General features: G+C 33.3%; 6 protein-coding genes and 1 long non-coding RNA gene across 7 annotated transcripts in view; 4 read left to right on the plus strand and 3 right to left on the minus strand.

Moving 5' to 3' along the window:
• The first annotated feature begins 5,241 nt into the window (after positions 1–5,241).
• Positions 5,242–5,754, plus strand: LOC110648816 (chaperone protein dnaJ 20, chloroplastic-like). Its single transcript, XM_021803174.2, has one exon. It carries the CDS (start codon positions 5,242–5,244, stop codon positions 5,752–5,754), a length of 513 nt encoding a protein of 170 aa, XP_021658866.2.
• Positions 5,755–17,746: 11,992 nt separating this feature from the next.
• On the plus strand, positions 17,747–22,164 carry LOC110648815 (low affinity sulfate transporter 3). Its single transcript, XM_021803173.2, has 12 exons — positions 17,747–18,228; positions 18,310–18,358; positions 18,474–18,681; positions 18,796–18,970; positions 19,091–19,156; positions 19,256–19,486; positions 19,576–19,702; positions 19,790–20,076; positions 21,136–21,329; positions 21,429–21,517; positions 21,645–21,721; positions 21,807–22,164. Exons 1-12 carry the CDS (start codon positions 17,842–17,844, stop codon positions 21,945–21,947), a joined length of 2,031 nt encoding a protein of 676 aa, XP_021658865.2. The 5' UTR covers positions 17,747–17,841; the 3' UTR covers positions 21,948–22,164.
• Positions 22,165–26,242: 4,078 nt separating this feature from the next.
• LOC110648819 (protein NEN4) lies at positions 26,243–28,267 on the minus strand. Its single transcript, XM_021803175.2, has 5 exons — positions 27,305–28,267; positions 27,175–27,221; positions 27,030–27,093; positions 26,749–26,919; positions 26,243–26,655 (listed from the first exon to the last, which is right to left on the minus strand). Exons 1-5 carry the CDS (start codon positions 27,752–27,754, stop codon positions 26,563–26,565), a joined length of 825 nt encoding a protein of 274 aa, XP_021658867.1. The 5' UTR covers positions 27,755–28,267; the 3' UTR covers positions 26,243–26,562.
• Positions 28,268–28,420: 153 nt separating this feature from the next.
• LOC110648820 (bifunctional aspartate aminotransferase and glutamate/aspartate-prephenate aminotransferase) lies at positions 28,421–33,563 on the minus strand. Its single transcript, XM_021803176.2, has 10 exons — positions 33,303–33,563; positions 32,577–32,814; positions 32,372–32,465; positions 32,165–32,268; positions 31,375–31,623; positions 31,182–31,295; positions 30,927–31,010; positions 29,218–29,388; positions 29,017–29,130; positions 28,421–28,784 (listed from the first exon to the last, which is right to left on the minus strand). The coding sequence occupies exons 1-10, from the start codon at positions 33,440–33,442 to the stop codon at positions 28,644–28,646; spliced, it is 1,449 nt and encodes a 482-aa protein (XP_021658868.2). The 5' UTR covers positions 33,443–33,563; the 3' UTR covers positions 28,421–28,643.
• A 6,891-nt stretch (positions 33,564–40,454) lies between these two features.
• LOC110648821 (uncharacterized) lies at positions 40,455–41,937 on the minus strand. The gene has a single exon (XM_021803177.2). It carries the CDS (start codon positions 41,925–41,927, stop codon positions 40,677–40,679), a length of 1,251 nt encoding a protein of 416 aa, XP_021658869.1. The 5' UTR covers positions 41,928–41,937; the 3' UTR covers positions 40,455–40,676.
• Positions 41,938–44,174: 2,237 nt separating this feature from the next.
• LOC131181582 (uncharacterized) lies at positions 44,175–46,010 on the plus strand. Its single transcript, XR_009150122.1, has 2 exons — positions 44,175–44,574; positions 44,877–46,010. It is a non-coding gene; the product is annotated as an uncharacterized LOC131181582 (long non-coding RNA).
• A 23,335-nt stretch (positions 46,011–69,345) lies between these two features.
• The window catches only part of LOC110663294 (L-ascorbate oxidase), a 2,517-nt gene continuing 92 nt past the window's right edge, over positions 69,346–71,770 (plus strand). Inside the window, exons 1-4 of the mRNA XM_021822552.2 lie at positions 69,346–69,727; positions 69,828–69,920; positions 70,042–70,254; positions 70,343–71,770. The exon at positions 70,343–71,770 is cut by the window's right edge and continues 92 nt beyond it. Of these exons, the coding sequence (XP_021678244.2) occupies positions 69,431–69,727; positions 69,828–69,920; positions 70,042–70,254; positions 70,343–71,479 (1,740 nt within the window). The 5' untranslated portion in view covers positions 69,346–69,430 and the 3' untranslated portion in view covers positions 71,480–71,770. The remainder of the gene's footprint in view (positions 69,728–69,827; positions 69,921–70,041; positions 70,255–70,342) is intronic.

The following is a 71,770-nucleotide window of genomic DNA, read 5'->3' on the forward strand; positions in this document are numbered from 1 at the left end:
TATATCAGCAGTTTGGCTGACAGAGGAGACAGGAATCAAACATATGGTGCCACGAGCAACATGATGATGTACAAAATGACAATCAATTTCGATGTGTTTGGTACGCTTATGAAATACATCATTATGAGAAATCTGTATGGCACTTCTATTATCGCAATGAAGCATTGTGGCAGAAAAATGAGTAACACCCAAATCAATTAATAACCACTGTAGCCAAAGTAATTCAGATGTAGCATCAGCAAGAGCACGATATTTAGATTCTGTGCTAGAACTTGCAACAACAGTTTGCTTTTTGTTACGCCAAGAGATAAGAGAATTACCCAACAAGAAACAATAACCAGTTGTAAAGTGACGATCTGTCAGATCACCAGCCCAATCAACATCAGAGTAGCCAGATAATACTAGGGAGGAGGTAGCGAAAAAGTGCAAACCGTGAAAAAGAGTGCCTTTGATATAATGAAGGATTCGAAGTACTGTAGAGAAATGAGTTGAGCGAGGAGCAGACATAAATTAGCTGACCAGATGAACAATATATGAAATATCAGGTCGAGTAACTGTGAGATAAACAAGACTCCTGAGAAGCTGTCGATATAAAGTAGGATCATCAAGAGGAGTGCCATCAAGAGGTGTAAATTTGCAATTGAGCTCCAATGGGGTTGATACTGTTTTGCTATCAGTGATGCCTGCTCGAGAAAGTAAGTCAGATGCATACTTGGCTTGAGATAGATAATAGCCATTAGAATTTTGAGAAACTTCAAGACCCAAAAAATAGCTGAGAGAACCCAGGTCTTTCATTTCAAAATGCTGATTGAGATAATGTTGTAACTCTGAAATACCAGATGAATCATCTCCTGTTATTATCATATCATCAACATAAAGCAACAGAAGAACAATACCACTGCCAGTTCGGCGAGTGAATAATGCAGAATCATGTGGACTAGAGAGAAAACTAAGTTGAGCAAGAGTGGAACTAAATTTGGCAAACCAGGCCTTGGGAGCTTGTTTTAATCCATATAAGGCTCGCTGAAGTTTGCAAACCTTATGAGGAGAATGATAACCAGGAGGAGGATGCATATAAACCTCTTATGTTAAATCACCATGAAGAAAAGTATTTTTGACATCCATCTGGAAAAGTTTCCATTTACGAACTGCAGCAATAGCTAAGAGACTACGAATAGATGTTAATCGGGCCACTGGAGCAAAAGTTTCTACATAGTCGACACCATACTCTTGAGTGTACCCTTTGGCTACTAAGTGAGCTTTGTAGCGTTCAATAGTTCCATCAGAACGGGTCTTGATTTTGTAAATCCATTTGCAACCAATAGGGGTCTTGTTTGGTGAAAGATTAACTAAATCCCAATTATGAGTTTTCTCTAAAGCCTGAAGTTCGTCAGTCATAGCTTGTTGCCAAAGAGGGTCAGTACTTACCTCACGATAAGAACGAGGCTCATGAAGGGTTGCAATAGTAGAGTAACAGTAAAAATCAGAAAGATAATGAGGAGTTTCTCTTACACGGGTAGAATGACAAAGAGTAGTGCTAGGAGGAGATGCAGGCGCAGGCACTGGATCAACAACTTGTGCAGATTCAATAGGGGCAGGTGTAGTTGGGCTAATATTGAGCACATCACAATCACCTGGATCAGGACTTGGAAACAGCTCTTTGAAGGAGTCAGTAAAAAATAGAGAGTCAGTATTGACAGAGTGATGAAATTTAGAAAGAGAAAAGAACATAGTATTGTCCCAAAGGTAACATGACGAGAGATGCGTAACTTATTAGAAACAGGATCCCAATAACGATACCCTTTGTGTTCAATGCCATAACCAAGAAAACAACATAGACGAGCACGGGGTTCTAATTTGGTATGTTCATGAGGTTGTAAAAGAATAAAAGAAACACATCCAAAAGGTTTAAGGATGGAATAATCAGGAGGTTGTCCAAACAACTTTTTAAAAGGAGATAAATTATGAAGAACCAAGGTAGGAAGACAGTTAATAATATAAACAGCATGAAGAGCTGCTTCTCCCCAAAATTTTTCTGGACATGAGGCAGAAAGAAGAAGAGTACGTATAGAATCAAGAATATGGCGATGCTTGCGTTCGGCTTACCCATTCTGTTGAGAGGTGTGAGGACAAGAACGTTGAACAACGGTGCCTTGTTGACTAAGAAACTGAAGTAAAGAATAATCCCAATATTCCATGGTATTGTCTGTTTGGAGAATTTTAATGTCACAAGAGAACTGAGTTTTAATCATTTTTGCAAATGTGATGTAAATTTTTGATAACTCAGATCGATTTTTCAAAAAATATATCCAAGTAAATCGATAATAATCATCAATAAATATCACAAAATAACGAAAACCATTTATTGGAGAAATAGGAGAAGGACCCCAAATGTCAGAATGAATTAAACCAAAAGGAGTGTCTGAAGTAGTATTATTATAAGAAAAAGATAATGCAGGTTGTTTTGCAAGTTGACAATTTAAACAATTAAATGACTCAAACTTAGTAGATCCTAATAATCCAGGAGAAATTAAAGGTTGAATTTTACTGGCAGAAGCATGACCAAGACGAAGATGCCATTGGTGAATGGAGGAATTAGGGATTGTAGCTGCAGACACAAATATCTGAGGAAGATGTAAAGATGCAAGCTTAAATAATTGACCCACTCTGCAACCCTCCCCAAGAATCTGTCCCGTTTGTGGATCCTGTACCTGGACACCATGGGGAGAAAAAATAACATTTAGTCCTTTTTCACACAACTGACCAATAGAAATAAGATTGAGTGCCAAATTAGGGATATAATAGGTGTCAGGGAGATGAAGATTTGAGGTAGACACATGACCAGTATGTGTGATGTTCATTTTAGTACCATTTGCAGTATGGATTGGTGGTAAGGAAGATACAGGTTTTGCAGAAGATAAGAATTTAAGATTAGTGGTCATATGATTACAACATGCAGAGTTAAAAAGCCAATAAGAATTACCCAGAGTGGCAGACATGGCAGTAGGAGAATTATAAGAGATAACCTGTTTGAATAGTGCCTCAAGATCACTCATGGTGATGGCAGTAGAACCCTCAGTAGTAGCAACAGCAGTGACAGAGGAAGATCCAGGCTTTGAGACATTCTTGAATTTAGAATGCCCTCCTTTTGGTCTTGGAGGGTGTGTGGGACAATGTTCAAGAATATGACCGTAACCATGATAATATCTGCATTCTATAGTAGGACAATATGCAAAAGCATGACCAATTTGATTACAATTCTTACAGAGTTGATTGCCAGATTTCTAATGTGAGGATCGAGTAGTTGCAAGAGCGATTTCAAATTGAGGAGTTTTATCCAAACTGAGACGAGTCTCTTCAAAAATAATATCTTGAATAGCAGTATCCAATGATGGGAGTAGATTTCGATGTAGCAGGGATGCTCGAACGGCCTCATATTCTTATCGAAGAGCCATTAAAACTTGAATGAGATAAAGATAATCTTCACTAATTTTGGCCTGAGATATTTGATTCCAAATGGGTTGGACCTGGGCAAGAAAATCATTCACAGATTGACTTGCTTCTTGTTTTAGATTATGAAGAGTAGTCCACAACTGATAATAGTGAGCAAGTCCAGTTGTCTGATATCGATTAGCAAAAAAATCTCAGATTTCTTTTGTAGAGTCATAATTAGCAAATTGGATGTGGATGGACGAGATAGAGGTATTGCGAAACTAGGTGATGATCTGATGATTTTTACTATCCCAATCCTCAAGACGTTCAGCAAATTTTGCATCAGTTCAATCGTTCTCTCTTATCGTCGTAGTGATATCTCTGGTAACAATACGCCAAAGCTTGCGACCTATCAAAAAACTTTTCATTCCTTGAACTCAAAGATTATAGTTGGAACCTGTCAGAACTGTTGCAATAGGTTTTGAAATATTAGATTTCTCCATTGATAACAAGATGAGGAGAAAAAAAAATGGTATAATAACAGGAATGAAAGAATGAACTAGAACAGGTTGTAGAGAGAGAAGAGAGACCCCAGAAACTAGAAATAAAAGCTTTACGGCTCTAATACCATGTTAGAAGAAAGAATACAAGTAATGAAGGAAATGATTGTGTATTTGTCTGTGTCTTATTTACAGAGATATTACATCTATTTATACATGAGAACATGAGCTAATTTAGACAAGAATAATACTTGCTGTAATTATGCTATATAAATCTCCTATAATCATGCTAATTATTGTAATTATGCTGCACAAATATCCTATAATCATGCTAATTGCTGTAATTATGCTAATATATATATATATATATATATAGAAAATTCATGTCTAAGTGAGGAAGGTTTCTGCAAGTTACATAAACTTCCTGACTTTTAAAGAAATGAATATAGATGAACATATAGAAAAATGAGGAAAGAGTCTCGGTGGCCGGCAGAGGAGATATGGGGAAGATGCAAATATCTAGTTAGAACTGAAACTCCGATTTACAAATTAATTCTATACTTGAAAAAAAAAAAATTCAAGCCATCTATGCTACTTACAGATTAATTTTAAGCTAAAGATAGATTTGTAAATTATAGACAACTTTGATACAAGACGAAATAAGAAACTGCATTGTCCATTTGCATACAGCCTCTTTATGAGTCTCTTAATATAATATCATGTGATGATGACTAGCACCAACGTTATTTATTTAATTTTTAAGTTGAATTGAGATTTAAATTCATAAATTTAATATCTTAAAGATTATTCTCGGATCATATTAGATGAACCTTCATTATGCTCTTTTAAAGGAGAAAGAAAAGAAAAAATTATGGAGCTTAGTGGAAACATGCATGCGAAACATTGCCGTTATTGTTATTTGTTAGTTTTGAGGTTATTGCAACAAACCTTCAAGGAATCTGGTTTATGAGAACAAACAATTGTAAGATACATAACTAATGACGAGAAAAGCTTACAATCTGTGTATTATAAGCATGCACAGCTGCAAGGCAAAACCTAACAAAGACAAGGACGGTGACTCCATGCCAAAACTATATTCAAAGCTCCTATATTCAAAGCGGCCTCTGCTTCTTGTTTTTAAGCTTTAAATCTTTAATTAAAAAAGGTTAAGATCTAACCGGGAACAATCATATAATAAATTGATTAGCATAAACTCATTATATATATGAAGAACTTCGTTAGTTTCTTCCACCAGCTCACACCACCCTATCTTAAGACTTCAGCCTCTCTCTTACTAAAAAATATTCATATGGAGACATCCCTGAAAATGAAACCCAAGTTGGAAATATTGGTTCCATTGCTACACAAAACAAGGTCAAGGCAAAAGACCTATAAGATCAAGATCATTACATGCAGATATAATGCTAATTATGAGGTAGCTAGAGCTACGCAAGAAAAGAAGGCCAACTTCTACCGTGTTCTTTCGCTTGAATCCCAGAATGTAGGGTTTGACGAGATCAAGAAGGCTTACAGGAACATGGCTCTGCAATACCACCCGGACGTTTGTCCTCCGTCGACAAAAGAAGAGTCCACAAAGCGATTTGTTGAGCTCCGACAGGCTTATGAGACCCTGTCCGATCCAATTTCACGTAGATTGTATGATTATGAGTTGGGTTTGGGAAATTCTATAGGGTTTGACTTTGAAGTACAAATGGAGGAAAGGAAAAACAATTTTCCAAAGGAAGTATGGGAAGAGCAACTTTATGGACTGAAACTACGATCTCATGTCCGATTGGAGAAGAAGAACAATAAATACATCTAGATATATAAATTCATTTTCTGTTCCCTTTTAATTAGTTTCATGTTTTGCTCTATTTGTAGTGCTAGCATATATATTCTTATTCGTATGTAATAATCTTAAGAATTTTATACTATAATTCAACATTCTCAAATTAAATTGGAACTCCGAGTTAGAAAATCTATTTGACTATCCAAGGATTATTTCGGAGCCAATTTTATCTAGAATGCTATTTACGATGGTTAGAGATTTCATATATTCGTGTGCATGTGTGTGCACGCGTTCGCGCTATAAGCGCCATGATTGGTGTTGTGCAGGACTCAGAGGGGAAGTTTCTATGCATTTTCTCTTGCCCAGCAGGTTGGAGTGACTCTAATGCAGCAGAATTAATGGCCGTACAGAATGCTTTGGAACTATAAATATGTGAACATCCCTTTCTGTATCACTTTGCTGCTTCTATTCTAATTGATTAAGAAAAATATATAGAGTTGCCATCCATATATTAGAGGTACAAAATATGCAACCAATATATAGCCTATTTGTGTATATATATATATATATCTCCACAATATGACACATCCAATTTCAACAAAATTTGAACTTTCTTTAGGAGAAAAACATGAATGTTTTCTTTATAGTAATAGAAATTCATATTGATCTAACGATATAAACATAATAAATATTTGAATATACATGAAAATTGCTTTAATAATTAATGATTTTTCAACTTTTTGAATTTTCTTTTGATTTTTTGAGCATATTGGTAGAGTATGTAATTTACAATTTATAATTAATTAAGTAGACTTCATTTGGTGGCTATTGTAAACTGTAAAATTAAAAAATTTGGTGCATGGTCACTGAATTAGAAATTCATCTTGGGGTTAAAAATAAATATTAAAAAAATAAAATGAAAATTTGATAAAAATATAAAATATTAAGACATCAAAATTAAATAATATAAAAAAATATAAATAAAATTTACATGAAGGTGCAAAAGTCGAAACAATATAATAAAGATATTGGAGGGTTAATTAATAATAGTTTTTCTTTTTAAAATACACTAAAACTTATAGGAAAAATTTTAGGGGTGAATACAATAATTTTTTATAAATATATATTAAAATTTATGAATAAAATTTTAATTTTAAAAACTTTTGAAAGGGAGCACAAGGTAGCTCCACACTGTTGGTAAATCATTTATACATATAACAATGTATTTTAAAATTTTTCATAAATAAATTTGATCACCTTTTTTTGTATTCAATGGAAGCATAATGAGTCTCACCATAAATTAAAGATCAATAATCTTAAAACTGAGAGATGGAGAATTGGAGACTATGATAGATGGGGAGACTCGAGCATAAAGTCTCCCCACTCTCTTCACTCTTTCAAAGTGGAAGAAAAGTAATCAGACTATCCTTGACTGAAAAAAAATTACCCATTTATCACCATAACAAGATTTTCATAAAATAGTCATTTTCTTTTTAAAACTAAAAAAAATTGAATTAATCACAAAAAATATAAAGGAAAAATTACAAAAAAGTACCTTGTGATATCACTGATTTTATAGTTTACTTTATGATAAAATGGTATCCTGAGGTTTCAGTCCGTTAGCAAATCAAGATTTTCCGTTATTCTCCGTTAGTCATATATTGACGTGGATTAAAATAGTAATATTATTTTATTTTAAAATACTTTTTAATAATTAAAAATTAAAAAATAGAAAAAAGGCAGCTCGCACCTCCCCCTCCTCCCATCTTCACTGGCACCTGCTCCTTCTCATTGATAATGGAAGAACCTAAAATTTTAAATTAAGTGGACTTAAACTAAAGTTTTAAAGTAGAATTATATTAAAGTTTTAGTTTATTGATAGATGGCTTTCTTTCTATCAAGAATCTAAGTTAAAATGCAAAAAACTATATATATTTGTTTCTTACTGGTAGTGGTGATGAAGAGGGTCCAAAATGATGGCTTGAGTCATCAAGTGAACCACCTTGATTTTTTTGTTTCTTACTTGAACCTTTAATGACACTTGATTCTCCAAGCTTATCATCGTTGCAAATCTATCACATCTGGGACTAGGAGGCTCATTTTCAAAACTAAAGTCATCATCACTACAAGTGTACACGTTATCCTTCTATCTTGATCTATTATGCTTCCTTGTAAATCACGTAGGCTTTAGAATCAAGTTTTTTATGCATTAAATAGAACTGCTACTGATTTTCTGGAATAATGAATTAATAATAATAAAAAAAAGAGCAACAACTAACAAAGAATATAAGAATCAACATGATCATTTGAAAGTGAATCAACAATGATGCATTTAGCCGGTTTGAAGAACTGATCTATTTGAGATTTGGACAGAGACCGAAGGCCCATCCCTCCAAGATCAATAAAGAAGCTAGGCTTAGAAAAGGATTCTTCAAGCCTCTTTTCATAGCCTTCAAATCCAATAGCAGAGACAAGCAAGGCCATCTTATCTCAAAGGAACAAATAAGAATTCTAGAGGACCAGAATGAGGGATCAAGCGAAGTAAAAAAGAAATGTAAACTAAAGATAATAGAAATATAAGAAGGAGCTACAAGGGGCAACACTTAGAACATCTTAGGATAGCTTTTGCACACAGTTAAAGTAAGAAGCAGATCAAAATTTCTTGATTCCACCATGGGGCCAAACATCTTCAACGCTGTAATTAAGAGAAGCTTCATAGAATAAGGATTTACTACTGCCAGACTCTTTCTTATGACCTTTGTATTTCATTAAATCATTCAGTCTTTGCAATGTTGTGTTACCGAGCAATCAAGAGAGTATCAAGAGAGTAGAAACCTATAAAATGCTCACAGAGCAACAAAATAAGGATAGCAAATCATAGGCACACCAACCATTATGCTTTCCAAAAAGCTCCAACCAAAGACGCCTGCTAAATGCCTTATGTTATCCTAAAAGAATGTGTGTATGTGTGTGCATAGAGAGAGAGAGAGAGAGAGAGAGAGAGAGAGATTGGTTTTGGATGCCAAGGAGAGGGCATTGGGGGAGATGAGATGATTGGACTTTGGGTTTACAGTGAGAATATAAGAAAGGGTTGACGCAGTAAATGTAATTAAAAATATTATAATATTACTTTTTTAATCCACACCAGCATACAATTAACGGAGAATAACGAAAAATTTTGGTTTGCTAATAGAGCAATACCTCAGGGTACCACTTTATTATAAAGTGACCCTGAAATAAAAACTGAGTGAAATTACATGGTACTTTTTTTATAATTTTTCTAAATATAAATATCCACACTTAACAACTAAATTAATTATAAATAAAAAACTCAAAAATCCAATTATCCTCAAAATTGAATGCCAAGTTACTCCAAGAAATAATGAAAAGAATGTCTCCATTTATAAAATTTATTCTGGAATGAAGTTAAAAGTGGAATATCTAGGCAGTGATAAAGATTAGATCTCGAACTCAGCATTTATTCCAATTGGATTAGAAGATGCAAAAACCCTACCTCACATACATGATGGTCAACTATGCTAAGGATACACCAAGTGGCAACAAAGTCAAACTGTAACTCATTCATGCGTTCCATTTATCTTGCATCGCTTCCTATTGTATACCCATGAGGATTTCAATCTATTGCTATAAGAAAGCCACGAATTCGAAGGAATTAATACTCTATAAATTGTAAAATAGATATATATAATTAATAAAAAAGAAAAGAAATTACAACATGAGTATATGTATAAAACTATATTTATAACAACTTGATAATTTACTATTTAAGAATATACAGGTGATAAGAATATCATTATCCACAACACACTGAATAATTCTCAACCATAAAAATTAAAATTTTAATAATTCTAAAACGTATGGATATATCAATTTTATCCAATATGCTGAATCTAATCTAATTAAGGGGTCGTCAACTTGGAGATTAAACGAGACATATGAAGATTATTACATGCACCACGTGATGAAACATGGTGTGGAAAAGCATCTAAATAGTGGATTAGTAATTGAAAAGAAAGAATCTATTCTTTATCTTAATCTGTAATCCAACAATAATATTGGAGGACCAAAGTTGGCCTATAAATGCAGGCGATTATATGTTATGTTGCTTCATATAAACACAACGAGCTAGATGCAGAAAATTCAGTAGATAAGCAAACATTTAAGGCATTTCGCATTCAACTCTCCCTCAACGGCTTCAGCTAGCCAACGTCCCTCATGCAATGTCTTCATGAGACTTGCAATGATGCTCATAGGGAACTTGAAGTTGAAGCCCGAGAGGGGGAGTTACGGATGCGACCTGCCTTAGAGATCTCCGGTTGTAAACGATTTCACTCGGGAAGAAATTTGGTGCTCAAGGTAACTGAGGTTGTGCACACTGCTGACATATATGTATATATATATATATATATATATATATATATATTGATTCTTGAATTTGAATTTCGCAAGATCAATTGTTTGGAACTGTTAAATATTTATGGATTTAGATTTAATTAAATCAATTCCATAATAAAATTAATTTGAAGGGTTGAGCCACGAATTTCAGTTTTCAAATAGTGATATATAGGCTGGTCATATTATTTTAAATTTCATCTAATTCTTTTTATTTGAAAATTTAAAATTCAATATTGACTGAATTTTGAGTTAATAAATATTTTTTTATAAGTAAAATAATTTTGTTAATAAATTCAAGAAAAACTTAGTATGTATTATCTAATTAAACCCAAGTCATCAGACCTATCTAGAATACCACTAAGTTAAATTAATCAAATTGATTGCAATTTTATTTATTTAATTAAATTAATTAAAATTGATTCATTTAATATTTGTTTTTCCTTTTTCTCCTCACACTCTTTTTTTAATTAATTCTTTATTTTTTTTAGTTTAATTTAATGAATTGTATAAAATTTTAATTAAACATTGTCAAAATAAAGATTTACTTATGAAAATTAAAATTTTAAATTAAATTATAAATTCACATAAAGGTTTAACATTTTGATATAATTAAACCTTTCATAATAGAGTGGTGCTAAACGAAATATTTTATGAATAAATTAAATAAGAAAAAAAAAAATTGACACTACATTTAAAAAGATAATAATGAGTATTACTAAATAAAATTTTTCAAAATATTTAATAAAATAATTTAATAGCTAACTCGTGTAACTCTTTCGTAATCGATTCCATTCTTGTATTTCACTCTATAATCCAAAAATATAAGATAATACTATCTGAAAAGAAAATTCATATTGCCCAGTTCAATATGAAATTTCTTGGCATAACGTTCGAAAATAAGAAATGTCAGCCCAGTTCACATACTGCAACAATAAAACAGATTCAACAATTAACTAGATTGGGCCCAAGAGATTTTTTTATCTGAGGCCCAAGACAATTTAAAGAGAGGCCTTAGCCGAAAACTGGAGAAACAGGCAACAGATTGAAGGGCCAGGGCCCTTTAGATAGGCCTAAACAAGGACACTGAACCCAACCCAAATTGCCCCAACAACATCAAAAGTCCCAATCATGGACATAATTATTTTGGAAGGTGAACTAAGCAGAAGGTAGTATCTTAGACAATAGACGTACACATGCAATGAATTGTAGATGACACATTTTTGTGAAGAAATCACTCATGGAAGCCACTGGGAATGAAACGGGTGTGGTGACTTAGAAAAGAAGATAGAAATATAAGAAGAGAAAGGTGTCTAGATAGAAGATTTGTTGGGCAGGATAAAACCATTAAAGCAACATTTGACATTGAGAGATTTTTGATACTGATATTTAGGCAAGCATTAGTTAATCCTATCACTTGTTTGCCAGTGACTTAACTTATTCTTAAAGTGATCAATCATTTTCTTGTATTCACTGTCATTTTTTGCCCTGAAATTACAAGCATATATACATATTATTCCATTGTCATTTCTTTCTTGCATATATGTTAATTCTGATATTTTAATTACCATTGAAACATCAGATATGTGTTTTAATTTAGGATACAAATTCAAGAAGGGAAAATTTGTTCGTGGGAAGGAAAGTGATGATGATGGAGGTCAGGAACTAGAAGGGAAGGGCTTGCTTTCAAAGGAAATTCACAGATGGAAGATACAACAAGAAATGTTAGCTACTCAAGTAGAAGCATCATCATCCTTCTCCAGTAAACCCTCAAAATGCAATCATCAATTTTGCTCTTCTTGATTATCATATATAATTCCTTTTTTCTGTTTGTTTAATTTGTTTCTCACATCTTCAACATTTCCCATATACTGCTGTGAGTAGGCCTGTATTGGTGTGTTTTTGCCTTCACTAATTAATAATGATCGAGCGGCCCACTCTGCAAAATGGTGGGGAGGGAGAAACACAGGAAGAACAAAAACCAAGTCTCTCCTCACATACACACGCATATACATATCTTTAAAAAAAACCCAGAAATTTCTGAGTGTTTTTGTGTTTTTTTTTTCTTTTTTTCTTTTTTTCTTGTTCTCTTTTGACTGATTTTAATTGATATACCCTGGATATTGTTCTTTTTTGGCATAAATAAGATTTGATCAATTTGTGTGCCTTCTTCCTTTCTCTTTCTCTCCTGTATTTTGGTGGAGATTTGAAGAAATTAAAGCTCTATTCTAGCTAGCTATCCCAGAATGCTAATTAAAATGGTAAACTGTCAATCAATAAACTATATATGATCAGTAATTAATTTTTCCCACACTTGATCAAGTAGTTCAAAATATATCACTCATTAGAGTCCCTACTCCTTCAATTCTTTTTTTTTTAACTTACGAAAAAATGCATTTCTCACGCAAGCATACATCTTATTTTTCATTTCTTTATATATGTCATTCAAATGTTTATCCTTGTAAAGTCTTAAGAAAACTAATCAGTACTAACTTACTTTCAAATACTATTTCAAAGAGAGGAGTGTCAAAGGCCTTATAAGGGTATATTACCCTTACCTTGCACCAATATGAGATATTAAAACACTTCTCTCACACTCAAGACCAAACACCTGAAGAGTAGAACACTTATGAAAGGTTCAACATTAAGTTAAGAACGCTTTAATACAATTTTAAGTAAATGAGTCAAGTTTAACTCCTAAAAGTTAACTTCAAAGGAGAAGTGACAAGACTTTAAAAAGGACACATGATTTCTATCATAAATCAAGGTGGGATATTAACATGGAGCTTTAGTTAACAAAATTCATTTTGCAGTGGGTGAATGTGAATCATGGAGAATGAAATGTTTATTACTTGTCAGGTTAATTGTAACCTTATTTTAAAAAGAGAGATATTAAAATTTATATTTATATTTTCTATATATTATACGACAGACACTCAATTAAGAAATTACTAGTCAATTACTATGACGACAAGTCGAGGTAAACTGCAATTTTGATCTGCAAGCAATATTTTATATAGTGAATGAGAAAATGCTCGAGTATTATCTATTCTGAATAAAATTCTGTTCCTGGAGGTTGCCACTTTGTCACAATAACCTTACCAGGAGTCGGTAGCTGGGTCTTAATAAACACATGACCAAAGCAGGGAATTAAAAGCCCAATCCAATTAAAGAGTAAATTAACGAAGCAGCATCAGCCATGCACCAATTAATGCATTATGTACAGCATGTGTTTATGATATTTTCCAACACAAAATGAAATTTTGGAATGAACAATTGGAACCCTTCTTAAGTGCGAAGATGGATGAAGTGGTATGCAAGGTTCAGACATATACATGCAATGAAGAGAAAGGTGTAGCTGAATAAGCACAATAACCCTGCGCCATAGCTTAATCCAAAAAAAATTAATGGGCTACAAATGGTATCAGATCCTGCAATATAATTTATGGGTGGTGATATATAACCGATAAAGGAAACAGTTAGCCCACTCATATCATCTTTATGCCCATACAAATTCAAAAGGAACCACAAAACATTTCAAACCATTATGAGGGTGCCTAGAAGTACAAGCCTCTCAATTCTCTCTCTCTCTCTCTCTCTCTCTCTCTCTCTTCTGTGTGTCAGGATAGAAGGGGTTTATCTCCATGTACAATGTAGAGGCTAAAGATTACTATTGTAAGTAGCCATGATGTAAGCTTTGGACCCATATACTCAGAGATGTAATACGATTCTCATCTGTTTATAATATCTGTGTATATAGTAGATATAAAAAAAAAATTATATTTTTATTTTCCAAATTCTTGTAAGAGTTTATTTTCTTTTCCAAGCTTTATTTAAGGAGTATAGTTGTTTGAACAAGTTAATGTTTTTATTTTGTGAATTTTACCCTCATTATACTCTAATTTGGTGAATGAAATCTTTCTATTTTGAAGAAAAAAAAAATAGCAATAAGATAAAATTATATTTCAATAATCGCTGAAAAAATAATTTCGAATGAAATTTTGATAATAAAACATAAGAATAGAGTGATTCGAAAATATTTTTCATTATAAAATATATAAATTTCAGTGATATAATAATTTTATATTAATTTGGTGTATGCAATATAATAATTAATATAAGCAAGAAATTTTCATTGCAATAAAACCTTATCTACGGAGTACCACCCCATAGTTCTTTAGGCCTTAAAGGTGGAGATATTGGCTTGAAGTTCATCAAAATAATGTATATGTTGGCTTATTTTGTCACTAGTTGACTTGCTATCAATTCCATAATTACAAGAACAGAAAGTACCAAAAAACTTTCATAAAAACACAACTAAAAAGAAAAAATGTTAGAAAAGGCATGTTGGCTTGTTTAACACTTAGTTTATCTAATTAAGCAACTCATTAGTGGAACTTTATGCCATGTTCATAAAGGCTAACTCAGTATGCCTGGCATGATTCAGTTGGTGTTTCTTATTCTTGTCTGGTTGCAACCTGTTTAGCATTGAAGTTTTAAAATAAAAATTATTTAAACAAAAATCAAGAAAAATATTTTTTTAAAAAAATTATTTTATTATTTTAATATTTTAATAATTAAAATTTATTAAATTTAATTTTAAATTATTTTTTAATATTCTTTAATTAAAATATTTAAAAAAATTATATTTTGGGTAACAATTTCAACAATAATGTTAAGCATACCCTTAATTTGTTACAGGCTTTACTAATATTAAATAATTATCTTAAAGAATATAATAACTCCATAGAGAAAAAAGCTCTTACCTATAGCCCCATAAAACAATATAATTTATCCACATAAAAGTAAAAATTATTAAATTTGAGGATGCTTCCTGCTTCGTGTACATTTATATTTGGATTAATAGCCCCATATCTATTATAAAGAGGATGCTAATTTAATATTTGATTAATAGGTAGGATTAAACTTAATTTTTAGAGTTTGATTTAGCTGTAAAGGATAGATACATTAACTCTTTCGAATAGATAAAATAATTAAGTAATCGAAATGGGGTATTTAAAGCTCACAATGGACAGGGCAATCAAGTGGGGGAATAAATTATAAATATAACCAAATTAAAGCATGATTTATCTTAGGATGCATTTAATATAAATTCACATTCATATCAAAATAAGTTTAACAATAATTAGATTAAAAATTTATATTGAGGTATGTATAGAATTAATTAAAATATATATAAAAAATACATAAATTTAAATATAAAAATTTAATCTAATGATTGATAAATTTATTCTTATCTATGCACACCTTTTGTCTTATGTTAAACTCCTCACTAACTCCAAGCACCAACAAGTTTTGAGATTAATGAAGTGGCACTTAATTAAGTAGACAAGTTGGTAGGTTCTTTTCCTTCTACTTTTTTATTTTTTTAATTTAAAAAAAAAATATATATATATATATATATATATATATATATATATATATATATATATATATATTTGTCTCCATCAAAATGCTGCTAATTAATGTCACCACTTGCCACATTTTACATTAACAAATGAAAAAACTCCACTTCATGCTATTTATATCAAAGAAAAAGAAAAAAAAATTCAAGACTATAAAGTTATTGAAGTTTGTCTATGAAATTTACATTCTTTAATTATGTGTTATTGCTCAAAAAATTTTCAATTTCACGGCATTGATAACTCATTTAATCATAAAAATAACAAAAATTATTAACAACTAAAAAAAATAAAATTTAGTTTTTTCAATACATAAATTCAAATTTTTTTTATTTGTCTAATCTCAATAATTTCCACAATAAATCAGTAATTTTTTGCAATAAAAGTAATTTTTTTTAAGTCACCGTTAGTGAGTTTTTATTTTTTTTTTAAATTTTATGCCATTAAATAAATTTTAATATTACTCAAAAATACATAATTAAAAGAAATTACTAAATACACAAATTTTGAAATTTTCAGAAATTTAAAATGAATTTTACTTGATAAATATATAAAAATGAATTTTGTTAAACAGTAACACACTGCAATGAATCGTATTTTTGTGTATTTTATTATTATTATTATTATTATTATTATTATACTCTTTTTTATAATTATATATTTTTTAATCTTATATTTTATTTATTTATATAATCATTTACTTTTGAAAATTACTACGACCTACCCAAAGATTTTAATATATAAGGTTGTTAACACCATCATCTTTAGTCCGGTTTGGCATTGAATTTCAGAGTTTGAAACTATTTTTCTGAATAAAAGTATCATTTTAAATGCTGTTGAGAAAAATAATTTGAAAAAAGCTATTTTGTTATTTTAGTGTTCTTATTACTAAAAATGATCAAATTTAATTTTTAATTATTGTTTAATACTCTCCAACTAGTATATTTAAAAAAATGATTTTCTTAACAGTAGTTTCAACAGCAATGGCAAACAGGTCCTTTGTCGTATTCGCCTTCCTTATCCTAGCAAAAGAGATTTAGAAACCTAACCCAACAAAACCATAAAGGTTATAATAATTTATTACTTTGATCGTGTGTGTGTGTGTGTGTCTATATATATATATATATTCTGCCAAATGCTTAATTATTAGTCTTCCAAATAAACTTAACTCTTGTAAAATTTAATATTGAGTAATTAAAATTTATTTTTTAAAAAGTTAGAATATAATTTTCTTGTGAAACACTTGACTATCCATCTTATATAATATACATGTTGTGAAACACATGACTATCCATCTTATATGATATATATGGTCTAAAACACAAGTTTAAATAAGAAAAATTCAATTTTTAGAATGGGTAATTGGAACAACACAATTCCCACTCTATTTAAGGGTCAAGGACAAGAAGCATCATCCTCAATGTTCCAAAGACAAAGCAATTATAAATTTCAAATATTCTAATTTATAATGAAATTAAAGTTTAGGTATCTCAACGGATAAAGTCATAAAAATAAACATCTTATTAATCTCAAACTATCGATCTTATTCTTCTTTCGGTCAAAAAATTTTTCTTATTCCATTAAAAGAGAAGTGTTAATGTTATTTAATTTGAGGAAAAAAAATGCGAACTTACCCAGAAGGTACGTATAGGGTAGTGGTCTGGTTTAAATTTGAAACCAGATCAATATTGATTTGGTTCATTTCAAATTGGAATCAGATTGAAGTTTTACGGGGTCTAAATCAAAATGAAATCTTTTTCTCTTTCCTATTGAGCTGAATTGGAATCGAGCCAGTCTGATACAATGGGTATTTTTTTTTCTTTACAAAGAAAAAAATTTGAAAAAATTTAAATTATTAAATTTACTCAAATCAAATCAAATCAAAATTAGACCGATGGTTCGATCCAAAACTGAACCAAATAGGCCGGCAGGTCAGGTCTAGATTGGTGAGCAGCCCTTTTTGGGCAACATAAATAATTTTTCAGACATATTATTGAGTGCACTGATGCACTAAAAAATAGTTCATCATCATAAAAAAATGAATTATTTTCTAAATTTAAGAATATGAGATCTATAAGATATACATGCGCACTGAAAGTATTTAATAATTTGTCAAATTTTCATATCTTTTTACAAAATTCCTCAACCATTGAATTTGCTTTCTTCTGTGTGTATATAAAGCTCCCTAATGGTCGATACACTTCAGCATCAAGCCATTTCTCTAATCAAAATCTTGGTGCTTACTGAACCATTCTTTAAACATTAATGTTCTCTTCTTGAAAGAATGAATGGTGAGAGAGAGCAGGAGAACGCTCCAGGTTCCCCCAAACACTTCAATCAAACAATGGCTCCTTTGGACATTGAAAGTAATACTGCTGCCCAAGAAATGCTCGACCATGAGAAAAATGGTCACGCTGATAGGGCTCAGTGGGTGCTCAATGCTCCTGAGCCACCGAGTCTCTGGCGTGAGCTCAAGGATTGCATAAGCGAATCTCTATTGCCTCAGTGCAGCAACTTCCTATCTTCTAGGAACCAACATGGGTATAAACCTGTGCTTTCAGTTTTGAGAGCAATATTTCCCATCATCACTTGGAGTCGAAACTACAAAGCAACAAAATTCAAGAACGATCTTCTGGCGGGTCTAACTCTTGCTAGCCTTTGCATTCCTCAGGTGAACACAAGCATCCCTGGAAGTTCATTATCACATATTTTCTGCTCTTTTTCTTTTACATTTAATGTGAATTTCATGTAGGGTATTGGATATGCAACTTTGGCCAAACTTGATCCTCAATACGGCCTCTGTAAGATTAATGATCTTCTATTGATTCTAGTATAGTAAAGAAATTACTGTACTTGAGAAATTCTTGCTCTATTTTAGTTTTGTAGAATTGTGTGATATTTGTTTGTTCTGCTCAGATACAAGTGTAATCCCGCCTCTAATTTATGCGGTCATGGGAACTTCAAGAGAGATAGCAATTGGACCAGTTGCTGTGGTTTCACTTCTTTTGTCCTCAATGATTCCGAAAGTTCAAGATCCTGAAGCTAATCCAATTGCCTACAGAAATCTAGTTCTTACTACAACCTTTTTTGCAGGAATTTTTCAGTCTGCCTTTGGACTATTCAGGTGGGTTATTTTCATTTGTTTCTGTGGAATTAGTTGATGTGAATTAACTGTTGCAACCACTAATAATGAGTAATTGATACGGAAGCCTTTCTCCCGTTATTGGCTATTTTACAGGTTAGGTTTCCTAGTGGATTTTCTATCCCATGCTGCAATTGTTGGGTTCATGGCAGGTGCAGCCATTGTTATTGGCCTTCAACAACTGAAGGGGCTGCTTGCAATTACTCACTTCACGAACAAGACTGATGTCATCTCCGTCCTGAAAGCTACTTGGATATCTGTTCATCATTCTGTAATGTCGTTTTCCTTAACCTGTTTCTTCCATCTCAATTAATTTTTACTAATATGCTAAATTATAAATATAAAAATATATTGCACACTTTATATTAACTTTCTTTTTCTTTCATCCCAGTGGAATCCTCATAATTTTATCCTCGGATGCTCATTCTTAAGCTTTATTCTTAGCGCAAGATTTGTGGTAAGAGCCATTAGCAATTTAGAACTTCCTTTTCCCTTCTGATCTTATGCACATTCCTAGCTAGTCTTTAAAGAATGAGACAAAAACTGGCTTTACCAGGGTAAAAGGAACAAGAAACTCTTCTGGCTGCCTGCAATTGCTCCTCTGGTTTCTGTTGCTCTATCAACTCTGATCGTTTTCCTGACAAGAGCAGACAAGCATGGAGTAAAGATTATAAAACACATCCAAAGGGGCTTAAACCCAAGCTCAGTCCATCAGTTGCAGTTCAACGACCCACATATTGGACAAGTAGCTAAAATTGGACTTATAGTTGCTGTTGTTGCTCTTACGGTGGGTGTCAAATTCTTCAAAAAGTACTGAATCAACATCATCAACCTTACTAACTTCCTTTCTATTTTGTGGGTTTGTGCCAAATCCAGGAGGCAACTGCAGTAGGCAGGTCTTTTGCATCCATTAAAGGATACCATATAGATGGAAACAAAGAAATGGTTGCCATGGGAATCATGAACATTGCAGGATCTTTCTCTTCCTGCTATGTTGCAACTGGTGAGCTTCTTTTGAACTTCCAGGTTCAAAATTCACATAATATATACGCTTAATTTCATGTTTTAAACATTTAAACAATATGTGCAGGCTCCTTCTCTCGCAGTGCTGTGAATTTCAGTGCTGGTTGTGAAACTGCAGTGTCAAATATTGTGATGTCTATCACAGTGATCATCTGTTTGGAATTTTTCACAAGGCTTTTGTACTTTACCCCAATTGCAATCCTTGCGTCAATCATTATTTCTGCCCTACCAGGACTCATTGACCTCAATGAAATCTACAATATTTGGAAGGTTGATAAGCTGGATTTCCTTGCCTGCACTGGGGCCTTTTTTGGTGTCTTATTTGCATCGGTGGAGATTGGGCTACTAGCTGCGGTAGGTATAACCTCATTTATATATTTATAAATTCTTGTGCAATATAAAATTGTGTTGCTTTTTAATTAATTGCCACATAAATCTATCTATTATGGACCCATGATATGCATCTTGTATTGGATCTATGATGGACTGGTCTAAATAAAAATTTTGCAACATTTAATTATTACATTTATGAATCCCACATACTCACATTTAAGGAAAATTAATGAATTCCATTGGATAAGAATCTAACTTAATTGCAATGAAAATAAAATGGCAAAATGGAAAAAAAAAAATTTTTTTTCAACGATTCAATTGAATTTTCACTAGAAGTTGAGAAATTAGCCCTTTTACATATCGAAATTCAAACCTCAAGGAACTTGTAATAAAATATTTTCTGTGATCATAGTAAAATTCTAAAATCTATTTAATTAAGATCGAATGAGTCTTTCTTATATCCGAGTGGATATTTTTAATTAATTAATAAATGACATATAGTTAAAATTATAATAGATCGCATCCATTGATCGGTATAAAATAGATAAGAATTTCTCCTTTCACTAATTAGTGAAACAAGAAATGGGTATCTGACAAATGGGTCCCACATATACTTGTAATTATATTTCATAATGAACTAAAGTCTAATCAAGAATTTCTCTCCAAATATTTGTTTCTGTTTCTGAAGCAGTAAAGGTCATACATGGGGGTGGTGGCCTCTGTTGACTGCTCTACAGTTTCACCAATAATTAATTAAGGGCAGATGTGGAAGACTAGAACCTGGAATCGAAGGATTATATCCAACCTTTGTGGATAACACGTATGGTCAATGGCAACTGAGAAGTCATAACATTTATAGTGTGTGAATTGAGACGTTAATTGGCCTAATGCACTACCACGTTCACCCGTTCCATGCATATATGATTGGGTTTGAAAGTGATCAAAATAGTTTATGCTAGCAAATTGGCAACCTAAATGCATCCTAGACCATGAAAACATTAGATCCCTCTTTACTGATAAATTTTGTTCTCCTGTAACTGGGTTGATGATTACGTGGGTTGATGATTACGTGAGTTGCAGGTGACAATATCGTTTGTGAAGATCATCATCATCTCAATTCGACCAGGTACAGAAATTCTTGGAAGACTTCCTGGAACCGATACGTTCTGCGATGTAGACCAATATCCTATGGCTATTAAGACTCCTCCTGCGCTTATAATCCGTGTCAAGTCTGGCTTCCTTTGTTTTGCAAATGCCAACTTCGTCAAAGAAAAGTAATTATAGAAAGCCTAATCATATTCTTTTCTTCTCCATCATTAAAGGATTTAAAATTCAAGAACAGTAACATTATAATTTCTAAATTCCTTTTCAAGTATCATGAAATGGGCCACTGAAGGAGACGAAAAGGACACAAAAGGAAACGGGAAAAAGACTTCCCAACTCGTGATTCTTGATATGTCCAGTAAGTATTTATAGACAAAAGAAAGTTGGGCTAAAAATCAGAAGAGTTGCAGCCACCATTTATATTGCTTTCAAGAAATTAGATATTATCTTCTTCTCTCTGATCATGATTTCTTGTTACATGGCAGATTTGACGAACGTTGATATAGCAGGAATTGCTTGCCTCGAAGAACTGCGTAAGAATCTTGTCTCAAATGGAATAGAGGTAATCAATTACATGATTATAAAAATAATTAATTAATTCTCCAAATTATTATATTAATTAACCTTTTTTTTTTAAATTCTGTCAGTTAGCCATCACTAACCCAAGGTGGCAAGTGATACACAAGCTAAAATTAGCCAACTTCGTGGGGAAACTTGGAGAAAGGGTCTACTTGAGTGTTGGAGAAGCAGTGGATGCATATCTGAATCCTAAAATGGCTGCCATTTAAATGGAAATCAAGCTTATATATGTCTGTTGTCTTGCTTGGTGTGTAGTCCTTTGTGTCTGTATAAATGGGACATGTAATAAAACGTGCTTTTTAACCTTCTCTAATCTTAGGACTCGCTCGCAGAAAGTCCGAGAGGGAAAGGCCATCCATCAGTTGTATTGCCATAACATATGCAATGTAAAACTGCACTTTACGCTTAAAGATTTTATATATCTAATTCTTCTTATATATATATATATATATACATACCTCAATTACAATAATAACTTAAAACAAATAACTGAAATTCTCCACAATTAAGAGATTTTCTTATTTTTGTTAATATTAAAGATGTTTTTTCAAAAATAAAAATAAAAACGAAAATTTTAAATATTGTAAAACAGATGGCATGCATATTAAAATCCCACCATGATTCAGAAAATGGCAGTGCAAAGATCTGTTTAGTGCAAAAGTTTTCCAGTTAAAGAAAAGTTACAAAGGTCATTGTTAATGCACTTGCATTCAAATGTGATTGCTAGGGCAATTGACTGATAGAGTTGTAGCAAATGACAAGAATTTATGGTGGACTGGAGGAAGGAGCAACCATCTACGTAGAATTTTCTGAAAACGATTTAATCGGTGGTGAAATAAGAATAATAATGAATTGTAACAACAAATTAATAGAGTTTATTATTCATAGTTAATTCATACATATCCAATAAGCAAGCTTGGCCAATAACTCTAGAACACATATAGAAATACATGGTCTCTCTATTGTTTAATTAATCCTTCCAAAAGGTGTCTACATTCATTGTACTTGGAGCTAAGTAGTGGTCAATATATAGATGCTCAACCAAGTAATTTTGAATAATTAATAAGAACATGAATTCCCTTTTTGCAGTGCCAAATAACATTATGTTGCTTTTGATTCCAATTCCCTTTAATTATGGCTAGCCTAAGTTACTTTCTCTCTCTCTCTCTAATTTTTAGAGATATAATTTTTTCTAATTTTTTTTAATCGATATTTAAGTATGCTAATCTTTTTAAGACCTTTATATACTCATTTCGAACAATAAAAAATCCTTTATTAATTTGAAGAATGAATTTTTCCTTTTTATCTTCAGATTCAAATTAGAGTGTAAATAGATTTTTTTTTTTTATTTGTCTTTATAGATCTGTGATATTAAATGTGAGAATTATTAATTTAGGATTTGTGTTGTGAATTAAGTTTGTTTGGTTTAATGGAAAGGTGATTCCTTGGGTTTATAAAAGAAAGGGTTATCCGGAGAGATTTGATACCACACCTAGTGGCAGCTGACCTCCCTATGGTTATATGAGAATGAGACGCCACGAATTCTGCTTTCCTTTTCCTCTAGGATCACCAATGAGAGATCTAAGTTCAACCTTCTTAAAGTTGCTGGTGATGGCTTGAGAGTGAGAGGTATTGGTTTTATTTGGCCTTGGTTGGGTTCCACTCAGCCAAGTTTGGGTTTTGTTTGAAAGGGGCCTCTCCTTTTCTCTGCTCTTCCTAGTAATCGCTATGCTGTTTGGTGATATTGTGACTCCGTACTGTGCTGAACAGTTGCCCATATCAAGTTAGGGATATTTTGGACTGAACAATCTGCTGCGTAGCTCTAGGATTGGCTTAGACCTCTGGACCTTTTGGCTGGGTTTGGTTGGTTTTCCTGAAATTTTTCATTGTAATTGGGTCTTAGATCTCGTACTACTATTGCTCCGTAAATGAATATCTACCTCTGATTTAAAAAAAAAAAAAAAAAAATTTGTGCCCATTTGATTTGGGTATAAATCCAAATTGATTTAATTTAAATTAACTTTAAATCAAATGAAAATTAAATTGAAATTGAAATTATTCAGTTTAATTTTAAGTTAAAAATATATTTAAAAAATTAAAAGGAAAATTTTCATTCATTAAATTTAATTAAAAATTGAATTAAATTAAAATTAAACTAAAATTTAATTAGAACTGAAATCAAAATTATATTTAGTCTTAGTCTCTTAAACTGTTTGATTGAAACTATTGATTTCGAACCAAAACCGATTCGAACCGGCCATCCCTAACTTGAGCTGATAACACAGCCTTTGTGTTTGGAGCTCGAAAATCGTAGCCACTTTACCTAAAACATGTCCAAATTCATTGAATCTCAGAAGGGTTGGCTCCTTTCGGGACAAATTCCATTAGGACAAATGCCTCCACTTTCTATTCCACTCATGGTTTCTCATGATTTTCAGAATCTTCTCAACTCTTCTTTCCATTAACTACTCCATCAAGAGGATTATCCAAATCATCAACAACCTATTAACAACACCTAAGACTTGTATATGGCTCATAAGCCTAATTGAAAACGTCTTAATTGCATTATTTTATTAAAATTTAGGTCTTTTATTGTTCTTATTAAAAATTTAAAAAGTAAATCTATAAGTATTAAGTATAGTGATAAGATTCACTGCACTTACACTTTTTAAGAGGATAACTGAAATTTAATTTTTGAGAAAATATTATTGATAGGGACAGTCATGAACTCTAAAGAGATTAATTTTTTATAGACCGTACCTTATAAATATATATATATAAAAAATAAAGGTGAAATTGTAAAAGGTATAAATATTGTGAAATTAAGTTTGAGAAAAAAAATTTAATATTTTATGAAATTATGGATTTTTACAATATTTTAATGTACTCAAATAAAATGGATAATGTTTCCATGCATTTTAGGGAAAAGTTTCCTTTGTATATTAATTTATAGATATTAGTATTTTTTGCTTCCACAAATATATGGTTACATTTTGCCTAAAAATGTCTAGATTCAATGTATGTGAAATTGTGTCCTTTCAGGATTATAATGGATTGAGGTAGTGAGTGGGTTGAACTAATTTCTCTTCCACTTGGTTAATTATTTTCAAATCTCTTCAACTATTGATTCCCATTTTGAAGAAGGTCATTGTCAATATCATAATTCTACTGAGACAATATTAAACTAAAAAACTAAAAAATATTTGTATGTTTCCAATTTAGACTTAGTCCTTCGCTCAACCTCTCCATAAGTTTTAATGTATATATACCTGATGATGCTTGTGATTCTCGGATTGGAAAACAATTCTTCTATAATATGTAGTAAGAAGAAGTGTAAGATCGATGGCCTGAGCAAGACCACTCTGACACTCAAGTCAGTAAATATTTTAAAGAATAAAGCAAATATTGAAAAAGAATTGAAAGAATTAGATTACAGGCAAAAATCATGAGTCATATTTATAAAATAGAGGATGACACCTTTATGCTCTAATTGGGATTCTGTTAGTTCATATCCAACTATTTCCTTCCGTATATCATGGAAATGCCACTTGTTATCTAGCGACATTCTTAGCAAAAATATAGCGCATCCTATCACTTTGTATTCGACGTTTAAGGTAACTCTTTTAATCTGAATACCTTACCTTATCTGAGCATCCTACGTCTTTCTCGAACAACTTATATCTTGTCCGAACACCTTATATCTTGTTCGAACATCTTGTATTCAATTATGAAAGTTCAAATCTAATTCAGATTTACAAAATCCAAATCCTTCAAGAATTAGTTCGAATTTTGGGGCTGATTACAATACCTTAGACATTACCCTGAAAAATACAATTACTAGCCTATTCAGGAGGTAGCTTGATTGGTTTTTTTATGCCTTAAAGATGTAGAAAGTAGGGAGATTTGAGTTTGAATTTTTCTTATTTATCTTTTCTTAGATTATTCGCCGTTGAGAAAAGGGAAAGAACTACCTCCCTCTACGCTCATCAATTGGTAACAAGTTCATTATGCCTCTATTGAATATAAAAAATGCTATTACTAATTTACTTAATATATGAATTATTTAGGGAAAAATCTATTCCACCTCTAATATTTTATTTAAACTATTACACATATAATTCTTTATTTTTTTTAAATATATTATGCCCTTAAATTTTTATTTTTATAATCAATAAAAATATAATATGCTTAATTTGCGGTGCATATTATATAATAAAATAATATTAATTATTAAAATCCCTTGATATTTATCACAATATTTTAACTATTTAAAAAATAAGTGTCACATTGAGAAAATATCCAATTTTACTTGCATATGAAGTCGTTAAATTTGCATGATATAACACTATAAAATATACGATTAATGTCAAAAGATTGCTAATTAAAAATAATAATGATAGAATATGCAATAAAGATTACTTCGAAATAATTTAAAAAATACTTAAAATTATTTAACGGTGTAAATATTTTTAAAATTTTAATAAAATAAAAAATAGAAATAAAATTAAATAATTGTTCAATGTGCACATTGCTTTAAAAAAAGGAAAAAATAAATTAAAAAAAATAATCCATCAAATAAAGAATAAATTAAGAAATTAAATTGTGTTTCAATTGTTTTTAATACACGGCGAATCGAATATGGATAAGAATTTTCTGAGATTGGCGTCCCCACGAGGACCCTTGATTTCCAAGCAAAACAGTGAATCGCAAAACCCACTCCAGCGTTAGCTTTCCAATTTACATTCATGAAGGGCAACCCACATTTTTTTTTCTCTTGAATGCAGAATAAATAAGTTGCAGAACTCCTTGTTCTTAATTGCTCGATCATCTGAGCAAGGAATGAGAGTGCTTGAGTAACTTGTTAAGGGATTTTGTCTCTTGGGCTTTGCACAACAAATTTTTCACTCCCTCACCCACCTGCTAATTAATTCTCATGCAATTAGTTCATTTTTATTTGACATCATATGATTTAAATTATAGAAAACATGCTTGAAACAATTAATTTAGAACCTTTCCTAGACTTCCTTTTGCATAAGGAATTGTTCTTTGGTAACCGATAGTGGTCGGAGGAGATTTCCGGCTGGTTTCTTCCCTGCATAGCAGTCTTCCATTGCATCTACTACGCGTGGTAATGGGAGGATTATTCCATTTTCCATTCAATAGAGTTGGAAGGGTTGATTCCTTAATGAAACAATATACCCAGAAGTTTATATACATGCATGCATGCATGATTTCAATGGTACAGTGCAGAGATTAAGAATTAATTAATAACTTAATTTTCAATAGATTACCAAAAATAAAACAGTGGCACAGTGCTTCAGGACCTCCAAATTCATGCGAACATCATCGAGACTCCTGTTTTATGCACTTGTGATTATGAGTTGCTTGTAATATAGAAAGGTAGCAAATTTACATTCTATAAATATGTATAAATACCTGTGCTTTTGCTGCCCAAGGCCAAAGTATGCAGCCAAAGTTGCCATCTTTACACGTTGAATGATCATGTCAAGAAATTGAGAAAATCCCAGAAATAATAGAAATTTTACATAAGAAATCAGCAATGTACCTTTAGATTACCAGCTCTTCTACCAAACTTCTCGTTCAAGACCCCTAAAGAATCAATCATTCCAACAGGAACTGGTGCAGGCTTACCAATATCTGCAAATGCTTCCTTAATGCGGACACAATCAAATCTTTGGATATTATGTCCAGCCCATATTCTTCCATTCAAAATGCCAAAAATTTTCTCAGCTACCTCTTCGAATGCAGGTGCATTTGCAACAGTTTCTCGAGTTATCCCGTCACTTCGACCTGACTTCAATGCAACAGCAGACAAGTCCTTGGGTCTTATGAGGGTACTAAAGCTCTCTAGCTCAACAAGTTTTCTTGGACAAACTACGATTGCTCCAAACTCCAATACCCAGAACCGTTGTCCAGCTTTATTTGGCACTGTTGTTTCCAGGTCGAAGAATACGATCTCCGAAACTCCTTCCTGGCATGGCCCAAAGGTATCCATTACTCTGGTTCCTGTTCAATTTGGGGTTCTAGGTATTTTGTTTCCAATTCTGGACATTTTGCTATATATGTTATAAAATGGTGAGGGAGAAGGCAAGAAGGAGAAGATTCTTCCATATGAGTTTGATTTTCTTGTGGTTCAAGTCAAAAGCTTAATTAGGCTGTTTCATAGAGGCGTGAGTTTGGATTTTTCCTTGGGGAATGTCCTATGGAAAGCATATCCAGTTCGACAGGAATGCTTCGTCTAAAAAAGGCAGAGAATGGCTTTTTTCTAAACCATTTACACAAGAAAAGTTTTCAGCTTTCTTCACCAGTAGGGCCATGCATATTGAACATGTTGGCTATTTTTGAGGCAAAGCCTTGTTTGTTCATATAAAGGAATTGATTCTCCTATTCCCTAATGTCTTGTACAACTTCAATCATTTCTCATCCTAAACCATCCTCTTCCTTTGCCGTGTTCGAAAGTAATGGCAATATTGCTATCAATGAAACTTCATTAACTTAATCACCAGATGCGACTAATTTTATAATTTGTTGGCTTTTAGTTATGCATAAATGCAGACTTGGTCTTTTTTCGAATATGTTGGCTCAATCGAGTTAACGAAAATTTGTGGGTACACATTGTCAATAATTTGCAAGTTTCAGGGAAATAACGAGGGCCTAATAATGATGCATCAGAAATCTCTTTAAATGTAGTTTAGTTGCATACAAGACGATTAGATTCAATGCTGCAAATGTTACACAAAAAAAAAAATACATTAAAAATTTTCCACATCCCTAATTAATACCAACTCGTGCATAGTCCAAACGACAATGGGATTCTATCATATCATTATTGATGATAAAAGAGTACAACAAATGATCACAATTTATGTTCACGTCTACCTACTTCAAACAGGGACAGCAGGCTTCAGTGGAACAAGTGCTTTCTTAATTCTCTCTACAGCTGCCTGTAGGGTTGTGAGAGATGCTGCATAAGAGATGCGTATGCAGGTGTCATCTCCGAAGGCACCCCCTGGGACTAGTGCAACCTGCAAATCAATAGACATAACCCTATTATGAAGTTCTTGAGTAATAACTCAAAACTGCTTTAAGTGATGTTTCTTGAACTCAACAGAAAAATGGAATTTCATACAAATCAAAATATTATATGTCATAATGTGCGGCTCTTCAATTATTTATGCTCACCCATGACACGAAACAAACAGTGCAAAAACTTTCTCAGTCATTGTTATTGGGGAAATATTCACATACAACACATACCTGTGCCTTATCTAGCAGGTATCGGCAGAAAGAATCAGAATCCTCAATTGCACCAAAATCTTCAACTTCTAATCCGTAGCAAGAGCTGAAATCAATGAAGAGATAAAATGCTCCCTGAATGCAGAAACCACAGGAATTAGAAGATGGAATAAACAAGGAATAGGGCATAAAAAGAGGTTCAGTATATCACAAAGCTGCCACCTGAGGTTTTGATATCCTAACACCTTCCATTTCTCCAAAGCTTTTGATCAAGAAATCTCTCCGTTCCTGGAATGCTTTAACCATGGTAGATACTGCTTCCCCACCAGCATAGCCTAGTCCTAATGCAGCAACTGCCGCTTTTTGAGCTATACTGCTGGCACCTGAAGTGAACTGGAAAAAAGTATGATGACATCAAACCAGAGTTTGTAAAAAGGACATGGTTTAGATCACATGAATAATAAGAATGGGCATATTGACAGTAATAACTAATCAAGAATAGCAATTGGAGTTCAGCACATATCCTTATTACTATTCAATTCAACCAGCTACATGCTTGATGTAGGACCTCACAACGCACCTCGCTGAAACATAATTCCAATCACACTATTGGGGTACTAAATCTCACCCACTCAAATACCTGAAGATCTTATCAAAACCCATTGAGCCCAGGCAAAGCCACCAAGCTCAAATAGAACTATCTTGGCCTCGCCTAATTAAGGCCCACCACTAAGGTCAGTCAGGCTTGGGATTAGGGTTCATATAAGTCATGCCCAATCAGTGCAATTAACAAAATATTGGTATTCTGTATTTTTCCTATCAGATTGGACTAGGCTTGGGCAATGTTTGAAGTTGCCAACTTGACTTAAGCTTGGCCTCAATTTGAACAGGCCCAATAGGCCTACCAAGTTCGCTTTAATACTGTTTGCAACAGTTCAATGGGGTGAAAGCAGACAAAGCAAGAAGTCCACCATGATTCGTGATCCACTACCCAACTTTTCCCAATTTCAATATCTCAGACCAAATCACTATTGATATAAGAACTTGATCCAAGATCTTTTTGAACATGCTTCTAACATGGTTAACATACATCAGCTAATTGCTGACTATAAGGAATGTCGATTATTGACTCCTAACTACTCTTTTTCTGGAGCAAGTGAAAATGTTACTGGCTGATTTCTAAATCTTCAGGTCTTTTGACGTTGATAAGCAATTCGGTGTGCATTACATATGCAATTTGGAAGATACAAAACAATAAACAACAATCCACAATCTTGAAATTTGGGTATGGCAACCAAAACCTAGCTCCATTATTTCAATCACAACAAAATTTATGACTTTTTCTATCTAAATCAATTTTATTTTCCTTCTTTCTGTCATCAACTCTTGCTAAGTTCTTTCAGCATAAAGAATCTTCCTTCAACTAGTTCAAAAGATATTAATCAATGGGACTAACATAGGTTCTCTTGGATACCCATCTAATTCCAATGGAAATATCACTACTTGATAAGAGAAAACAAATACAAAGATGCAACATTCCAAGTAACAGACAATTTGTGGACATTATACCAATAGAATTAAATTATATCCAACTCTCAAATCTAACAAACAACTATGTGGCTGAAATTTCAATTCTCTTCTTCCACCTTGCTTAAGATTACCACTTTTTCAATTCAGTACAAGAACCACTTCATCCATCATATTGTTGGGAAGGCTACAAGCATATGTTTGAACAATGTCAGTAAATTAAAAAACCAAATGACTAAGCATTTAATCATATTTAAAAAAAAAAAAAAAAAGAAAAAAAAGAAATAACTCATCCAAGCATTTCATGTAAATTGATCTTTTGGTTAAAAAGGGGGAAAATCAAATAATGCGTAATGGAACAGAACTCATACGATATAATGAAAGCAGTTGATATGATGCAATACCTGGCTCTGGATCTTATTACACGCTGCAACGAAGTGCTTAGGGCCAGCAAGATATCCAAGTCTCCAACCAGTCATTGCAAAAGCCTACAAATTTTCCACCTTTGAAATATCAACCCTCAAACTGCAGCCTAGTAGTTAAACAGGTAACTATTCACAACTATATAAAAATTTTATGTAGAAACATCTCTTCATCGAGGGCAAGATAATAAATAATAAGGTTTGAAATAATCATCAAATGAAATCATATGAAGTTACCTTAGAAAAGCCATTCACAGTCAAAGTCCTTTCCCACATGCCTGGCAAAGATGCAAAACTTGTGTGTGTTGCCGGCGCATATATTATATGTTCATATATTTCATCAGATAGCACCTGGGTGCAATTCAAAATTCAGTACTTACAAGGTCAACAAAAAAGCACAGGACTTGCAGTTCAGATTTAGTAAACATACCAGAAGCCTGGGATGTTTTTCCACAATCCTAGCAATCTCTTCAAGTAATCCTTTGTTATAGACAGATCCAGTTGGGTTAGATGGGGAGCAAAGAATTAATAGTCTTGATTTTTCACTGAGTTTGGATTCAAGTAGCTTTGGATCCAAGAGAAAATTTTCAGAGATAGATGTTGGAAGAATCACAGGTGTTGCATCAGCCAGCCTTGCAATTTCTGGGTAACTGACCCAGTAGGGTGCTGGAATTATAACCTGCAAGTAAGAAATTTTAGGCCACTTAAAGCTTCCTTCAAAAATAAGAACTTCAATGATTAGGAAAGCTGCTCTATTTTGCTAAGGACATCATGTTGATTACTGAAATGCCCTGGAAAATGTATATATGGACATCCGTATATGCATACACAAAAAAGGAAACATTGGCATGTTTGAAATTCTAGATCTCTTATGGCATTGGAAAGGGGCTGGGCATTTGTCCGACAATAAGAAAATATGGTGAATCATGCCAATTACCACATATTATTTCCAGCCACTCATCACTATTGCAGCCAAAAGATTCACACATAGATATAATTTAATACGAAGTGCTGTCATTTGACAACATAGACTATTTTGAAATTCCATAAATTGCAGAAAACCAGGGCTCTAGAAACTTGTCAGAAGTTATATAAGAGGTCAGAAATGCACTCATTGCCCAACATTTAAATGACAGGAGGAACTATTTTCATTACAAATCAATATTTAATAGCAGAAAAGCACCATGATGAATGATTATATTAATATCAAAAACTTTCACCTCATCTCCTGGAGAACAAACTGCAAGAACTGCTTGAAGAATACTCTGCTTGGCTCCATTGCTAACCAAAATCTCATTAGGTGCGTATGAAATGCCATTCTCCTCTGCCAAAAATAAATATATAATTTAAAAAAAAAAAAAAGAATGACCATGTCCATAACACACCAAGCACATTAAGTGTAAAACTGCTTCAAATTATAGACTGACCCTTTAGTTTATGACAAATTGCCGTTCGAACTTCAAATGTACCAGCATTTGGAGTATACCTTGTGTAACCTTCACGGATTGCATTTATCCCAGCCTAACTTTTCCACAACCAAAAAAATTTCAACTGCCCATATAAGTGCACATTCCCCCTGTAAAATAAAGTACAGAAACAGCTAAAAAGTGAATCAGAACTGCAAAATAATACCTCTGCTATTGGAGCTGGCGTATCAAAATCAGGTTCTCCAGCAGCCAATCGAATAACAGGAACTCCAGCTTCTAAAAGAGCAGTGGCATGGTCCATTATGGCCACAGTCTTAGAAGGTTTTACAGAATTCACTCTGGGGCTCAAAGAAATATCGAGTTCCATCTCTTCAGTGCCACTTTCTGGCTTCACAACTGCACTTATACTAGATGACCGTACTTGTCTAGTGGCATCCAGTGGTCTATAAAGTGCAACATGTGGTTAAATAAACATGTGCATTTCGACAATGTAAAAGAACCAGAAAATAAAATCTGTCAAGTTATGATTAGTTATCTGAATCACTGATAGTCATAGAACAGAATCTGTCAAGTCAATATTAGTTGTCTTAATCACTGTAAGAATCGAACTTTTCGGCCTTCCCCACCTGGGTGTCAACAATTTTACCATCGAAATAAGATATGATTGGCAGGAAAGATTGAATGTGAACAAATTCAGCAAATTAAAAGAAAGCTTAGTCATTTAGACCCAGAAACCAACCACGCTTAAACAGCAAGATCATCTTCCTAACACCAAAATATACCACTACCTACATTTAATTTCAAAACCCATAAAAAATTCAAGATAAAAAAATTCTTTCCTAGAAAAGCAGTAGCAGTTTCAGGACACAATAAATACTTGCAGAAAGCACAGAATTAATTCAAAACTAAGAAGGCAAAGGATCTGTCTTACTTGAAGCATCGTTGGCAAGGGCGAGAAGGGAAGGATACGGATCCGGAACTGTAAGAACCCAAATCGAGTCCGATAGATTGATTCCCCAAACGCAAACAAGAAATGCCTGATGGGGAAGTTTGGAGAGAAGCAGCAGCCATAAGCTAAAAGAAACAGCTTTTCGTGGGAGTTGCTCTAATTTGGGTAGTTGGACATAAAAGCCAGAAAGAAATTTTTATTGTCTGATTTGTTTTGGTGTTAGTGAGCCGTATAAAATTTAAAGGGCAGAGTGTTGTCGGGGTTGGTGGGAAATAGAGATGGGAATGGTAGGTAGGTTGAGATCTTACGAAACCTAGCTTATATATCCATTTGGGAGATCATGCATCTGGGCCGTCCATCTTATCAGAAGATTCGAGGATATTGAGAAGGAACTAAATGGTTGTGATTGATCATTGATTGCATTATAAAACTAAGAAGTGAGTACCCGTTTACAGGGAGATGAGGGGAAAGTTGCGGATTTGACCAGGGCGCCAATGCTTAATTTGGTGAGCTTAACCTACTTCAGCTATTATTTAAACCTGGGTAAGTTTTATCAAGCATCCCTCAATTTTGAGTGTATTTCACTTTTGTCCTTTATTTTTATTTTATTATTAAAAAATTTTTAAATTTTAAAAATATTATACAAAAATCTCTAGTGTCATAATCTAATCAGTTTTTTAACAAAATATTTACATAATGTCAAGCTGTTAATAAATAGAATAAAATAAAATTATCATCAGCCACTATTTCTTATTATAGACTTACTTTTTTTCTTTATCTTTACTCATTTTTATCCACCAATAACGCTTTCCACCGGCACATTTCTATATGGGTGTTCCTTTGAAAATTTGATCAAATTATGGTGAAAGAGATTTTAATGTAATATTTTGAAAGTTAAGGGATTTTACAATAATAAAATGAAGATTAGGGACAAAAATGAAACACTTATCAACATAGGGACGACTTAGTAAAAGTTACCAACTTAATAACAAAAAAAAAAAAAAAAGGAAAAATCCACCAACCTCACCTACCCCACGAAGTGTAGCGGTTGTGCTTTCCAATTCAACGAGCAAGGAACAAAGAATTCAAGTAAAATGCTGGCGTTTTGATGAGCTAAACTATTTTGACGATCGCCCTAGTTTGGCACAGCACAACCCAACAGGTTTAGGTGCAACCATCGCCAGCAGCCGGGTCACTATTATTCGATTTAAATTAATTATTCGGCTGAATAATTTAATTCAAAATTTTTAGCAAATTTAGTTTGGTGTAATCGTTCAAAATTATTATTTTTTATTTTTTGAAATTGAATTATGTTTTATAATTATATTTTTACATTTTAAAATATGTTATCTTTCAAAACAGAAATTCAATTTTAAATACATAAGACGAATAAAGAGTTTTGCTATTCTTTATGGTATACTTTATTATTGTTGCAAGATAAAGGACTTCTCCTTATCGATGGACTCACCAAATCACATTACAAGGCATCAAAATTCTTAATATCTACTTAATAAAAAGACTAATCTAATTAAATTTATAAGGATAGAAGTCACTCTTCCTTATCAGAATTCAATTCTATTAAAAAAAATACTAAAATTATTTATTTTAAATACATTAAAATAAGGATCATTTGAAGTGGAGACTTAATTTCCGTGCACATAAATTGATCCCAAGATAGACTAGTTAAACTAATTACTAACAGTAACAATAACCACTTATTAGATTCTGTTAAATAATTTAAATTAAATTAAGAATACATTTGTCTTAACTTATAAATTGATAAAATCAATTTGTAATTTTAAAAATAAATTGACATATTTATTTATAATAATTTTTAAACTTATAAGTTAAACTTATAAGCTAAAAAAATATAAATTGAAAAGACCTAATTTTTCATTTTCATACTTATAAACTCTATACTTACAATCTAATTAGATTAAATATTTTACTATATTATCTCATTTAATTTTTAAAAATTTAACATAAATCTCATTTAATATCTTTTTTAATTATTTAATATCTTTTTTTTTTTTTAAGTAGAGATCGTGCAAGGTTAGGATCCTTTTGTAAGGTAAGATTAGAGGGTATGGGTGGTATAAATCCACCTGAAGCAGACTTCTATCCTCACCCACATCTTTTACAAGCCTCCTTTAGTTTGCATGATAACTGATGAATAGAAACACGTGACCGTCTCTACAGCAATCATGCTTGCCATTGGTACATAATGATGAGAATGCTGAAAGATTATACAACGTTATGTTAATGCCTCGCTTAATATAGTACCACCACTGATAGCGAAAACTCATAATCAGCCCTTTTTGTTTATGTTATGCTTTATTTGGACTGGACCTGATGATATTGGATCTGATTTCATGCCTTGAAAGCCTCACACGAGAAGGTTAAAGGATTAGAATCACACAGCAGAGATAAAAATGGTAAAAGTTCTAAGCTCCTTAAAATATGAACATTCACTCAGGCCTACGTTAGATCCATGTAAGCTAAGAAGGTAAGCTCATTATACTAGACTCCACGACTATAAGGTCTCAAGTTCAAGCCTCCATCAACTCGAAATGCACATTTAAAAAAGCAGCAAGTTAAAAAGGTTGCACTTGCACACCTGAAAGTATAGATAACAAGAGGGGTAAAAATAAAATATAGGGAAAATGTAATATGGGGTTCAAGCGAAAGCTTTGCAGTCAGTAATCTATAGCAGAATTTAGGCTAAACTGATCTTTAATACCCAAGAAAACAGAAGCAAAAGTATGACTTTAGGCTGCAATCAATAACTAACTGAAAATTATGTCTAAGTTTAGTTGATTTGAATGGATAAAGCCATTTTTGACAAAAAATTCCAAACAGATTTATCAGATGACTTGCAACAAGCAATTTAAATTGCCTGATCTAGAAGAAATATTGTAGTTCAAATAAAGTGGTGGGAGTTCAAAGGATTAAAGCAAATGAAGTTCAAAAACGAGCTTCTCAAGTCCGAAGCATTGAAGCTGAATGTAGAGGCCAATGATATATGGATACAGATGGCATCAAAGATTAGAGAAATAGCTAGAAAAATACTTGGAAAGTTTAGAGGACATGGACCACCCTTAAAAGAGAGATGTGATGAAATGAGGAAGTACAAAAGGCAGTGAAGAGAAAGAGAAAATGGTATAAGAAATTACCTAAGTGTGATAATAATGAAGCTTATAAATAGTATAAGCTAACAAAGAAATAGACAAAAAAGGCAGTTAGTCAAACAAGAGCGCAGGCCTTTAAAAAGTTATATGAGAAACTTGAAACTAAAGAATGAGAGAAAGATATTTATAGATTAGCAAGGAGGAGAGAAAAGAAATGTCAAGATTTCAATCAAGTTAAGTGCATTAAGGATAAAGATGAAAAAGTGTTGATGAAAAATGAGGACATTAAAGAAAGATGGAGAAATTATTTTGATGATCACTTTAATAATAGTCCAAATAGTAATAGCGTGAATATAGACTATAAAGCAATAGAAAACAATGTGCATTACACTAGAAGGATTAAATCTTCAGAAGCAAAAAAAGCATTTAAGAGAATAAAAATGAGTAAAGCCTGAGGACTCAATAGAATACCAATTGAAGTGTGAAAGTGTTTTGGAGATGTGGGAGTGGCATGGTTAACTAAATTATTTAATAAGATTCTAAACTCAAAGAAAATGCATGATGAATGGAAGAGGAGTATTTTAGAACCTATTTTTAAAAATAAGAGAAACATACATAGTTGCTCAAACTATAGAGGAATTAAACTCATGAGCTATACTATAAAGTTGTGGAAGAGAGTCGTGGAACATCGACTATGTCATTACACTTCTATCTCTCCCAATCAATTTGGCTTCATGCCCGATTGATCAACTATAGAAGCGATCTTTCTCATTAAAAGCTTAATGAAGAAATATAGAGATGTGAAGAAAGATCTACATACATAGTTGTTAAAGGCTCAAGGCGCACCAAGGTGCCAAGGGTCCTGGAACCTAGGCGCAAGGCGCACGCCTGAGTGAGGTAAGGAACAAAAATTTTTAAAAAATTATAAAAATAAATTATATAAGCACTTTAGGTTTAATTAATTTAATATTAATTACATATGATAATATATGTAATTTATTATTTATTTTATTACTTATTGCACCACCATCATCAATTAAATTATATATATGAGTAAAAACTATTATTAAAATACATTATATTGATTTTATTTTTAATCAAATATAATGTTAAAATGATCATTTTAATTTTCTATTCTAATAAAATTTTTAATTTTTAGTATTTTTACTACATATTTAATTTAATAATATGTTACTAAATATAACTTAAAATTATTTGAAATGAATTATATAAACTTATTATGAATAATTATGTATTTAATATAAAAGCAATTCATTTAATATTTAATTTTTGAAAAATAGAATTAAATACATAAAAAAAATTAATAACTATCTATCAGCCCATTAGCTTCTTCAAATCCGGCCACTTTTGCATGTCACCACCTAGATTACAGGGAAAAAAAAAAAAAAAAAAAGGGAAAAATGATGGCTACTTAGCAGATAAAAAAAGAAGAAAAATAAGCAAATTGTGATAGAGGAAGATGGCGTCTTCAAGAAGAAGAAATGAACCCAGCCAGCTCATGTCTTCAAGAAGTAGCAGAAAATCAAGAAGAAGAACGAAAGAAAGAAAGAAGAAGATTAGCCAGCTCATGTCCTCAAGAAGCAGCAAAAAAGCAAGAAGAAAGAGAGAAGAAGAAGCAAGAAAGGAAGAAAGAAATAACAAGAAAAAGACCGGCCAGCTCATGTCTTCAAGAAGCAATAGAGAAGCAAGAAGAAAGAGAGAAGAAGAAGAAGAACGAAAGAAAGAAAGAAAGAAGAAGAAGAAGAAGAAGAAGAAGAAGGAGAAGAAAGAAAGAAAGAAAGAAGAAAGAAATAATAACATGGAGATTCTTCTGCCGAGTTGGAGCTGGAGCCTAAAGTTGTAGAGAAGCCTCCTCCTCCTCCTCCTCCTCCTCCTCCTCTTATTTTTTAGCCCGATGATCTAAAGAAAATGGAAATTCTAGGCCTGGTCTTCTTCTTCTTCTTCTTCTTCTTCTTTTATTTTTTTGCCCGATGGTCTAAAGAAAATGAAATTTCTAGGCCTGGTGTGGTTGAGGCGCGCCTGGGGCACGCCTTACGCCTTGGTGCGCCTCGGTCGCCTAGGCTTGCCTCAGGAAGATTGCCCGACTGGAGAGCTTTAAGGCGTTGAGCCAGGAGCCTGGGTCGCCTTGGGCCACAGGCACGCCTGGGGCACGCCTTTAACAACTGTGTCTACATATGGTTTTTATCGATTTAGAGAATACTTATGATAGTGTTCCAAGAGATGTCTTATAGAAAGTGTTAGAACAAAATGGGGTATCTATTAGGTATATACAAATGTTGAAAAATATGTATGAAGAAGCAACAACTATTATACGCACAGTGGGAGGGAACACAAGAGATTTTCCTATCTCAGTTGGATTACACCAAGGTTCAGCTGTGAGCTCTTACCTTTTTACATTAATTCTAGATGAATTGATGAAACATATACAAGAGAGTATCCCTTGGTGCATGATGTTTGCGGATAATATAGTCCTGATAGATAAGACGCGAGAAGAAGTAGATAAAAAGATACAGCTTTGAAAAAGTACTCTAGAGTCAAAGGGTTTTAAGTTAAATAGAACGAAGACAAAATACATATATCGCAAGTCTAGTGAAAGCCAAACTAGTGATAGGGAAGAAATTAGTTTGGATGGAGTGGTATTGCCCCAAAGTAATCACTTTAAATATCTCGGCTCAATACTTCAAGTAGATGGGGAATGTGAGGAGAATGTTAGTCATAGAATTAAAATCGGATGGTTGAAGTGGAGACGTGCCACGGGAGTTTTATGTGATCACAAGATTCCAAAAAGTTGAAAGGAAAATTTTACCGTAGAGCCATACGATCGGTCATGTTATATGGTAGTGAATGTTGGGCAATAAAGGAGCCGTATGTGTCTAAGATGAGAGTTGCAGAGATGAGAAAGTTAAAGTGAATAAAGGGTCATACTAGACTAGACAAAGTCCGTAATGAGAGTATTAGAGAAATGATAGGCGTGGTGCCAATTGAAGATAAGTTGAGAGAAGGAAGATTGACGTGGTTTGATTATGTAAAGCGTAAACATACGGAGACTCCAGTTAGATAAGTAGAGCACATTGGATTAGAAGATAGAAAGAAAAGAAGGGGTAGACCTAAACTAACTTGGAGGAGAGTAGTACAAACATGACCTATAAGCATTACACATTTACAAGGATTTAACCCAAAATCGTTTAAAATGGAGAAAGAGAATTCATATAGCCGACCCTAATAAATTTTTGGGATAAATGTTTAGTTGAGTTGAGTTGAGTATTCTATCACGTACATTAATCTGTTACATATCAGACCGGCACAACTTACTAAAATAGAGAAATAGGGAGAGGAAGAGATAGAAATAGACTGGGTGAGAAAAGAACTAGAAATGGAAGAAGATTTAGAGAGAATTAGAGAAGAGGAGAGAGCAGAAATAGAGAGAAAAGAGATAAAAGAAAAGAGAAAAGAGATATCTTTGATTATTAATGATCTTGGATAGTCTCCTCTTTATAAGTAAGTTCCCATTTATACTTGTTTGAATCCTATAACTGCTGTCTACAGTTACAACTGACTGAAAAGAGTTATTACAATTGACGACTACTATAGAATCTTCCTATTCTACTGCTAGAATAATCCACCGGCTACTCTACTCCTTAGTTCTTAGTCATAACATAATCCTTATACGTTGCCTTTGCAATATGCATGCCATCATTTATATTTTTTCAAAAATAAAACAAGCATGACTAGATTCTTACAAATTCACAAGTATGTAAAGACATAATATGAAAATAAAATTCCAATCAACAAATGCCAGAACTAATATGTATTGCTTAATATTCAGAAAAAAGTTCTGAGAAACAAATTTCCAACATTCCATTTCCAGGTTTATTCATTATTCATGGACTTAGAATATTATTTCATAACTAATGGAGTTAAATGTAAGTCCAAAAGTATAACCTTTAATGATGATGCAAACTCACTAAATAAAAAGAACTTCAGCTACATAATTGGAATGAGATATAAGAATAACAAACGAGAAATTAAAGATACTGACAAGAAAAGTCTCTGATCATTTTGGAACAATTTTCATTATAAAAGGGAAAATAAAAATCTTAAATTAGCTATTATATGCAACTGAAAACATTCAACAATGCAGGTAAGAAGCATAGAGTTGAATCATACCAAAAGGCACAACGAAACTGAGGAACACTATGTCACTACCTCAAATTCTCGTAGAAGAGGAATCAAAATCATCAGGAGCAACCCGAGCAATCCAGTTGCTGAGAGTTCGCTTAATATCCGAGTGATTAACATAAGCCAACTCATACATACTACACAAATTAACTACAAGCGTTTCATTCAATGCAACAGTGGGCACTCTCTCAAGTGAATTCTCCAAAACCTTAATTGAATCAGACAAATCCCTCAGGTACATCAAGCAGAGAGCTTTGTTGTTAATGGCCACAACATCCATAGGATCTCTCTCTATGCACTCCTCGTATTCCCTCACGGCCGACACATAATCCTTCCCAACCAAATACACTAACGCCTTGTTTCTATTCACCTGATTCCTGAACTCAACCTCACTCAGTAACTCATCATCACCCCCAGCATTTCGTTCTTTCAACAATTTCTCAACCTTATCAAATGAACCCTTTGCCCCCTCCAAATCCCCAATTTGCATCTGTATATGCCCCAATTTTGACAATAGAACAGGATCTAAATTACCACGAGAAACCAAATCTTTAATCAAATCCAAACAAACACCAAATTCTTTATTTTTCAAATGCTCACTGATTATGCCATTCATAACAAACACCTCTCTTTTTTTCCACATTTTGATTGAAACATCATAATCTTGTTTTTCCTTTAGTTTTCCACGAACAAAATCGAGCAATATATAAAACCGATCTAATCCTTCTTGGCGGTTACCTAATTTTATCGGAATCAATGCATGAAGCCAGCGGAGAGAGAAGGGGACCATAGAACCACACCGAGTGGGGTAGATTTTCGGATATGTTTCGTATCGGTAATGGTGGCTATCGAAATCGTCGACGGAATCGAGCTCCGTGAGAGCGTCCTTGAAACGGCGTAATTTGGCGAGAGCAAGGACGTTGTAGGCGAGGTAAGTGAGATGGTCATGAGGTGTGTTAAGGAGAGAGTGTGAGCGGGCACGAGCGACCTTGTCGAGGATCGAGCGCCAGCTGCCGCGGTTCGCAAGGTCCTGGAGAGAGGCGAGTTCGTGGGCAAGGTCATTGAGAGAACCGAATTGGTTCGATAGCGGATCAGCTGACTGTGAGACGGCTTCGTGTTGAAGAAGTGTATCGGTATCCATTGTCGGCGGTGGAAGGTTGATGTGCGTCGCCGGAGTCACTGGAGATTTTTGGGAGGGCGATATTGGAGCTGTGGATAGCTTGGTAAAGCAGGCTTCGGGTTTGGAATTGCATTGGGGCAAGGCAAGTGATACTGGCATGGGTAAGGATTCAGCGTGGCGTACCCCATAATAGCAGTCATTCTTTATCTTATTATTGTCCAACCAAATCGAATGAAATGTAATTAAATAGTTAAAAGGTAAAATTACCATTTAATTTTTGAGATTTAATCAAACTTATAATTTAATCTTTATAGTTTCAAAATTAAAAAAAAGTTAGTCTTTAACATTTTAATAACTTTTAATCTCTATAATTTTAAAATTAAATAATTTAATTTTTAATATTTTAATAAACGTATAAATTAATCCTTATTTGCTAGAATCACTATTAATTTTATTAAATTTAATAAAAATAACTAAAATATTTTTAAGTCTATTTTCAATCTAACAACCATTTAATCCTTAATATTTTATTTTATTAATAATTTACATCTATATTCATATTTTATTTTTCTTTGTTCCTTTATTTATTATAACAATATAATATAATATGTGAAAATATTATACATTGATAAATATATATATATATATATATATATATATATATATATATATATATATAATTATTTATATATTATTAAAATAACAATGACATAATTTTACAAAATGATAAGGACTTATTTATAAATAGTTATAATATTTTGAGAATCAATTTGTAAAATATATGAATTATTTTGAAATTAATCAAAATTTTTAATACATTAAAGTAATTAATTTATATTTTAATTATTATAATTTAAATTTTTAAAAAAATTATTTTAATAGGACTCGTTTAAAAAATATAGAGATTAAATTATTAATAAAATAAAACTTTAGTTACTAAGTTATCTTCAAATGAAAAATATATTTAAGGTTATTTTTTCAAAAATTAACTGTAACTTAAAAATAAAATTAATTTATAAATTGATTAAAATGACAAAAATTAAATTACTTGATTTTAAAATTACAGGTACAAAATCATAGGTTTAATTAGACTTTAGAGATTAAATTATAGTTTATCTTAATCAAAATTATAATTAACATTAAATAATTTTTTATCTAATTTATTTATTTAATTAAATATTAATATAAATAATTTAAATGACAATTAAACTATAATTATTTATAAATATAATTTGTAAGTAATTATATGTATGTTCTTCAATTGACTTTTATCATGATAAACTTTTTATTTTTATGACATTTTTAATTGCATATAATTTATAAATAATTATATTTACATAAAAATCAAACTTTAACTCAAATATATTGGCATTTAATTACAATTTAATTTTAATTTTTTAAAACTGGTTATAATAAATTATTTTTATTATGTGATATTTTTTAATATAATTGATTAATATAAATATATAGACTGCAAATAATATGTAATTTTATAAATAAAATACTATAAATGAAATTATAAATAAATAAACTACATTTAATGTTAGTGTATATATATATATATAACAGAAACCTTTAAGAAATTATATATATATATATATATATATATATTTTATCATAAGGTAGGAAAATTAAAAATAAATTAAATATATTTTTAAAATGTAAAAAATGAGAAAGTCTCAATTTTGAGTATTTTAATTATCTCTTATAATATTATTTATTTTTATAAAAAAATAATTATTATCTTCATTAAATCCAAAAAATACATCAGAAGCTTCTGGTCCATACACAGGGCATAAATGGGCTCAAGGCTTGCAATAAAAAGGCACACGAGAACCGCAAACAAAGAGCTTGGGGCCCATAACTGGAACCGTAACACATAGAAGCAGTGTTCGCCTGAAAAAGGGTTTTGTCGCCAAATTTCGTCGTCAGCTTCCCACATGACTAAGGAACCAGAGCAAAGATCAAAAATATATTGAAGCTCCAAAACTAGTTTTAGCAAGCATTTGCATTGTCCTTGTTGAAGAGGCCTCAGTTGCCCACCAACAGAGTCGACATAGGCAATCTTCTGAGGGGATGGCATAGAGCTTTTTCGCACTTAATTGGGCTTTGAGAGCTGATCACTCTAGAGGTGGCTAAGAGTTCTTAGAGATATGGCACCCCAGAAAAACTCAAACCGTCCGGGAGCCATACATCACGAAAGCTCAACCAACGAATGAAATCACCCCTTATGGTAAAATACAAAAAAGTACAAAAAGATTGTACTTTTTTTCCAAGAGATACAAAGAAAATGTACTTCAACACCATTTCTTTTGCACAATAATGACCAGTAGTACACTGGGTCTCGAGTACGTCGCACCCACCGTTGTCTTTGGAGCTCAAAATTTCACAGGTGTGATATGGTAGTCATCAATAGTGACTTCCATTGGCTGCATGAATTTAACAATTTTTTGCTTTCACTTGGACAGATTTTAATTTAAAAAGATGAGATAATTTTAACTAATAAATTAATTTTATTAAATTATCACCACTTACTGTCGGCGATGCTTTTTGAGAATGGAAGTTGATCAAACTTTTACTGTAGTACTGCATATAGCAAGTGGATTGACTTGGTCTTGGTTGAAATGCTTACCTCACATGAAGTTTTTTGTTTTGTCAATTGAGTCCAATTGGTATTCGAGTTAACTCAAGACTTTATATGGAGGAAGATACTGATCTTGTTTTGTAGTCGTTGTCGGCTTGTAAAAATTGGAGCAGCCACTACCCTTTTAAATAGAGCTCATCAGAATCAATGGCCAGAAAATTGGTGGATTCTTGTATTTGTTTTTGTTTCTTTTCTTTGATAAAAATTTCCCATTGTGGAGGTTAGAAATCTGTGTGAGAAATGGGAAGTGAAGTATGCGTTCAACTCCCCTGATTGCTAAGAAGCTGACAAACATATAAAGTTATGGTTGAACTTCTCAGCAATTAACCAGCTTCTTATAGCAATCAGAGGACTTGGACTTGTACTGATCTCTCATTTCTTATGGTGGCTTTTAGCCTTAGCAATTGGAATTGCTTATCAGAGAGAGGAGGAAATGATTTTAACGTCAGAAATCGCCATTTCAGGAAAATCTTGGAGCAGGGTTTTTCCCAAGGGCGAAGAAATTTCTTTAAACAGAGGACGAGGAATACGCAACTTCAAATATGCTACAAGGTAAGCATTTCAAAGTTGTAGCTTAGTTATCCATTTTGCGAAAAGAGTAATTAAGCAAGATCGAGATTTACCTGTTGTTTGCTTAATTAACACAGAGCAGATTCGGGGACAGTTCTGGAAGAAGGATTTGATTGATTCTAGTATTTGATTTGATTTGATTTGATTTTTTTCAATCTTCTCTTCGCTGTTGGGTTTCTTTACAATTGAATCTTGATGTTGTGCCAAATTCTTTCTCCCAAACCTCTACAGCAAAAGCAAAAGAACAAGCGTTGAAAGGAGCTCTTGAATTAAACCCCCTGGGAAGATGTTTTCAATGGATAATTCCCTTCCAATAATTAGCAAGATTGATCGTTTAATTAGAAGGGGAAGGGGTGGGAAAGTCTTGAAGTTATATTGTCCTGAGCTTGAAGATCAAAGGGATACTTCATGAACTTCATTTGATCAATGGACGTTCTCTGCAAATACCCATTTTCATATATTATTTTCTTAACGTGGGGATCATCCTTGCGATGCATAAATCAACCGCATCAAACAAAAAAGAAGATTGATCTTTTTCATGCTAATGATCGAGAACCAGTACAAAAAGCAAAAGGCACAAGCACTACTCTTAAGCATTGGTGTTGGATGTATCATGTTGTATGGACAAATTATATATATTAATACAATCAGTAAATTCAAAAAATAGTGTCTCTTTTCTCAAATTCAATGGGGATTCACTTGAAAATGTGCATCCACCAAGCCGCCCTGCAGCTGCGACCACCTTGACGCCTAATCCCTCGTGACAGTGGCCATAAGTGGCCGAAAGAGTAGAGAAGAAGATGGCGAGGGAGCAGTATAGACAGTTCTGTGAACAAGAAGTCTTCCCTGCTTGCGCATGGTTAGTTTGTTTCTCGATTAGCTTGGGCCTTGGCCCTCGTTGTCATTTGTCCTCTTTCTCATTCCAAAAGCCTCAATCAACAAGCGCATAGAGCGCATGCGGAAACTACTTTTACATATTTATGATTGATATATAATTAATCGAGTTTAAATAAAAAATTTTGATATTATTGATCGTGTACCATTACTGTTTTCCAATAAAAAGTTATAACTAATTGATTGAAGTTGTATTATCAGACTCTATCACATTAAAATTAAATTGATAATCAATATATATATAATTTTTTAAATATATTATATGGTTTCAATATAATTATATATTTATATAAAATTAAAATTAATATATATATTATAATTATAATTATAAACTATATATAATATAATATTATTTTTTATTTCTCTATATTTTTTAAATAATTTTAATAATAAATACATTAAATCATTTTATAATTCTTATTTATAAGCATATTAGAATATTACATAATATATTTAATATTTAATTATATATGTATACTTTATAATTAAATATTATATAATTAAAAGATAGTTAAAATATATATTATATGATATATTAAGTGTTAACAAACTTTAAAATTTAATCTATAATTAGGTATAATTTTTTTTTCATGATAATAATTATATAAAATTATTTTAAAAATATTAAATCGAATTAGAATTAAGTTAAATCGATAATAAAATACCAAGAACCAAATTGAAATATAAAAAATAAACCGAAATTATATAAAAATTTCAATTTGGTTTTAATTCTTAAGTACACCACTAAATCGAAATTTCAATTTATTTTTTTTTTAATTTTTACTGTTTGAATATCTTATTAAAATAAAAGAGAAATAGAATTTTTACTCTAATAAAATTACTTAATTGCCATGAATTATGTTATTATATATTGTTAATGATATATAAATAATATGTAATTCTAAATGTTTTGAATTAATGAGGAGAAACTGAAAAATAAAATTTTCTTTTATTTTATTTCTCTCATTTATTTTTTATTTAAATAAAAAAAATTTAATAAATTATTTTTTTATTTTCTCTTCATTTCTTTGTATTCAAACAAAATTTAAACCTCCATATGTTTCATAAAAAATAATAAATAATTTATAAATAAAAAATATTTTCACAGAAATCATTTTTTAAGAAAATATTTTTTGATTAAAATATTTTTATTATTTAATTATAATATTAAATCAATAATATATATTTATATCATATATATATATATAAGTATTTTTAAATTTAATAAAATTATTAAAATTTATAAAATAATTTTTTAAATAAAAATTAAAAAATACTTTTAAGAAAATACTTTCTACAAAACAAATAAATATCAAAATGAAAGTGTAAATGAAGTGACAAATTTGTGAGATATTTAGAGAGAGAGAGTAGCCTAGTGACAGAGAGAATTAGCTCTCTACTTCTAACCTAACAAAGTTAGGAATGATAAAAGAATATGATATCTATAAAAATTATATTCTATCGTAATTCATTCTAAATTTAATTAAAATTTATTTTTAATTATTTAAATTTAATTAAAATTTATTATTAATTATTTAAATTTATTTAAATTTTATTATTATAATTTGTAAAATATTTAAATTCATTTAATTTTATATATTTTAATTAATAATTTATATAAAATATTATTTTATTAATAATTTATATTTTAAAATTTAATAATTTTATAAAATATTTAATTTTTATTTTATATAAAAAATATATAAATATTATTATAAAAATATATATATTTTATATTTAATTAAATATTTATATAAATAAATTTAAATAATAGATAGTAAAACTTGAATTCACTCAAAGCCTATTATAAATATTAAATTTTAAATTTAAATTCATAAAAAATCTGGTTGTATATTATATCTAAATTCATAGATTAGGAGATCAAATACCTATAAAGACCGATCCATTGCTAACCCTAAACAAAGCCGTTGCCACTACACAATCCTTCACACCACCAATTAATCTTGGTGAGCTTCAAATTCACATGAAATCGCGAAATATAGAGATAGAAGGCATAGAGTCGAAGCTATCCTCTATTTCCCTCTTGCTGCTCTCTAATCACGCTGAAGCTTGGAAAATTTTCTCTTGACGTTATAAGACCCCAACAACATTCCATTATCCTTAGCTTCGCTAGAAATAGGCATACAGAGAAGCTTGGTCTTGGTGCAGTAGCTTCTCTCATTCAATTTGCACAAATCAAAGCTCTTCTCAACATCTGGGTTAAGTTTTGGGTTTGTGGGAGTTCATTTAGAAGAGGGCAGAGGAAGAAGACGAAGAGAGAAGGGGAAGAAAAAAAATTTTAAAAATTATTTATAATAAATAAAATATTAATTTTTATTATTTTATTGGATGAGTAAAATTATAATAAAAATAAAAAAAAAATAATTAAGGATTAAATATAAATTCTACGAACTGATTCTTTTCTATTTTCACAAATTAGTATTTATATATAAATTTAAAGTTGTCAGAAAATAAAAGTCAAAGGCTTACCTGCTCCTATGACGCAGGCTATAATGACGCTACGATCAAAATAAATAAAAGTAAGTGAAAGCGCGTTATTTTCTTTTTTTTTTTTATTTAATTTTTATTAAATATAAACGCAATAATTTTTCTCACAATAAATCTTAAAATAAGTTCGTAATAAATCTCGACTTCTTGATACGGAAGTCCATAAGAGCATGATGAACCCAATCATTTTATTTTTAGAAAAATGACTTTCCTATCCAGAGTATTTGAAAACTGCATATGGCAAAGTTTTCAAAATCAGTCTGATTTCTAGATAACCCATTGAAATACAGTTTTCCTCAATTACACGGCATGAATCAAAATCATTGGTTCGAATTTACCTGATACTGATATTCTCATTGGATTTTATATATACTATAATACTCAACACTTGAGGATCCTGCCTATAGATTTAAAATACAAAAAATACTTCAAACTTTTCACCACTTCAACACTTGAGGATCCTGCCTATAGATTTAAAATACAAAAAATACTTCAAACTTTTCACCACTATCCCCAAACTATTCTCATTGATGGAAACTCCTCCAGATTTTCAAGAACAGAAAGAATCTCTCATTCCTTTATGTGCATACTCACATGTTGACTTCCTCCATTCTCATCCTCTTTGGAAAAACCAAGACTTTTTCATCCACCTGCCATTCAAGTTAAATGAAGATGTTAATCCCACCAAAGCCTCACATCCAGGAATGACTCCCTCTGACTTAGCCTTGGCCCAGGAAGAATGTAAGCAACTGCTTTCAACAAGGCCTGATTGAGCCCACAAGCTCACTATGGACTTGCCAAGCCTTTTATGTTGAAAAAAGATCAGAAAGGCTACGAAATAAAAAAAAAAAAAGGCTAGTAATTGACTATAAGCCCCTTAACCACTTTTTTCAAGACGACAAATTTTCATTACCAAGACTGTTGTCCTTTTTACCCAACTTCACAAAGCCCACATCTTTTCCAAGTTTGATTTAAAAGCTGAATTATGGCAACTTGGCATCCACCCTTTAGACAGGCCTAAAACTGCCTTTTGTATCCCAATAGCGTAATACAAATGGACTCTAATGTCTTTTGGCCTCAAAATAGCTCCTTCATTATTTCAAAAGGCCATGATCCGTATTTTTGAGCCCATCTTACACTCCACCCTAATTTACATTGATGACATTCTTTTTTTTTTAAAAGACATCCACAGCCATAAATAATTGCTAGCCCAATATCATTCCATTAGTCAAACCCATAGAATAATGCTCTTTGAAAATAAGAGTTATTTAGCCCGAACTGAAATTGAGTTTTTGGGTATGCATTTTAAAAATGGGAAATACCAACCAGGTTCACACATAGTTGTTGAGCTCCTTAAGTTTCCTGACAAGAATTTGACTCACATATAATTACAATAGTTTCTGAGTATAGTCAATTATATCCGTCGGTTCTTGCCAGATGTCTCAGTTCACGCCAGTCAACTTTCAAAGATACTGAAAAAGAATGCCCCACCATGGAGACCAGAACAAACAACAGCTATCAAAGCACTTAAAGCAGAGGCACAAAGCCCTCCACCTCTCCGTATCCCTGGTAATGGAGACAGAAATCCTACAGATAGATGCCAGTGACACTCACTGGGGTGCCATTCTGATTGAATCACATGATGGTCTCAAAGACATATGTGGTTATGCTAGTGGACAATTCAAGCCTGTTGAACAACACTACCACTCAGTCTATAAAGAAATCCTTGCAGTAAAAAATGGAATCAAAAAGCTCGAGCTCCATCTTATTGGTCACCATTTCACTGTCATGATGGACAGCTCTTCATTCCCAAGAATATTAGACTTCAAGAACAAGGTACTTCCTGAACCATAACTTTTACGCCTAAAAGACTGGTTTTGTAAGCATAAATTCAAGGTTCAGCACATTAAAGGGAAAAACAATCTTATCCCTGACCTCCTCTCAAGACCAAGTTGTAACACCCCTAATTTTTAAATTTATTATTTTTGGGCAAATATTGATGTTTTAATTTTATTTAAATTTTAGGAAATTATTTGAGATTTTTCAGATTTTCGAAATCGGGTTCAATTTTCCAAAAATATAAACTTTGATGATTTTTAAAAATTAATTTAAAGACCACGTGGCAAAACTAAAAATATATTTATTGTCTACGTATTTTTCTGAGTTTTCTAGAATTTTTTCGAAATTTTTGGACCTCGTTTTCGGTCCCAAGGCGGAGTAAAAATTCAAAATTTTATATTTCGAATCGAACCGGCTAAATCAAACCGGACCGGATCAGACTGGTCGAATCGGACCGGCTCCTTCTTTTTCTTCTCTTTTTCTCCCGTGCGCGTCCCGACCTCCCTCTCCTTGTCACACCTTACCCCTCCGTAAGACATAACATGATCCCGTAGAATACTTAATGAACTACTGAACTTCACCTACCGATAACTCATTAAGTACCCTACAAGGGATTTTAAAACGATTTTCTTACATTTTGGAAGTGGTGAGCATTTTGATGAGAATTAAAAATCATTTATTCAAACTTTAATACTAGTAAAAATTTTGTCCATTTTAAATTTTGCCGCAAATTTTATAAAAATTTTGACAGAGTTCTGTTTGTTTTTGGAGAAAACCGTTCTTCAAATACCTGAGAAAAATACTCTCAAAAATGTTTCACAACTCCCAACCTCCAATAATTCACAATTCAACTCAAATCAATTCATTCCAAAACAGTTCCACAATCCAAATCAAATTTGTCAACTCAGCATATTCAATAATTCCATTCACAAAACATAAAGCAGGAAATTCATATGTACAAATATTAAATTTACAGAAGAAAATCCAAAATAATATTATTACAATTTATTTACAACAGCTCGACTTTATATTGATACATACAACATTTCCATATTTACATCAAAATTTATCTACAAGGGCATAAAATAATACCCGTACAAAAGATCAATGTAATCCTCGATTTAATCGCAGCTCATTCTGTTGCTTTTTCCTTGCTCTTATCTGCGACAGCAAAATAAGCCATCGCTGAGTATAAAAATACTCAGTGGTGCACAATAAAAATTTAAAATGCAATAAATATATTATTCATTGCCAAATACAATTCAAATGTTTCTCAATCACATTTCAATAATGATCAAAGTTCATAATAACACCATTTTGTCAAATAATCTATTAAACACAGTTTAGTCAAACAATTTCATAAACACAGTGTTGCCAAGTCATACACAACTTAAGCAATGATACAAAATTTCCGATCAATGCTGCGTTGTACACCACGACAAAGCAATCTACAACCCCATTAATCGAAATCAATGAGGGAGGTGGCTAGCTAGCTAATGAGTACTCATCCGATCTACAACCTCAAATGGCAAGCCAGAGAGGGAGGAAAATAAACGATCTCAACCCCATAAATGGAGGAGGAAATGTGATACTGTCATGCTAAGTGTGAACATAAAATCCATTTCAAACATTTCATTCAAATATTGCATACAAAAATCAAATCAATTTCCAAAGTTACAATTTGATCACAAGGTGGCAACACAAAAGTTCATAAATTCATACTGCATGCTAAATCAATTTTTCAAGGATAAAATGCTTAAATAGGATTTATTGTGCACAAACCTGACTGGAGTCGTCTCTAGGCCTTGACTCAGTCTCTCCGAGCTTCCAAGTCTTTTTCAGCTGAAACACACAATTTCATAGTGTTTCAGTACCATAACTTAACATAAGTCCAAAAATAAATTTAACTTCACTTTAACTAGCTCTATTGCGTTAAATTTGACGTTCTCGAAGTTTTTGTGTTTCAGGTTACTATTCATTACACTATTCAAGTCAAATTGTTGACTTTTTAAGGATTAATAGGTATGGGAACTCCAACTTCACCCACATACCACATTTTGGTCATTAAACTTGTTGGTTTTGGTCATTTTCTCAAAGCTTAGATCAATTTGGCAAAATTGCCAATTTTCGGTTTTGGTGCTCCGAAGTTGCACTGTTCCATTGGTCGATCTACTGTTGAAATTTGACAAAACTTCCTTCATAGAAAATGTTCCTTATTGTCTTAAGTGTATTCTCATTTTTGGATCACCTCAATCGGAGTTTTGTAGCTCAAGTTATGGCCAAAATAAGTTTACTGTTCACGTGCAATCGCTCATACCGGTATCTTGGGTTACAGCGATTTTGATCCAACTTTGGTCAGTAATTTGATCAAGTTAAGTTCATAATTTGGTCTAACTTTCTTCATATGAAATGTTCTACTATGCCTTAGGTTTCCATCGGTTCAAAAATCGCTTAAATCCGAGTTTTCTAGAGAGAGTTATAGCCATCCAAATATTACTGCTCAAATGAAAATCTACAGAGTTGCAGGTTTGATAACTCAACTTTGCTCAATAATTTGAATGGGTTAATGGCATAATTTGGGGTGATGTTCTTCATGAAAGTTTTAGATCTATATCTCCTCTAACCCCTGGCCAAATTTCAGGTCAATTTGACCTGTCTAACTCGAGTTATGACCAAATGAATAGTTACTGTTCATTTGGTCAGTTTGGTGCAGTGGCAGCCTGCTCTCATTTCACTTTGGTCAATTGTTTCACCAAGTTTCGATCAGTTTTTGGCCATGGTTCCTCAATGAAAATTGTGCTATTTTATTTCTATTTTCATCTCCAATTGGTGGCATATCAATTGAGCTTGTAAAATTTGAGTTTTGGTCCTTCAAAGTGGGTTTGGTCATGCTGCCAGCAGCATGACCATTGGACCTACGAATTTAGTTTTCATTCCAACAATTCCCACACATCTCTTTTGGTCATTATTGACCATTTTTCATCTCACAATAGACCAAAGTCATCATTTGTGCATTTCTCCAAAATTTGGTTCACAAACCCTAGCATTCAAAACCCTAACTCATCACTTTCATGCATTTAGCTACTTCTAATGGTTTTAATGTTAATCATTTAACTAAGTAAGGTTTCTAAACTCATTCAATTGCATCATATTCATGCAAACCATACTCCTCTCAAGCTGCCCGAAAATTCAGTTTTTTCTTCCCCATATTTTTATTTCATTTTAACACATTACAAGCTAATTCAACAACTAATGATGCATTAAAAATGGAAAGTAATAAGTTAACATGCTCACCTCTCTTTAATCCTCAAAATCCTATCTTTAGCTCCTCTTTCTTCTTGTAATTCTCTTCTCAAGTTGTAACTACAAGCTTTAATGAAGTTCTTATGAGAGTTATTATGGTTGGGTAAGGAAAAATTAAGCTTAATGTAAGCTTAAAGAGAGAGTTTCCATGGGGGATTTAGGGAAGCAAGTGGGCGGCAAGCCAAGGGAAGAAGGAAGCTAAATTAATTTTTTTGTTTTTCTTTTATTTTCTTCATCTTTATCCCTTTTTAAAGACCAAAATTCCTAAATTAATAACATAAATAAATTAAGCCTTTATGCCATCATTCATTATGTCATCCCTTTGACTTTTCCATCTTCTTTCTCTTCTTCTTTTTTTTTTTATTTTTTTTCTATTAGTTCTTTAATTTAATTCTCGATTCCGAAATTTTCTTTTCTCCGATTTTATTTGACATTTAGGTCAGGAGTCAGCTCTCGGGGTCAATTGACCAAATTGCCCCTCACCGGTTCATCCCGGTTTGCAAATAATTCCATATTTCTTCAGGCTCCCTGACCTAATTATTTGACTGGCTTAACAGTTCTTTTTCATGATTTTCTCTTTTCCACTGTGTTCATAAGGGTCCTAAGGACCGCAGCGTCACTTTTTACGGTTCGAAATTTGAGTTTAAAATGACTTCGCAGTCGTTCCCGAGACGGTCACCCATCGTTGTGACTCTCGGCTCGTTTAACTTCTTATGTTCTGTTTTTCTTATTTATAGTTAACTAATTAAACATTACTAATTATTTGTGTTTATGGCTTCTCAAGTTGTCTTAAGTGTGGCCCTAATCCCATTAATTGTCCGGACCGACACCGATCACCGGAACAGTGAAATATACCAGGCTATGCAACGGGGGTGTTACAATTCTCCCCCCCTTAAATAAATTTCGTCTCAAAATTTTTTACCTGGTATTAATCTCTGAACAGCTATGGGTGTTGTCTCCTCATGTCCTCCTCTCGTTCCCAAGTAGCCTCTTGGCCCGAATGATGGTTCCACAACACTTTTACCAACGGTATCTGCTTATTCCGTAGCTGCTTCACCTCATAAGCTAGAATCTTTATGGGTTCTTCTTCATATGTGAGGTCTGGATTCACTTCTATTTCTTCTACTGGTGGTACATGAGATGGGTCTGATCGGTACCTCCTTAACATAGACACATGGAAGACATTATGTATCTTCTCCAACTCTGGAGGTAGTGCCAACCGATATGCCAAAAGACCTACTCTTTCCAGAACCTCATATGGCCCGATAAAACGAGGACTTAGTTTCCCCTTTCTGCCGAATCTCATAATCCTCTTCCAAGGAGAAACCTTGAGGAAAACTTTCTCACCCACTGCATACTCAATATCCCTTCTTTTCAAATCAACATAGGACTTTTGACGGTCTGATGCAGTTTTAAGTCGACCCCTGATCACCTTGATTTTCTCTTCAGTCTGTTGAACAATTTCGGGTCTAATCATTTTTCTTTCACCCACATCATCCCAACACAACGGGGTTCTACATTTCCTGCCATACAAAGCTTCATATGGAGGCATCCCAATGCTTGATTGGTGGCTGTTGTTGTAAGCAAACTCAATCAAAGGCAAGTGTGTATCCCAACTACCCTCAAACTCAATCACACAAGCCCGTAGCATGTCCTCCAAGATCTGAATTACCCTCTCAGACTAGCCATCCGTCTGTGGGTGGAATGCAGTACTGAAGTTCAATCTAGTTCCTAGGGCTCTCTGAAGACTACCCCAGAATCTAGAAGTGAACCTAGGATCTCTGTCTGATACAATGGATACTGGCACTCCATGCAGTCTCACAATCTCATCAATGTACAACCTGGCCAATCTGTCCAAACTGTAGTCCATCAGGACTGGCAAAAAATGAGCAGACTTAGTCAGTCTGTCGACAATGACCCATACTGCATCATGACTCTTCTGTGTCCGCGGAAGTCCTATTACAAAATCCATTGTTATTCTTTCCCATTTCCATTCCGGCACTGGTAGTGGATGTAACAACCCAGTGGGTACTTGATGCTCTGCCTTTACTTGCTGACAAGTTAGGCATTTGGACACAAACTCTGCCACATCTCTCTTCATACCCATCCACCAGTAATGCTCCTTTAGCCCTCTATACATTTTTATACCACCAGGGTGCATGGCAAAAGGAGACTCATGTGCTTCCTTCAAAATGATCTGCCTCAATTCAACATCATTAGGAATACACATTACGCTCGGTGTAGCAAAGAAACCATCATATCTGATTGAGAACTCTGGTTTCTTGCCCTGCCGGACTTCTTCCAACAGCTTCTGATACCTTTCATCATTCTGAGCAGCCATTTTGATCTGATCAATCAACACTGGCTGTACATGCCATGCAACTGCTGCCTGCCCATCATCATTAATCTCTAAACTGGCATGTAATAACCTCAACTCATATACCAAAGATAAAGGAGTAACCCGTAGACTTGTCATAGTCTTGCGACTTAGGGCGTCTGCCACAACATTAGCTTTCCCTGGCTGATAGTCTATCAGACAATCATAGTCTTTTATCAACTCTAACCATCTCCTCTGTCTCAAATTCAGCTCTTTCTGGGTGCCCAAATACTTCAAACTCTTATGATCTGTATAGATGTAGCACTTCTCCCCATACAAATAATGTCTCCAGATCTTAAGAGCAAACACAATTGCTGCAAGCTCCAAATGATGTATTGGATAATTCCTCTCATGCGGTTTCAGATGGCGTGATGCATAGGCAATGACATTTCGATCTTGCATCAACACACAACCTAACCCGTTGTGAGAAGCATCGCTGTAAACTGTATATTCTTTACCCGGTGTGGGTAAAGTCAGGACTGGAGCCTCTGTCAAACATCTTTTCAATTCATCAAAACTTTGCTGGCATTTGTCCGTCCACTGAAATTTCACATCCTTTCTAAGTAGCTTGGTCAATGGAGATGTCAACATAGAGAATCCCTTCACAAATCGACGGTAGTATCCAGCTAACCCCAGAAAACTGTGAATCTTTGTGACATTTCTGGGTGGCTTCCAATTAAGGACAGCTTCAATCTTGCTAAGATCTACCTTAATACCTTCTGTTGATACTATGTGCCCTAAAAAGGATATCTCCTTCAGCCAAAATTCACATTTCGACAGTTTGGCATATAGTTGTTTCTCTCTCAAAGTCTGCAGTACAATCCACATATGTCTATCATGCTCTTCTGCATTCCTCGAATAGACCAATATATCATCAATAAATACCATAACAAACTGGTCTAGGTATGGTCTGAAGATAGTGTTCATCAGATCCATAAAAGCAGCCGGAGCATTAGTTAACCCGAATGGCATGACCAAGAACTCGTAATGGCCATAGCGGGTTCTGAAGGCAGTTTTAGAAATACTCTGCTCTTGTACTTTCAGCTGATAATAACCTGATCTCAGGTCAATTTTGGAGAATACAGCTGCACCCCTCAACTGATCAAACAAGTCATCAGTGCGGGGCAATGGGTACCTGTTCTTTATTGTCACCTTATTCAACTGCCAATAGTCAATGCATAACCGGAGAGTGCCATCCTTCTTTTTAACAAACAATACTGGCACTCCCCAAGGTGACACACTAGGGCGGATAAAGCCCTTATCAAGCAGTTCTTGCAACTGCACTTTCAACTCTTTCAATTCTGCAGGTGCCATTCTGTATGGTGTTATGGAGATTGGGTCCACACCAGACATAACATCAATTTCAAACTGCACTTCTCTTTCTGGAGGTAATCCTGGCAATTCATCAGGAAATACATCCGGAAAGTCACATACAGTAGGAATGTCCTCCAATGTTGGACTCCCCACTTGGGTGTCTATCACATGTGCCAAGTACGGCTCACACCCTTTTCTAATCATTTTCCTAGCCAAATCAGCTGAAATGATGTTTGAAGGCAATAACTGTCTCTCCCCATGTATTACTACATCACCATACTGAGGGAGACCAAAAGTGACTGTCTTCAGTCTACAGTCAATCATGGCGTGATGCCTGGCTAACCAATCCATGCCCAAGATAATGTCATAATCTCTGAAGGGCATTTCAATTAAATCAGACAGAAAAGTGTGTCCTTGGATCACCAAAGGACAATCTCTATATAGCCTATTTACCCTGACCTCCTGGCCTAATGGACTAGTTACTAACACATCATAGTCCATTGGTACACACTGAATAGCAGTAGAACACATCACACTAGCACTAACATACGAATGTGTGGAGCCAGGATCAAATAACACATACACATCTTGGTCAAGGATGGAGAAAATACCAGCTACAACATCTGATGTTTCAGCCTCTTCCCTCTGACGCATGGTATACACTCTGACTGGTGCGCCACTAGGTACTGGCTGGTTAACAGTGCTCTGACTTCCAGGGGTGTTACCAGGACCCCTACCTCTGCCTCTGCCTCTAGCAGCTGACTGTGACCCTCTGGGTGCAGAGACTTGGGTTGATCCTTCAGATGTGGCAAAAGATCCAGACCGGCGCGGACTAGTGCAATCCTTAGCGAAATGTCCGCTTCCTCTACAATTAAAGCATGCACCAGTAGCCTTGAAACAAACCCCATCATGAGTTCTACCACACGTTTCACACTGCCGGACCGATAGAGCTCCTTGGGGTGCCTGCTGGGTCTGCTGACCAGACCGGGGTGGTCTTTGGCCAGAAAATCTGCCTCTGCCTCTACGGGAGCTAGATCCCCCAAACTGTTTCCTCTTCCCAGAACCACTTCCAGATGCTTGTTCAGTAGTCTTTTCAGTTTTCTCTTTCTCTTGTGAACCCTTCTTCACTGCCCCTTCGGATTCTATCCTTTCTAATTCCAAGGCTTGTGAGATCAATTCAGCAAAATTCTGATGTCTGAAACCCACAACTTGCATTCTCAGACTCTGCCTTAGCCCGGACTCAAACCTCTTGCATCTGTCTCTGGGGGTGGAGACTAAGCTTCCAGCATAGTGGCTTAGCCTTGAGAAGTCTCTCTCATACTTTGCTATGGTTCGGTTCCCTTGTTTCAAACTCAAAAATTCTTGCAACTTCATATCCACATATGCATCGGGAACCCATTTATGTCGGAACTCCCTCAAAAAGTCTGTCCATGTCAGCACAGGTGGCTCAACCAGGCTGTGGGGGATGGTCTTCCACCATTCAAACGCATCCCCTTGCAACAATGAAACAGAATACTCAAACTTCAATTCTTCTGTACACTGTAGCTTTCTGAAAACTTGTTCTATTCTTTCCAACCACTGTTCTGCCTCCAGTGGATCCACAGTGCCTTTAAACTCAGTGGCCCCAAATTTCATCAATTTTTCATACTGCCTAGCTGAGGAATGTGGTTGGGCTACAGGTATTGGCATCTGAGCTTGGGGCGGCACATTACCCGCCATTTCTTTGAAAGAAGCGACCATCAATGCATAAATTGAGCAGAAACTGCGGTCTTTGGAGTAGGAGCCGGAGTGGTGACCCACTCACGTTACGAGTCTTTGGGGCTTCCCTTTGAACCTCAGCCTCAACAGATTATTCTTCGGAATGATCTCCTCCTTCCATTCCGTTTTTCACAATTTTCTACTTCCTGAGATCAAACACAAGGAGGTTGACCTCCATTAGTGCATTTTCATGATGTAAATATGTCATATGTATCAATTAAAGACACTTGAGCAGTTGTACTTATCAATAAAATGTTCACATGCATAGTCAAAATTTATTGCAAAACCATGCTCTGATACCACTAAAACATGTCACACCTTACCCCTTCGTAAGGCATAACATAATCCCGTAGAATACTTAATGAACTACCAAACTTCACCTACCGATAACTCATTAAGTACCCTACAAGGGATTTTAAAACGATTTTCTTACATTTTGGAAGTGGTGAGCATTTTGATGAGAATTAAAAATCATTTATTCAAACTTTAATACTAGTAAAAATTTTGTCCATTTTAAATTTTGCCGCAAATTTTATAAAAATTTTATGAGTTCATTTGTTTTTGGAGAAAACCGTTCTTCAAATACCTGAGAAAAATACTCTCAAAAATGTTTCACAACTCCCAACCTCCAATAATTCACAATTCAACTCAAATCAATTCATTCCAAAACAGTTCCACAATCCAAATCAAATTTGTCAACTCAGCATATTCAATAATTCCATTCACAAAACATAAAGCAGGAAATTCATATGTACAAATATTAAATTTACAGAAGAAAATCCAAAATAATATTATTACAATTTATTTACAACAGCTCGACTTTATATTGATACATACAACATTTCCATATTTACATCAAAATTTATCTACAAGGGCATAAAATAATACCCGTACAAAAGATCAATGTAATCCTCGATTTAATCGCAGCTCACTCTGTTGCTTTTTCCTTGCTCTTATCTGCGACAGCAAAATAAGCCATCGCTGAGTATAAAAATACTCAGTGGTACACAATAAAAATTTAAAATGCAATAAATATATCATTCATTGCCAAATACAATTCAAATGTTTCTCAATCACATTTCAATAATGATCAAAGTTCATAATAACACCATTTTGTCAAATAATCTATTAAACACAGTTTAGTCAAATAATTTCATAAACACAGTGTTGCCAAGTCATACACAACTTAAGCAATGATACAAAATTTCCGATCAATGCCGCGTTGTACACCACGACAAAGCAATCTACAACCCCATTAATCAAAATCAATGAGGGAGGTGGCTAGCTAGCTAATGAGTACTCATCCGATCTACAACCTCAACTGGCAAGCCAGAGAGGGAGGAAAATAAACGATCTCAACCCCATAAATGGAGGAGGAAATGTGATACTGTCATGCTAAGTGTGAACATAAAATCCATTTCAAACATTTCATTCAAATATTGCATACAAAAATCAAATCAATTTCCAAAGTTACAATTTGATCACAAGGTGGCAACACAAAAGTTCATAAATTCATACTGCATGCTAAATCAATTTTTCAAGGGTAAAATGCTTAAATAGGATTTATTGTGCACAAACCTGACTGGAGTCGTCTCTACGCCTTGACTCAGTCTCTCCGAGCTTCCAAGTCTTTTTCAGCTGAAACACACAATTTCATAGTGTTTCAGTACCATAACTTAACATAAGTCCAAAAATAAATTTAACTTCACTTTAACTAGCTCTATTGCGTTAAATTCGACGTTCTCGAAGTTTTTGTGTTTCGGGTTACTATTCACTACACTATTCAAGTCAAATTGTTGACTTTTTAAGGATTAATAGGTATGGGAACTCCAACTTCACCCACATACCACATTTTGGTCATTAAACTTGTTGGTTTTGGTCTTTTTCTCAAAGCTTAGATCAATTTGGCAAAATTGCCAATTTTCGGTTTTGGTGCTCCGAAGTTGCACTGTTCCATTGGTCGATCTACTGTTGGAATTTGACAAAACTTCCTCCATAGAAAATGTTCCTTATTGTCTTAAGTGTATTCTCATTTTCGGATCACCTCAATCGGAGTTTTGTAGCTCAAGTTATGGCCAAAATAAGTTTACTGTTCACGTGCACTATTCATACTGGTATCTTGGGTTCTGGCAGATTTTGATCCAACTTTGGTCAGTAATTTGATCAAGTTAAGTTCATAATTTGGTTTAAATTTCTTCATATGAAATGTTCTACTATGCCTTAGGTTTCCATCGGTTCAAGAATCGCCTAAATCCGAGTTTTCTAGAGAGAGTTATAGCCATCCAAATATTACTGCTCAAATGAAAATCTGCAGAGTTGCAGGTTTGATAACTCAACTTTTCTCAATAATTTGAATGGGTTAATGGCATAATTTGGGGTGATTTTCTTCATGAAAGTTTTAGATCTATATCTCTTCTAACCCCTGGTCAAATTTCAGGTCAATTTGACCTGTCTAACTCGAGTTATGACCAAATGAACAGTTACTGTTCATTTAGTCAGTTTGGTGCAGTGGCAGCCTGCTCTCATTTCACTTTGGTCAATTGTTTTACCAAGTTTCGATCAGTTTTTGGCCATGGTTCCTTAATGAAAATTGTGCTATTTTATGTCTATTTTCATCTCCAATTGGTGGCATATCAATTGGGCTTGTAAAATTTGAGTTTTGGTCCTTTAAAGTGGGTTTGGTCATGCTGCCAGCAGCATGACCATTGGACCTACGAATTTAGTTTTCATTCCAACAATTCCCACACATCTCTTTTGGTCATTATTGACCATTTTTCATCTCACAATAGACCAAAGTCATCATTTGTGCATTTCTCTAAAATTTGGTTCACAAACCCTAGCATTCAAAACCCTAACTCATCACTTTCATGCATTTAGCTACTTCTAATGGTTTTAATGTTAATCATTTAACTAAGTAAGGTTTCTAAACTCATTCAATTGCATCATATTCATGCAAACCATACTCCTCTCAAGCTGCCCGAAAATTCAGTTTGTTCTTCCCCATATTTTTATTTCATTTTAACACATTACAAGCTAATTCAACAACTAATGATGCATTAAAAATGGAAAGTAATAAGTTAACATGCTCACCTCTCTTTAATCCTCAAAACCCTATCTTTAGCTCCTCTTTCTTCTTGTAATTCTCTTCTCAAGTTGTAACTACAAGCTTTAATGAAGTTCTTATGAGAGTTATTATGGTTGAGTAAGGAAAAATTAAGCTTAATATAAGCTTAAAGAGAGAGTTTCCATGGGGGATTTAGGGAAGCAAGTGGGTGGCAAGCCAAGGGAAGAAGGAAGCTAAATTAATTTTTTTGTTTTTCTTTTATTTTCTTCATCTTTATCCCTTTTTGAAGACCAAAATTTCTAAATTAATAACATAAATAAATTAAGCCTTTATGCCATCATTCATGATGTCATCCCTTTGACTTTTCCATCTTCTTTCTCTTCTCCTTTTTTTTTTTCTATTAGTTCTTTAATTTAATTCTCGATTTCGAAATTTTCTTTTCTCCGATTTTATTTGACAGTTAGGTCAGGAGTCAGCTCTCGGGGTCAATTGACCAAATTGCCCCTCACCGGTTCATCCCGGTTTGCAAATAATTCTATATTTCTTGGCTCCACGACCTAATTATTTGGTAGCTTATGATTCTTTTTCGTGATTTTCTCTTTTCCACTGTGTTCATAAGGGTCCTAAGGACCGCAGCGTCACTTTTTACGGTTCGAAATTTGAGTTTAAAATGACTTCGCAGTCGTTCCCGAGACGGTCACCCATCGTTGTGACTCTCGGCTCGTTTAACTTCTTATGTTCTGTTTTTCTTATTTATAGTTAACTAATTAAACATTACTAATTATTTGTGTTTATGACTTCTCAAGTTGTCTTAAGTGTGGCCCTAATTCCATTAATTGTCCGGACCGACACCGGTCACCGGAACAGTGAAATATACCAGGCTATGCAACGGGAGTGTTACACTCCTTCTCTCCTATTTTCTCTCTCTTCCCTCCTCCCCTTGCCGCGTCGCCACCTCCCCTGCCACCTCAGCTCACCGGCGCCCGTCCCCAGTCACTTCCCCTCTCCAGCCGCCACCTGGAACGCCGGAAAACGGCTCCCGAAGTGACGCGACGTGCAAGCGCGCCGCTTCGTCTTCCCAGCCAAAATCCGGCTGATCCAGCCACCAATCAGACCGGGTCTTGTGTCTAAACTCATCTACTCGTCGAGAGCTTTCCAAAGACACCAAGAACACCAAAATCTATCGAGCGGTTTGTCCAATTTTTGCCCGGGAAGTTTTAGCCCATTTTGACTTTTGGGCTAGATTTCTCACAAACCGTAAACCCCACGTGAAAACCGAGAGTTCCAAAGCGCTCCACTCATCGAGAGCTTCACGGGAATATAAATTTCAAAATTTTCCGACATCGTTTTTCGATGGGTCCCACGAAACTTCGTAGTGTTTTTCCGAGCATTTAATGAGCTTAGAAAATTTCGTAAAATTTATGTACTAACCCCCGTGTTGTGGGCTTCTTGTAGGTATCTTCAATTCACAAAAATTCAATAGTTGTCCGGAACTGTGAATTTTCGGCCAAACAAACTGGCTACCGGAAAAAGTCTCCGAATTGAATCGAGGTTTTGGCCACCCCACCATTGTCAGACGTCCCGAGCGCGTCCCTGGAGTAAGAATCGGCAAAGGTAAACCTGAACCTTGCTTTTTCGTAATTTTTTAGTGCTTAAATAGGATTAAAAATTCATAAAATATTCGTGGTAGGTCAGAAAATTTTGATTCTTTTTGCAATAGCCTTGTAATATTGCTAAGGACCGCGGGGCAAAGTTTTAGAACTTTTAGAGCTTGTTTGGGCAGTTTTTGCAAAAATGATCAATTATAAGGACTAAATTGAAATTTTACATTTTGTGATGGATGATTGATTTGATGGGCCCAGGAGGGGCTGTGTGATGTGATTGAGTTGTGGATATATGGATTGTGAATATAGAAGTGTGTTTTGAGCCCTTTTGCAGGTTGGGTAGGTCCTAGGTATAGGGGAGATTCTGCCAGATTTTCGGCACGACTTAGAACGTATTTGGTCTTTTCTTGATTTGTATTGAGTCAATTGTATTAAATAATTATAATGTAATTGTCAGGTGAGCCGGGACAGCCTTCTTCCTCCGCCCAGCCGCCACAGTGATCGCTGTCAAGTCTGTGAATAAAATATTAATTTTAATTGTAATTTCGATATTATTATATGTTTAAGCATACCCATGCACCACTTATATGTATGTATCTATGTAGTTAAACTCTAGGCACGTTTTATATTGCATTCATAACTGTTAAAGTGCCATGGATATTGTTGTGGTAATTTGGAGCAGTGTGCGTACGTTGGCATGCGTGTGATGTGGTGTGGATTATGGATAGGACGGGTAGACACGGCTTGAGATCTTCGCTGGGACTCGGTCCTTCGGGGGTAGTCACGGCTTGAGTTCTTTGCTGGGACCCCGATTTGGTTTATTAAGCGAAAGTCCGGCTTGAGTTCTTCGCTGGAACTAGGTTGGATTTAAGAGAGCTGTATAGGGGATCAGCTCCCATATATTATGATTGATATTACTGGGTGTGTGAGTGCTCCAAATTACCTTTTTGCTGCTATGATGTGAAATTATTGCTGTTGTTGCATTTCACTTTACAGGGTGCATTAGTTTTAGATAGTTATAGAGATTATGGTTAAAATTGATATTTTACTCTCTGAGTCAAACGCTCACTCCTGTTCAATATTTTTCCAGGCCACAGGAGGATATTTTTGAGGTTAACATGCTTTTCTCCCTCGCAGGTCATCTATTTATATTCGTGTAATTTTATAAACTTCTAGAATTTCCGCATGTGTTAGAAATATTCATGTGAATTGGGTCTGTAATATAAATTGCTATTTTGGACCTGTAAACTTATTATTCTATGCATGTTGATGGACTAGATGAGGGAGCAGAGCTCCCATTTATTTTATGTTGTTATGAGTATGTGGAGGGTGAGCTGAGCTCCCCAATTGATATATATTGTGTTTACAGGTCGAGTGAGTCAAAAACTCCCCGTTGAAAGGTCCATTTTATGGTCGGACTCTGTCCGGTTGATTTCTTGAAATTGGGCCCAAATGAGCCTTAGAGTTGGGTTAAGGAATAGTTAGGCTTACTACGGGCCTCGGGAGCTTTAGGATGGCCCAGGTCCTAGTGCCGGTCCGGCCCATAGGTTGGGTCGTGACACAAGCCCAGTCCACCTTATCAGCTCCATTTATACTCTGTCACTCATTTTCATGGCTAGCTCATCAAACACACCTACCTCCCTTGTTCCTCCCCCAGATAGCTTTCCACCTGGAAGTTCACCCTCCATGACTCCTGTAGAACTTCAAACTTATGCCAGGAACCGCTTATTTCATTTTCAGAATGCAAGGAATATCCTCAGAAATATCATCCCCCCTGTTTCTTATTTCATGCCAGATTATCCATTTCTCACCTGCATTAGCCTTCATCCTGAAACGGATATGATCCTTGAAGAACTCTGGTTTCTCTAGTGTTTAACCCCCATGTACTCTGTAGCCATTGAATTTCCCACATTTGGTCTTTATTACTGTCTCCAAAACCGCACATCAAGGACACTACTCTCAAGATTCCTAGAATGGTTTCAGCCTTATCCCTGACCTCCTCTCAAGACCAAGCCTAGTCCACCTTATCAACTCCATTTCTACTTTGCCACTCATTTTCATGGCTAGCTCATCAAACACACCTACCTCCCTTGTTCCTCCCCCAGATAGCTTTCTACCTGGAAGTTCACCCTCCATGACTCCTGCAAAACTTCAAACTTATGCCAAGAACCACTTATTTCATTTTTAGAATGCAAAGAATGTCCTCAGAAACATCATCCCCCCTATTTCTTATTTTCTGTCAGATTATCCCTTTCTCACCTGCATTAGCCTTCATCCTGAAGCAAATATAATCCTTGAAGAACTCTGGTTTCTCTAGTATTTAGCCACCCTGTACTCTGTAGCCATTGAATTTCCCACCTTGGGTCTTTATTACTGTCTCCAAAACCTCAAATCAAAGACACTACTCTCAAGATTTCTAAAATGGTTTCAGCCTCTATTCACTTGGGCTTACACACTTAGAAGGTAAAGAAAAAAATTTTTAAAAATTATTTATAATAAATAAAATATTAATTTTCATTATTTTATTGGCTGAGTAAAATTATAATAAAAATAAAAAAAAATAATTAAGGATTAAATATAAATTCTACGAACTGATTCTTTTCTATTTTCACAAATTAGTATTTATATATAAATTTAAAGTTGTCAGAAAAATCAAAGTCAAAGGTTTATCTGCTCCTAAATAAAAGTCAAAGGTTTATCTGCTCCTATTACGCAGGCTATAATGACGCTACGATCAAATAAAAAAAAAGTAGGTGAAAGCGCGTTATTTTCTTTTTTTTTTTTAATTTAATTTTTATTAAATATAAACACATTAATTTTTCTGACAATAAATCTTAAAATAAGTCCGTAAAAAAATATTTCCTCACTATATTAATTATATCATTAATGGATAATGCTAACTTTCTATTTGTGATTTTTCATATTTAAAATATATTTAATGAACTATTTAATTAAAAAAATTTAATAAATTTAATATACAGCTTCTCATATAATTAATTAATTTATTTATAAATATTATAATCTAAAAAAAATAATTATCACATATTTTTCCATGTATATATCACACAATTATTAAATTGATATAATGCACTTATTAAGTAAAGTATTTTTTTTTATCAATGCATTCGGAAAAAAAATATATTTTATCAAAATACTCTATAAATACGTAATTTAAATATATTTATTAATATAATTATTTTGACTTATATGTAAAAGTTACTTTAAAATTTTTTATTAATGGTTAATCTTATAACTCATATAATTAATTAAAATTAATTTTTTATATTGATCTAATCAATTCATATTTAAATCAATTATTTAAAAATAATATTTTAATTTAAAATAAATCATAATCCATAAATTAATTCAAAATTATTTTTAGAGAGTAACCTCATTAATAATCCAAATTAAGTTACAAATAATTTAATTTAAATTTATTTAAAAATAAATAAGACTAGTCTATTCGATTCGAACTAATTTGTCGCCTCTAAACAAATAGAAGAAATTTCCATTGCAGAAGAAATTAGTGTCTTATGTAATTATAATTAGGGGTGTGCAAACGGTCGGTTCGGTTTCGAACCGAACCGAACCGATAAAACCGAAAATTAAAAATAAAAAATTTTAAAAATTGAACCGAACCGATTGATAAGAGAAAATCAAATCGAATCGAACCGATAAATATCGGTTCGGTTCGATTTTAAACCGATCAAACCGAAATTTATAAAATTTCATATTTTTAACATTAAATCTAAATAATAAAAACATAAAAACAAAAAGAATTAGAAATCAAAACTCAAAAATCTTAAGGTTCGGTTCGGTTTTCTTTGATTTCGGTTTGGTTCGATTCGATTCGATTCAATTTGGTTTGATTTTTTTTATTTCCTATATATATTAATAATTTCGGTTCGGTTCGGTTCGGTTTTTTTAATTTTTTATGAAAATAATCGAATCGAACCGATTAATCCGAAATTATCAAAATTATAAATCAAACCGAACCGATTAAATTTTAAAATCAAATCGATCGAACTGAATTAATTGATTCGGTTCAATTTTTCAGTTTAAACCGAAAACTGCACACCCCTAATTATAATGAACTTTCTCTAATTGACTTGAGAAAAATTATGAAAAAGATAGAAAAGGAATCTACCAAGATTTTTCCTTCTTGCTTAAATAATTGCAAGAGAGACTTAATATATATATATATATATATATATATATATATATATATATATATATATATATATATATATATATATTCACAGAATGACGCGTTAATGGTTAGGAAAGACATTTCTTTACCAATTAAGCATGTTACCCGAGGCGCATTTGGCGTAATAAAAAATATTATATATTTATGATTCATAAAAATTAATTATTTTTTAAATTTAAGAATATAAAATTTATAATTTATTAAGTAAAAATATATATATATTGAGAATATTTAATAATTTACCGTTACACTGAATCAATGAGTATTTAAGGTAAATTATAATTAATTTTCTGAGATTTAATAAAATTTATCTATTGGTTTATGGTGTAAATTTAATAATAATTTTGTTTTCAAATTTTATTTTTATTAATAATTTAATTTTTTTATTTTATTTTTATTAATAAATTAATCTTTATAATTAATTAATTTTGATGATAATTTTTTAATAAAAGTGATATGTAACGACTAAATTATTAATGAAAATAAAATTTATTAAATATTAAGTAACTAAATTGATTGAATTATAACACTAAATTAAATTAGTTATTTTTATATTAAAATAACTCAGTCACTTTTATAAATCTGAATTAAAATGTAATATTTTTAATATTATTTCAATTAAGGTAAGTATTGATTGGATAATATTTTTAATTATAAATAAAAAAATATATATATACATGTGATTAAGCATAATGTATAAGACAAGACAACTATTATCATATGATAATAATATGCTTATGTCTTCTTGCTATTATTATTTTTTTCTTTAGTCAGAATATATGTATACGAGATTTAAGGACAGAATTTAATATTTTAATAAAATTATAATATTTTTATAAAATTTTTTTATTTTATATAAATTTTACGTACACATACACTATAATTGATATGGCTTGCCATTATTTATTCGAAGAAAATTAACAGAAAAAGGAGGTTGCTTAATATTGTTGCAGGCCACGATGTTCCTTGAAATTACAGAGATGAAAAATCAACGCGGTTTTATACGAATTTTTTAATCAAGGCGAACAAGTTGATAACTAAAAGTTGATAAATAATTTTAAAAAGAAAGTCTTTCTTTATTCAAGTCAATTAAAAAAAGATTTTAGAAAAGCCAAGTCTTTTTTTTATTTTTTTTAATAATTTGAAAGAATCATCTTTTGGTTCAATGAGGAAAAAAAATAAAAATAAAAAAGAAGATGAATATTTGTCACCAAGCAAGCTTTGTCTCACAAAATGACTGAAAGAAATTAAAGTTAATGATCATGGACATCAAGTGTAACTTTTCCCTGTTCTTCCCTTCTTTTTATATATTTAATATTCTTAATTTTTTATATGATTGCTTTAGACAATAGAAACGCGTATTTAAAAAAAAAAAAAGAGTTTTAAAATAATTTTTTTACATTCAGACAGACGGAGCATTAGGACCTCAGCAATCCAGCTTTGACTGAGACCATGTTTGTGTTACTATATAAAGAGAAATTATGAGTTCCCTTGCCTTCTCAGATTAGAATTGAATTGGAATAGCCACACAATATTAATTCATATCAATTTCTTATCAGCTCGACAGATTTGGTGGCATGGTTAAGCCTTCACATAGCATGAGAATTGCTTCAAATTTGTTGGCTCTCTCCTTCTTCTTCTTATTCCTTTCTTTTATAAGTATACCAGTCGCTGAGGCCACGGTTCATTATCACAAATGGGACGTCAAGTATGAGTTCAAGTCTCCTGATTGCTATAAGAAGTTGGTTATTACTATTAATGGCAAAAGTCCAGGACCCACAATCCTGGCAAAGCAAAATGATACCATCATCGTCGAAGTTAAGAACAGTTTGTTAACTGAGAATCTCGCAATCCATTGGCATGGGATTAGACAGGTGTGTATATATATATATATATATTTGAATTTTCCATTTTAGTTCAGAAGTCCATTTCTTGAATCAAAATTTCATGTACTTTTGTGTTCTGTATTCGTAGATTGGAACACCTTGGTTTGATGGAACAGAAGGGGTTACTCAGTGTCCAATTGTTCCTGGAGATACCTTCAAATATCAGTTTGTTGTTGACAGGGTAAGTTGTAGCCTGAATTTCAAACCTGAGATTTTATAGCTCTGGAGATAAATACGATACAGCTGAATTAAAGTTCATTTATATAATAAAGCAACCTGCTGATCTTTTCATCAATTTGCAGCCTGGAACATACCTGTACCATGCCCATTATGGAATGCAGAGAGAGGCAGGGCTTTATGGATCAATCCGTGTATCACTACCTGACGGAGAATCTGAGCCTTTTGCGTATGATTATGATCGAAGTATCATCCTTACTGATTGGTACCATAATAGCACTTACGAACAATCAGTAGGATTATCTTCTAATCCCTTTGTTTGGGTTGGGGAGCCTCACGTAAGTAGACAACTTCCTAATGCACTGCTGCTATATATGAACTTGTTGAGATTGCATTTTGCTAATTTGGGTAACATTTTCTTTTCAGTCACTCTTGATACAAGGAAAAGGAAAATTCGACTGCTCAACTCCAGGCATACCAGCTGGTGTTTGCAATGCTTCAAATCCTGAATGCTCTCCTTATGCGATGACGATTGTCCCTGGAAAGACATATAGGCTCAGGGTTTCTAGCTTGACAGCCTTATCAGCCCTTAGTTTCCAAATTGAGGGACATAATATGACTGTTGTAGAAGCAGATGGGCACTACGTTCAACCATTTGTAGTTCAAAACCTGTTCATATACTCTGGTGAGACATACTCTGTTTTAGTAAAAGCTGACAAAGATCCCTCCAGAAACTATTGGATGACCACCAACGTTGTTAGTAGAAAACCATCAACCCCACCAGGCCAAGCCATCTTTAACTACTATCCAAACCATCCCCGGAGATTTCTTTCTAATACTCCACCATCTGGCCCTGTATGGGATGATGTTGAACCAAGGTTTGCTCAAAGTCTAGCCCTTAAAGCTCATAAAGATCACATCCACACACCTCCCCAAACCGCAGATACAACTATAGTAATGCTCAACACACAAAATCATGTGAACGGTTATGTTAGATGGTCAGTGAATAATGTCTCCTTCAACCTCCCACACACCCCTTACCTTGTAGCACTGAAGCTCAAAATGAACCATGTGTTCAGCCAAGTCCCTCCTCCTATTGGGTATGACTACCAGAATTATGATATTCATAATGTTTCAAAGAACACAAATGCTACCACTAGCGATGCCATTTATCGCCTTGACTTCAACGCAACAGTAGATATTATTTTACAAAATGCAAATTCCATGAGTAATAACACTAGCGAGACACATCCTTGGCATCTCCATGGGCATGACTTCTGGGTTCTAGGTTATGGAAAGGGTAAGTTTGACATAAATAATGACCAGAACAAGTTCAATTTGGTGGATCCCATCATGAAGAATACTGTGCCTCTTCATCCTTATGGTTGGACTGCTTTGAGATTTAAGGCAGATAATCCAGGCGCCTGGTTATTTCATTGCCATATTGAGTCACATTTCTTTATGGGCATGGGAGTGGTGTTTGAGGAAGGGATTGACAGGGTAGGAAAATTGCCTTCCTCTATTATGGGTTGTGGTGAAAGTAAAGGTTCCCAAAGGCCATAGTTCATGAGGAAATTAACCATACTGCCTAACAGTTACTGGTTAATTTAGCACTGATGTTGGAAACTTAGAAGTGTGTATTGTGAGTTATAATGTTTTACATTTTGAGTTGAATGTTGAGTCAAGCCCGAGTTATTTCAAAGAACAATCAAAAAGGATTTTCCTTGAACATTTTGGGTTTTTCGAATATCTAGCAAGTAGGATCGAAGCAAATAGTTGGGTTAGGTGAATAAGGAAACGGTGCCAGTGATAGGTCCTTCAAGATTTATTTGTATGCAATGTCTCCTCTGCTCC

Source organism: Hevea brasiliensis, chromosome 7 (assembly GCF_030052815.1).
Source record: "Hevea brasiliensis isolate MT/VB/25A 57/8 chromosome 7, ASM3005281v1, whole genome shotgun sequence".
Lineage (NCBI taxonomy): Eukaryota > Viridiplantae > Streptophyta > Magnoliopsida > Malpighiales > Euphorbiaceae > Hevea > Hevea brasiliensis.

Excerpts from the sequence above, each read along its gene's own strand:
- LOC110648816 (XM_021803174.2), top strand. The coding sequence starts at position 5,242 with ATGGAGACATCCCTGAAAATGAAACCCAAGTTGGAAATATTGGTTCCA.
- LOC110648815 (XM_021803173.2), top strand. The coding sequence starts at position 17,842 with ATGAATGGTGAGAGAGAGCAGGAGAACGCTCCAGGTTCCCCCAAACAC. Across the intron at positions 18,229-18,309 it reads CTAGCCTTTGCATTCCTCAG|GGTATTGGATATGCAACTTT; the intron begins GTGAACACAAGC and ends AATTTCATGTAG. Across the intron at positions 18,359-18,473 it reads TGATCCTCAATACGGCCTCT|ATACAAGTGTAATCCCGCCT; the intron begins GTAAGATTAATG and ends TGTTCTGCTCAG.
- LOC110648819 (XM_021803175.2), bottom strand. The coding sequence starts at position 27,754 with ATGGATACCTTTGGGCCATGCCAGGAAGGAGTTTCGGAGATCGTATTC. Across the intron at positions 27,222-27,304 it reads GAAGAGCTGGTAATCTAAAG|ATGGCAACTTTGGCTGCATA; the intron begins GTACATTGCTGA and ends CAACGTGTAAAG. Across the intron at positions 27,094-27,174 it reads CTTGGGCAGCAAAAGCACAG|GAGTCTCGATGATGTTCGCA; the intron begins GTATTTATACAT and ends TGCATAAAACAG.
- LOC110648820 (XM_021803176.2), bottom strand. The coding sequence starts at position 33,442 with ATGGCTGCTGCTTCTCTCCAAACTTCCCCATCAGGCATTTCTTGTTTG. Across the intron at positions 32,815-33,302 it reads CCTTGCCAACGATGCTTCAA|ACCACTGGATGCCACTAGAC; the intron begins GTAAGACAGATC and ends TGCACTTTATAG. Across the intron at positions 28,785-29,016 it reads ACCTGCTAGATAAGGCACAG|GTTGCACTAGTCCCAGGGGG; the intron begins GTATGTGTTGTA and ends ATTGATTTGCAG.
- LOC110648821 (XM_021803177.2), bottom strand. The coding sequence starts at position 41,927 with ATGCCAGTATCACTTGCCTTGCCCCAATGCAATTCCAAACCCGAAGCC.